The sequence below is a fragment of the Sus scrofa genome, chromosome 18 (genome assembly GCF_000003025.6).
Source record: "Sus scrofa isolate TJ Tabasco breed Duroc chromosome 18, Sscrofa11.1, whole genome shotgun sequence".
Classification (NCBI taxonomy): domain Eukaryota; kingdom Metazoa; phylum Chordata; class Mammalia; order Artiodactyla; family Suidae; genus Sus; species Sus scrofa.
Window position 1 is genome coordinate 27,962,194 of NC_010460.4, and position 72,089 is coordinate 28,034,282.

Consider the following 72,089-nt stretch of genomic DNA (forward strand, 5'->3'; position numbering starts at 1 on the left):
TAAATACAGGATAAGGAGAGATTTCATTCATTCGTTCTTCATTTATTCAATAATTTACTTATATCTGTATAGATCCATGGATATTCATTTTATACTTTGGGTTATAAATCCAATAATACATTATTTATTATTGCTCAATTTTTCTAGCTTTGGCATTGGGAGCTATTCAGTTAATTCTTGTGTCCCTTTGACATGCTCCCATTCTTTTGTTTTTTAAGCACTTCCTTACTTTCTGACCCAAGAAACTCCAGATTCAGATTGTTCCAGATTTGCCATTGAGACTCTTTCCATTGGTTCAAATGTCCCTTCGACACATCCCCATCACTGTGATTTTGTTTTGTTTGTGATACTTTCTGACACTGCAACATGTGCCAAACTTATCTTGTATATTACCTGCCTTCAACCTGAAAATCAGCCATTTTGCTAAGATGCCCTGATTCCTTTTATTAGAGCACGAGATCAGAGACTAAAGATCCGGGTGCTAGGTGTACTTGTTGCTATAGGGGTATCATTGCCTCTCGTCTCTCCCAACAGTTAGAGCTAGGACATATATAAGTGTATACTAACCAGTGTGTGTGTGTGTGTGTGTGTGTGTGTGTGTCCATCTACGTCTATATTAAGGTAAACATGACTTCACACTGTTTAAAACTCTCATTTTCATCCAGTGCCATGTGGCTTATTCTAGACTCTCCCTCACCTGTTGTTTATCTGTAACCCTCATTCCAGCAGTAAGAAACCTAGCTCTTACCCTCTGTCCTCCACTTATTTGTTTGTTCAATACCTGTATACATGTATGGTGGTTTCAGAATAGTTAATCCATACCCTCGTGGGAAACATGACAGAGCACACTGACAGTGATTATGCACATTTCCTAGACCTACAGTCCCCACTCCTTTCCAGAGGTACTTATATTGGCTTTCTTTTTTCATCAACTTTGATGAGGTTATGTCATGCATTGTAATATAGATTCTTTCCTCATAGTGTGCATTTCTCCTAGGATCCCTCAGTCTCTTAATTAATTTTTAAATTGTTTGCATGTAATTAAGGTTCACTCTCTGTGATCTAAGATTCTATGAGTTTTGGCAAATGTATAGTGCCATGTACCCAGTATCATAAAGAGTTGTTCCACCTAATAAATTCCCTAGGTTTTACTTTTCCCTCCTTCCCCCAAGACCCTATAACCACTGAGCTATTTGCTGTTTTTATAGTTTTACTTTCCCAGAGTGTTATATAAATAGAACTATAAAGCATACAGTTTTTCGTATTGATTTCTTTAACTTAGCAATATGCATTTTGGATTCATCCGTGTTTTTATTGACTTGATAGTTAATTAGATTTTATCTCTGAAGAGTATTCCATCCTATAGATATACTCCAGTATATCTATTCACCTAGTGAAGGACATCTTGATCCCATCTAGCTCCTGGCAATTGTGGATAAAGGCACACATGCAGGATTTTGTGTAAACCACAAACTTCTAACAAATTGAATAAAATCTAGAAGTGTCTTTGCTAGATAGGTAGTTTGACATGTTTACATTTTGCTTTGTAAGAAACTGCTAAGCTGTCTTCCAAAATGGGAGAATTCATTAAAAGTCAAAATAGAATTCACTAACTTCATTTGTAAAAAGCATTTCTGAATTAAAATTTGTATAAGAAGCAGCAAGAAATAGGAAGGGACTATTTGACTTTCTGAAACATTCAATATGCCTCTTATTTTTTGGCAGGCATGCACTATGATCTCTTAAAAGTTACAGTTTTTGAAAACACATGATCTTCAGCGTTCTGCCCCTTGTTATAGACTCCCTATACCACAACCTTGAATTGCTAAGTAGCACAGCAGATAACATTCCTGAACCAGTTGGTAATCATGAACAATGAAACTGATTTTAGAGGATGTGCTCACTGCCATCTACTGATCTTTTAGAAAGAGCCTGATGTCTATGTTTTATGAATGAACAACACTTACAACAGAATCTGCTTCCTCAATATCTGGACATGTAGTGATGCATTGTCACCAAATCAAGACTCTTATTAGATCTTTATAAACATCAGAATTGGCATATTCAAGAAATACTATGTGTGTGTGTGTGTGTGTGTGTGTGTATAGTAAAAACTCCCTAAAAAGAAATCCAGGAAACCACCATTTAAGAAATCAACAAGGAATTTCGGTCGAGGCACAGCGGAAACGAATCCAACTAGAAACCATGAGGCTGCGGGTTTGATCCCTGGCCTCGCTCAGTGGGTTAAGGATCCAGCGTTGCCCTGAGCTGTGGTGTAGGTCACAGGCATGGCTCAGATCTGGCGTTACTGTGGCTCTAGCATAGGCCGGCAGCAACAGCTCTGATTAGACCCCTAGCCTGGGAACCTCCATATGCCATGGTTTGTGGCCCTAAAATGGCAAAAGACAAAAAAGAAAAAAAAAAAAAAGAAATCAACAAAATTGCAGTGTTGAGTTAATGCTAGACTATAATTGAGCAATGATATGAAACTTAAAATTCTAAATAATGGCTGATCTTATAGTTTCACAAAGGCATCAAACATTTTTATCTAGATTGAAACAGTGAAAGATAGCTTTTTGGCATATCTCTTGTTTACAAACAGTAAGTAACCAAGCACACCACCAGGTAGGATTCCTTATGGTATTTGGCTTAAGATAAAATGAAAACTTCTGTGCCTGTTGACATGACTATAAATACCAGGAAACATAGGCACCGCCCATGAACTTTTCATTATATTCTTAAGTTTCTGGGTAGAAGTCATGTTTAGTTATTAATAAAGGATATTTTAAAGCAAATTTACAAATTATGGTAATATAACAAGATTCCCAAAGAAACAAAAGCAATAATATTCACCACATCAATAAGAAAAATAACACCTGTTAGAATGGCTATTATCAAAAAGAAAAGAGACGCGTTGGTAAGTGTAAGGAGAAGAGGGAACACTTTTCACCCTGTTAGTAGAAGTGAAATTGGTACAGACATTATGGAAAATCGTATGCAATTTCCTGAAAAAAATAAAGAAAAAACTTCTATACAACCCAGCAACCCCTCTTCTGGGTATATATTCAAATGAAATGAAAGCAATATTTGCACTCCCATGTTCATTGCAGGATTATTCACAATAGCCAAGACATAGAAACAATCTAAGTGTCCATCAGCAAATGAATGAATAAAGAAAATGGATGATCTGTATATCTGGATGGGTAGATAGGTATTGACATAGATATAGACAGTGATGTATATTTTTACATATATAAAATGAAATATTACTCAACAATAAAAAAGGGAGGAAATCCTCCTATTTATGAAAACAAGGTTAAAACTGGAGCACATTATGGTAAAGGAAAAAAACCAGACACAGAAAAACAAATACTGTATGATTTCACCTATATGTGGAATCTAACAAAAAAATCTAACTCATAGAATCAGCATATAGAATGTTAGTTGCCAGTGGCTGGAGCACTGCAGAAAGGGGAGATGTGTCAAAGGTACACATTTTCAGCTCTAAGATGAATAATTCTGAGGATGTAAAATACAGCATGGTGATTATAGTTAATAATATTCTATACTTGAAAATTGCTGAAAGTAGATATAAAGTCTTCTCACCATGAACAGGGGTTTGGGGAAATAACTATGTGAGGTGATGGATCTGTAAATTAGCTTGATTGTGGTAAACATGTCACAATGTATACATACATTAAATCATCATATTGGACACCTTTAAAATTACATTGTACAACTTTAAATAAGATTTATGATATTTTCTATGTATTTAATTTTGTAGGATTAGGTATAATAATCAACCAAAGTTATGAAAGAGGAAAAAAACCGGACAGCAACATTGATTATTTGATGTATTCCAAATGGAAAGCAAATTGTATAAAAGTACAGTTTGTAACCACATTGAAATTGTAAAAGCATATTGATAAGGATAATACAAAAGACAAAAGCAATTCATTTGGAGGTGTAGTGTGATTATAGGTGAATTTGTCTTTCTTTTTGTTTTTCATTAATATGAGTAATTTTCCAATGACAATAAACTTCCCAGGCAGATTTGTTTTGTGCTGTAACATGAACAGTGAATATTTCTTTAGTAGGTTTCAAGGTTTTCCATTGCTTTTGCCATAACCAGATTTTTTTCCCTGTATACTCCTAGCCACACAACCTGATTACTAGATAAATATACCTGTTGATATCAAGATGATAAAACTCCCAAACTTTCAATTCTTTCATTATCTACAAGCCTAGCCATTTTCAAGGCAGTTCAGAAATGCTTCCTATAGAAAACCTTCTCTGCTAACTCAGCTTAAACTTCCATTACATCCTACCAAACTATTTTTCACTCTGATGAAGAGAGGGTCGGTCTGCTGCCCAGGTCTCAGGTCAACTTTGCTCACTGAAGCCCTGCCAAAAAAATTCACAAGGACTTTTTATTTGATAAGAAAAGAAATTAAAATTAGAGATCCAGCTTTTCTTTTAAATCAATGTAACAGAACTCAGCTCTATTTTGTGTTAATTTTCTTTACATTTCCTAGCTTTTGTAACAATAAAATAGCACTGCCTCCATCATCGTCTTACATGAGCTGAATTTATTTATAGAAATGGTACTTTTTAAGCCTTAAGCAAAGGAAAGGCTTAAAGTTTCTTTATTTTCAGTGACAGTTGAGCTTTGGATCTTGTTCTGGCTCATATTGCACTTAGATTTGTTCTTGATGGACATAGAGAAAGAGAAGGAAGGGATGCTCTTTTCCTTGAGTTGTGCCTGTACTCTGTGAATATTAGTCATTTGTTATCTAAGAAATCTGTATCCTCTGCAGATAGTCTGTTTTTGCTATATGCTTTCATATGTGTATTTTTTATCCGTTTCTAAATGGGAGCTTGTTGAGTAATCAGGTTGCAAGAGCTATAAACAATATATGATCATTAAGTGTTCAGGCTAAATTTTTTTTTTAATACCAAGGGTTTTCATGAACTGGTCTCTAGGCCAGTTGCTGGGAATAAACAAACAAACAAACAAACAAACGAAATAACTCTATGAAGATCTTAAAACCTAGTAATGGGATGACAGACTAGGAAATAGACAATAATAATAAGCGAAATCTTGGCAGGGGCTTCATTTGCATGGTAAAGTTATAGTGAACAATTTTCAAATCTTTGGATTTTGATTTAGGATTTTTTGTGTGTGCCTGTTTGGAAATACAACATTCTCTTGCAAACATGAGCTATCATTAAATGAGAATAGTCTGTCATTGGCAGTCTACATTCAGAAACCAAGTGCAGGTATGTGTGACCTAGTACACATCCTGATAAATGATCGGGTTTAATCAGTAGTACCATTTGTAGAATATAGATACAGTTTTTTTAAAAATGTAATATAGTAAATATGTGCACTGGCCATAGCCACTCAGGTGTTAAGGATTGGTCAGCATTAAGTAGTAGCAGAATAATAATAGGAATGAAAACATGCCAAATGAAATTTCTTCTCTAAGTGCTTCAATTCACAGAGAAAACTTTACAAATTGCAAAATTTCTTATGGGAAAAGTTTTAATTACAAAAATATTTAAAATAAGAATTGTCTTTGAGGGGAGTTCCCGTCGTGGCGCAGTGGTTAACGAATCCGACTAAGAACCATGCGGTTGCGGGTTCGATCCCTGCCCTTGCTCAGTGGGTTAACGATCTGGCGTTGCCATGAGCTGTGGTGTAGGTTGCAGACGCGGCTGGGATCCTGCGTTGCTGTGGCTGTGACGTAGACCCGCAGCTACAGCTCTGATTAGACCCCTAGCCTGGGAACCTCCATATGCCATGGGAGCGGCCCTAGAAATGGCAAAAAAAAAAAAAAAAAAAAGAATTGTCTTTAAAAATAATGTAAGGCAGTAAAATCGAGCCTTCTGTCACTTCTCAACCTTTTGGCTAAGATCAAGTGTAAAATCAAAGCTTCTAATTTATCAATATTTAAAATACTGGACAATTGGTGTTCCCATCATGGCTCAGCAGAAATGAATCCAACCAGGAGCCATGAGGCTGTGGGTTTGATTCCTGGCCGTGCTCAGTGTGTTAAGGATTCAGCGTTGCTGTCTGCTGTGGTGTGGGTCACAGACATGGCTCGGATCCCGTGTTGCTATGGCTGTGGTGTAGGCCGGCAGCTACAGTTCTGATTAGACCCCTACCCTGGGAACCTCTATATGCCGCTGGTGTGGCCCTAAAAAGCAAAGAAATGAAAAAATAAAGTAAAAATAAATAAATAAATAAATAAATAAATAAATAAATAAATAAAATACTGGACAATCATATCCTATATCTATCATTAAAGGAGTGAAAATTGATTTATAGGAGGTCATTTATGACTCAGTGAGTGCCTGCAATTTCTTCCTTACTTTATTTTTAAAATTAATTTCTTCCTTCATTCTTCCTCTTTCCCTGTCTTCTTCCTTCCTTTCTTTCCTTCTTTCTCCCTCTCTCCTTCCCTCCTTCCCTCCCTCATCTCCTCCTGTTCTCTCTCTCTCTTTCATCTTTCTTTCTTTCTCAGGCTAACTACCTGGAACACAACTTCAAAAATTAAGTAGGAAAAACTTAAATTATGTGTTTGACAAGTGCTTGTAAAAAGATGCAGTAGATTAAAAACCTGAAAGGTATCTGAGGAGAGAAAAAGTGGAAAAATGATTAACTCATTCAGAACCCTGAAAGTGATGGCCATAGGGCTCCAGGCTCACCATGGGCAATGGGCATTCTTTTTTCACAGCTCCAGGAAGTAACATATGTTCTTAATGGAGGTACTAATTCAAAATATCATATGTATATGCTATGTTTAAGGGTACGGGTGGTATCTGCTTCACTTCAGGTAGATTTTCTGTTGTAATAGTAAAATGCCTATATTCAAAAAAATGTTTGGAATATAAAGGACAGTTATATGCATATGGAAAATCTACTTCAATGTATCAGCTAATTTTACAATATTATCAGAAACTTAATTTTTTAAATGTTATCTTCATTTTTAAGCCTTAGTAATTTGTATTTTAGCAAATTATCATATATGCTTGAGATGTTTAGAAATTCATTAATTTATTGTATTTAATTATAATGATCCTTTGAACTAAAAATTATTACCTTGTCAGATCTTTCTTGTATCCAGATGTAGATATATTAAGAATTTATAATTAAATATTTTAATTAGAGAGAAAAAAACAGTGACTGGCTCCACAAAACTTAACACTCAATGTAATATGCCCATAAGATGACTTTATTGGGCCAAGAATGCTATATATTTTCCATAAAACTTATTTTAGTATAATTCAACTAATAAACTGGTCATTGAATCAATTGTAATTTCTCTGCTTGTCAGGTGGGTATCTTTACCCCTCATTTCTTCTCATAATAAATGTCTATTTCAATATAAATTTTAACATTTATTTGTAGGAATAAAAATCAAAATAAAATATTTCATTTGTAAAACAATTCTATTTATTAAAGGGCAGAGACAAATAGACAAACTTCAAATAATAAAATTTAATACTGCCCTCCTTTCTTATATGCAAAATTGGCTTATTATTGATACCTCACTTTAATTTGACACTATATGCTCAGTGATTTTATTCAAAGAGCAATCCATGTGTGCCCTCACTTTAAATAAATCCCTTTGGCGGAGAGTATTCAGCAGTCAAGACTTTGCTATGTATCCTGTTCTCTGAAAACCATTGTTGTAGTTAAACTTACTCTAAATACAATGAAAACAACAATCATGTTCATGAGTAAAATTTATCTGACATAACAACTCAATAATAATGCTTATCAGAAGCTTCTTTCCTTTTTTACCATGTGCGAAGAATATACACATAACAGAAATCTGTCTCACAAATAGCCACTCCTATGTGGCTCAGCAGTCTAAGGCATATGTAACATTATTAAATGTACTATTTAATGATAAGGTATCTTAGTGACTGATATTTCAGATAAATTTAATTAAGTACTCACTTTTTCTTTAATTAGAGACCTCAAACTCTATTTATCATACCAGAATATCACTTTGTTGTGTATTTTAAAGGCCAAATGAGTAGAACAACCAAGATAGCAAAGATTTTTATATAGCTTGACTGTATTACTCCCAACCATTCATTTTTGAATATTTTCTGTTGAAGTATAGTTGGTTTACAATGTTGTGTTAGCTTCAGGTATACAGCAAAGTGACTCATATAGGTTGTTACAAGATATTTAATATAGTTCTCAGTGCTATACAGTAGGTCCTTATGTTTCTCTATTTTATATATAGAAGTATCTTTTAATCCCAAACTCCTAATTTATCCCTCAATAAGCCTTTCAATAAAATCTAGAAAGCTAAGATCTCCCTAATTGTCCCAGTGAGCAGGGTTTTAAGTTGATGCTTATTGAATGACTGACATGCTGACATCAGTATCTTACCATATGAGGAAAATATGGGATTAATGCAAATGACTTTTTTTTCTTGCAGCTTTACTGATATCACTGTCTCTAACGTTGTATAAGTTTAAGGTATACAACATAATGATTTGTATGAAATGTTGTGAAATGATCACCACAATAAGGTTAACACATCCATCATTCAGCAGTTACAATTTTTTTTTTGTTGGTTTGTTTTTTGTGATGAAAAGTGTTTTTAAAATATACTCTCTTAGCAGCTTTCAAATATACGATATAGTATTCCTAATGATAGAAACCATGCTGTGCATTACATCCTCAGAAATTCAACTCGAAATTGGAAAAGTAAACTAAGTTTTTACTCTTTGCTCACCTTCACCCATTTTCCCCATCCCCACCCTCTACCCTGATGACCATCAGTCTATTCTCTATTTCTGTAAGAGTATTTTAGATTTCACATATAAATGAGATCATATAATATTTGTCTTTTAACTTATTTCATACAGCATAATGCCCCAAGGGTCAGCCATATTGTCCCAAAGGGCAGTATTTCCTTCTTTTTGTGGCTGAATAATATTCCATTGTATATATACATCACATTTTCTTTATCCATTCATTCATTAATGGACGCTTGGGTTGTTTCCATGCCTTGGCTGTTGTAAATAATGCTGTAGTGAACAAAAGAGTGCATATATCTCTTCAAGATAGTGATTCCTCTTCCTTCAGATATATACCCAGGAATAGTGTTGCTGGATCATATGATAGTTCTATTATTAATTTTTTGAGGGCCCTCAATACTCTTTTCCATAATGGTTATAAATTTATATTCCCACTTACAGTGTACAAGGGTTCCCTTTCTCCATACCTTTGCCAACATTTGTTTTCTCTTGATCATAGCCATCCCAACAACATGAGATAATATCTCATTTAGTTTTGATTTGCAGTTCTCTGATGATTAGTGATGCTGAGCATCTGTCTTCTCACATACCTATCAATCATTTGAATTTCTTCTTTGGAAAGATACTGATTCATGTTCTTTGCCCATTTTTAAAATGGGACTACTTTTCTTTCTGATATTGAGTTATATGAGTGCTTATATATTTTAGATTTTAATTTCCTTATTAGACATATGCTTTGTGAATATTTTCTCCTATTACATACATGGCTTTTCACTTTATTTATAATTTCTTTTGCTGTGCAGAAGCATGTTGGATTAATATAGTGAGCCCTGCTGTTTTACTTTTGGTTTTGTTTCTTGTGCTTTGGCTATCATATCCATAAAATCATTCCCAAGAGTAGCAAAGTTAAGAAAGTTTTTCCCTTTGTTTTTTTCCTAGGAGTTTCATGGTTTAAGATCATTAAACATTAAATTTATTTTTAATTAAATAAAATAATTTAATAATTATAATTATTAAATAATTTATATTTAATTAAATTTAATAATTTAATAATTATAATTATTAAATTATTAAATTTAATAATAATTAAATATTAAATTTACATTTAATCTTTAATCCATCTTGAGTTACTTTTTGTAAGTGGTATTGAAAGGGTCCAGTTTCATTCTTTTGCATCTAAATATCCTATTTTCTCAACTCCATTTATTGAAGAGACTATCTTCTCTCCACAGAGTTTTCTTGACTCCCTTGTCAAATATTAAGTTGGCCATATAGGCATGGACTTACTTCTAGGCCAGACAAGGCCACCATCTGGGCTCTGGATGGGCAGAGCAACTGACTGGAATGTTGGCCCTAGAGGAATGCAGCCTGCAAAAATTTGAGCATAAGCCCCACTCAGACATCTCTTATTTCTAGCTACTGTCCCACTAGTCAAGCCTTGCAGATTTCCTCAGTGATACCTGAGAGATGAAATCTGATTGGGCCTCCTAGGAAGTATCTATCAATGGTGGGGGGAGCTGAGGTCTACCTTGGACAGTTTTTTCCCACTGGAGAAACCAAAGGTCCAGAGGTCCTTCTCCATAAACACTGTTCAGTCTTGGGGGCAGGATGCACTCAGAGCCACTCCTCTTACCCTTCTAATGTGGCCTCTTTTGGTGTCTGTGGTCCAGGGGTATGCTTCAGCCTCACACCATGTTCTGGGATTTTCACAGTTGGTGTCTTGTCTATGGATAGTCACAAGTTATTTTTCTTGTAAGAGAGGCTGGAGTTGAGAATGACCTATCTCACCATCTTGATGGTATCACTCCTGTGAAGATATTTTTGTTAACAATGCAGACATATTTGAACTATGATAACAAATTTTATGTTTGAATACTTATATTAACTAAGTTAGAAAAACTTGTTTAGTAGCACTGGAATTTATAATTACATTCTTATTTGTTAACTATCTTCAAAAGAAATTTAATATTTTCATTTCAGATACCTTCACACATATGTAAAACAAAAAGAATCAATTCTTAAAGCCAAAGAAAAATACATACCTGACAATAGGTTCATTTGTTTTTAAACCTTACATTCTATTTTAAAATATTGCTTTTCAGAAAGTCTTAGAAAATTGTGATAAAATTTATCTTAATCACTAAAACTTCCAAAGCCTTCCATATATGGAGTAAATATTTTGCCCCAGCTGCATATACCACTGTTTATCTACTTCTTGAATCAAATGTCCAATATCTTTATCAAGAGGGCAAAGAGGGGGAAATGCAGATAAACATTTAAAAAATAAAGATGATATTTCATAGTGTTATACTGACACACTTAGGATAATTTATAGCCTGCAAGGGATTTCCTTTTTATTTTTCATCTGTACTCTTGTGTCTCCTGATTCCCTATTTTCTTTTCTGTTTAACATCAGAATTCTTCCTCTTTCAGACTTTATTCAAAATAGAAAATGGATGGATCAATGGACCGATTGATAATTCAATGGAAGATAAATGGGTATGTGTAAGACATATGCATAAATATTTGTCACTCTATATTAAGTAAATATGATATTCACCTGCAAAGTGAATAAAATCATCCAAATTTGTTTTAATTTTTTAGTTAAATTCCTAAGCAGCTATAAAATAATTCATAAAATTCAGCTCTATAAATGAGATACAGAGAATTTTGGTTAGCAAACTTTCAAGAGGATTTAATGAATCCTAAAATGGCCAGGTTATTTCTTTCTGCTAATTAGGGGAGAATTCTCCATTATTGACTCTTGTGGACTGAGAGAGCTCTTTTCTCAGCAATCCAGAATGACAAGCAGTGCATATTTATGGGCAAGCCTGCAGAGAATGTCTTAAAAGTGAAAAAATGAAATTTCCTCCCACATTCTTGAAACCAAAAATATATGTGCCACTAGGTTGTTTGTTTTATAATCACAAATGTAAATCTATGTTTAGTGCTAACCACTGAAATGTGCATATTCTCATCTTAATTACCTAAATATTTTCAAATAGATTACATTTTAATAGGATTCCATCTCAGTTGGTTATTAAATACAGTTAATTATGAGATTTATTCATCTAGAAAAAATTTTAATATAAAGAGTTCTCCTTAGGAAGAAAACACTACAACTAGAGGATTTATTTTGAAAGAAAGTAAAATGAATCCATATGATTAAAATCTAATTGCAAAGATAATAAAAGTGCCATTAATACTAGTCATTCATTTTTAGCACAAATTTAAAAGAAAAAACTATATATATTTTAACTCTTTTAACACACAAATATCACTTAATTAAAGCAAAAACAAATCCTGATTAAAAAAATAGAAAGTTGGAGTTCCTGTCCTGGCTCAGCAGAAATAAATCTGACAGGCATCCAGGAGGACACAGGTCCAATCCCTGGCCTTGCTTAGTGGGTTAAGGATCCAGCATTGTCTTGAGCTGTGGTGTAGGTCAGAGATGCGACTTGGATACTGCGTTGCTGTGGTTGTGGCATAGGCCAGTGGCTACAGCTCCGATTTGTCCCCTAGCCTGGGAACCTCCATGTGCCACAGGTGTGGTCCTGATAAGACAAAAAAAGAAGAAGAAAAAAGAAAGTACTTTAAAATATCCCAAGAGGGAGTTCCTGTTGTGGCACAGTGGTTAACGAATCCGACTAGGAACCATGAGGTTGAGGGTTCGGTCCTTGCCCTTGCTCAGTGGGTCAACGATCTAGCGTTGCCGTGAGCTGTGGTGTAGGTTGCAGACGTGGCTCAGATCCTGCGTTGCTGTGGCTGTGGCTCTGGCGTAGGCCAGTGGCTACAGCTCCGATTCAACCCCTAGCCTGGGAACCTCCATATGCCGCAGGAGCAGCCCAAAGAAATAGCAAAAAGACAAAAATAAATAAATAAATAAATAAATAAATAAATAAAATAAAATATCCCAAGAGGATCTAATGTTTTAAAATTTTTTAATTAATTTTATTCTTGTAGAATACTGTCAAACATTATAAATAAGAACAAAGCAACTACATTATTTACAACCAAATCATTAGCTATATTCCAGTCAACCAAACTCTATAATGTTATTTGCATGAAGCTATTCTAAATTTCTTACTTTCTCTGAAATATTTATTCATAGGCTAGAAACTCTTGATATAGAGAAATTGTTTAAAATTTGTTTTAAATATCCATGATAATTTAATTGAACAACTTATGGCTAATGTTTATACTAGACATTTTGAAATTTATTAAAATTGTCCCTGTGTACATTCATAAACAAAAAATTTACTTAAGACTTTAAAGTTTACTGAATGAATATGATATTAACCAAAAATTCAAGTGTGGAATATTTGGTGAATTAAATATACTCAATAATTACCAAAAAAAAGCTCATTGAATCTTAGCCAGTAATCAAGGTAGAATCTTTCTGAAATGTAAATATTTGCAATAAGTCAAGAAAACAAAATTAATGAATTAGCTAACTGTTCTCTCTGCTTTGCATATAAGCTGTGATTTATATATGCATATTGCAAGGGAACAAAAAAAAAATTTTAAGTAACTTTTTTTATGTTGCTACCATTCCAACTACCTTTAGGGGAAAGGCTTAAACACTAGGATAGGCTAAACTTCCTTTTAGTGTTGTCAAACTCAGGAAAAAGAAGTTCCCATTAACTTAAAATTAAAAAAGAATCATGCAACTGAAGAGAATAGATATATATCCTATGTATATACTTAAGCAATTTACATAAGCAGCAGAAAGAGATTTAAATCAAAATGTGAAAGATTATCCCCATATGGCTTTAGTAGCTAGGAAAATTGCAATGTTAGTATTGGGAATTGATCATAAACATAGTTTTCAGAGGGTGCTTCTCAAGAATGGTGACTTTGAGGCTAGTGTTTAGGGATGCCCATCACTCTGCTGTAAATAAAAGTATCACGTCACTGTTACCCTTATCCCTTGCCAAGCAATGATCTCTTTTCTGTCCCCATAACATTTTCTTTATAAGAATTTTATAAAAATACATTCATACAGTATGGAGCCTTTTATGGCTGTATTTTTTCATTTCTCTTAAGGCTTTGAGATGTATGTGAACTGATGTTTGGCACTTGCCATCAGCCTCTACCAGGGAGTAAAACATGAGCCATGTCAGCTGTTGACCCATAGCATCCCCTGAGCTCAGGGTGGAGACCAGGAGTGAGGCACTCTGTGCTCTGGGAAAACTGGAAAAACAGGTCTTCAGATAGTTAGATATTTTTAGGAGAAAATATTATGAGCCCATTGCTTGCATCTCCTCATACCTAGAAAAACGCTAAAATCCTTCAATGATGACTGATGTCTGTGACTAGTAGTAACCTTCATGAGACCAGCAGCGAATTTTTGTAAAATGTGTGCATGGCTGCATGTACCTCATCCTTTCCCCCCCTTCACCTTTACGACTTATATCTTGATATTCCTCCTTTCCTCTTTGGGGCAGTATTTCAGATAGCACTATTTCAGGTAATTACCTGGGTGGTAGTTAGTGGACAAAACAAAAGATGTCAAGGTCTTCTGTAAGAACAGCTACGCTGAAGGGCAGGCCAGTGAGCCCTTAGGGAACTCAGGAAAGAAACAAAGAAGACTGGCCCACAGCTGAGGTGCATCTCAAAGGAGTGATTCCAGTAAGCCCAGACCTTCACATCTTCCCAGAGAACCTGGTTTTCTGTAAATCTGCTTCTTTGTGAATCCTTTTTTCCTGCTACCTTCCCTTATGTTGTTCCCACATATCCTGGCATCTCCCCTTGCCTCCTTGGAGTCATTTCTCAGGGCTACCTGAGATGCTATCTCTCGGGCTTAAGTCCTAATTTCACCCTAAATAAAACTTAACTCTCAGCTTTTAGGTTGTGCATTTTTTAAGTTGACACTTATACTGTTGAATATATGGGGAGTGTGTTCCTTTATATTGCTTAGTAGTATTTCATTTTAATGAATTTATGTTGTTTGTCTGTTTACCAAGTTGATGGGTATTTAGGTTGTTTCCAGTTTCTGGCTATTTTGATTAAAGGCAGTATGAACATTTGGATGTAGATACTGTCTGGACATGTGTTTTCATTGCCCTTATTTTTTTCAATGCTGCATAGCAGATTACCACAAATTCAGAGGCTTAACAAAACACAAATTTATTTTTGCAGTGTTTCTGCAGGTCAGCTGTCAGGCATAATAGGATTTTCTGTTCAGAATTTCACCAGGCCTGCAGGGGCTGTGCCCTCATCTGAGTTCAGGCATTCTCTTCCAAGCTCATTGGTTGGTGGCAGAATCCAGTTCCTTGAGTTTGTAGGACTGAGGACTCTGCTTACTTGCTGGCTGTCAGACAGGGATCTAGCTTTGCTCCTAGAGGTCACCCATTCTTGCCATGCAACCCCTTCCACAACATGGCTATTTGTGTTTTCAAGGCAGCTAAAATGTATTTCTGTTGTGTAAAATTTCTGTCCTCAAGTCTTCAGTAACATTCATGGGTGACTATCCTATCACCTTTGCTATATGATGTAACCTAATCAAATGAGTGACTATTGCCTTATATTCAAAGGTCCTATCCACAGTCAGGAAGTAGCATTTTAAATAAAACAAAACTCACACTAATTTTTCTCCAAAAGCAACAAATATCCACTGGCTATACAGCTTCACAGTAAAAAGGACCAAAGACTGAATAGGTTGTTGACTAAAAAAAATGCAACCTGAAAGTTGAGAGTTGAGTTTTATTTGGGGTGAAATTAGGACTTAAGCCCGAGAGACAACATCTCGGGTAGCCCTGAGAAACCACTCCGAGGAGGCAATGGGGAAAGCTAGGATATATGAGTTTTTGCAACAAAGGGAAGGTAGTAGGAAAAAAAGATTTACAGAAGATTTACAGAAAACCAGTTTCTCTGGGAAGATGTGAAGGTCTAGGCTTACTGGAATCACTCCTTTAATATGCTTTCCTGAGTTCTCTCAGGGCTCATTGGCCCACCCTTGGGAGTAGCTGTTCTCACAGATGACCATGACATCTTTTGTCCACTAACTACCACCCAGGAGGCAGTATTTCAGAACTATCTGAAATACTGCCCCAAAGAGGAAAGGGAGAATATCAAGATATAAGTCATAAAGGCGAAGGATGAGGTACATGCAGCCATGCACACATTTTACAAAAATTTGCTGCTGGTCTCATGAAGGTTACTACTAGTCACAGACATCAGCCATCATTGAAGGATTTTAGTGTTTTTCTAGGTATGAGGAGATGCAAGCAATGGGCTCATAATATTTTCTCCTAAAAATATCTAACTATCTGAAGACCTGTTTTTCCAGTTTTCCCAGAGCACAGAGTGCCTCACTTCTGGTCTCCAACCAGTGCTTCACTCAGGGTGTTAATGGAAGGATGTTACCAGAATCTGGGTTCTTGTTCACAGAGTCGAAGAACGAACTTTGCAAACACATGGGCAGCAAGCAAGCAAAAGTCTTTATTTCAGGAAAGCAAATAGATCTCAGCACAGATACTGGGAGGGGGAGAAAGAGTGCCTCTCTCTTGTTCTATAGGGGTTTTATCTCTTAAAGATGGGAATACCAGCGTGGGGTCCAGATATCAATTCTTTTTTCCATTGGCCTTGCCCAGTTCACCTATATTAGTCCTTGTCTAAATAGGGGTCTTAGAAGTGGATATATCCCTTAAGTATTGTGGTTCCTTTGTTCTTCTTTTCCCTAGACTAGGAGTCGCCATTCTTCCCATTCCTTTTCTATCAGGTGAACAGTAGGTTAGAGATTAATATCCACCTGGACATAAAACAGATATATTTTCTATAGTAACTAATGCCTGTGGGGATGTTACCCCCTGGAACCCTTACGTCACAGAAGTTAGTCAATGACCATATCAAAGAATATATCAAAGCCCATGTTCCTACACTAACTACCTGAACTATTATTCTGCCTCAGGGGGGTGCTGCAGGTCAGTAAAGGCTGATGACAAGTTCACAGGGTCATCCTTCCCAGATTCTCCCATACCGGTATTTACATGTATATTTAGAAAATAAAACAATTTTTGAATATATAATGCAAATTATAGGAAGTAAAGCTCAAAGACATTTTATTATGTGGTAAAAGATATCAAAGGTAGACTACTTTTTACTTTTAAGAGAGTCTTGGGGTGGGAGAATATTAGGGATATCATCAAGGGAAATATATTCAAAATTGGGCTTAGAGGAAAATGAGATTTGCATGTTCATCCAAAAAAGACATAATTTAAAAATAAACAGTTGAAAGTCTGTGAGTCAGACTTTGAAAAACTTATGGTTTCCAAATGAGACAGGTTGTGGGGTGAGGGATAGGCTGGGGGTTTGGAATGAAAATGCCATAAAATCGGGTTGTGATGATCATTGTACAGTTATAACTGTAATAAAATTCATGATTAATTAAAAAACTAAAAAATAAAAGTGCAGGCAGATGTACATCCAAATAATAAAGAAAGAAAATAAACAACATAAAACTCAAAAAAATGAAATAAACTAAACAGTTGATTATCACTGACCTTGTATCAACAAGTAAGCATTGTGATGCTCTAAGTAGGCCTCATATACTACAGAGCAAGGTGTTTGCTCTTCATATAAAAATAGAGCAAGATAAGCTTTAAGATAACACTTATTAGAATGATTACCAGTCTTTTGAGAGAGCAAACATATCATAGTCTACCAGACATTAAATTCCATGTAATTTTTTTTCAGTTTCCAAGTATTCAAGAGTTTCCCTGGATTTAAAAACCAACCAACCAACAAAAAAACTAAAATGAGATGTTATTTTTTGTAAATTGGCATTAATTTTTAAGTGATGTATTTATAGTTCATATAAATTTCAGAAAACTTTAATTATTTTCATTCATCTAAAAACACAAATCAGGATTTATTCCCTGTAGAAGTGGCACTTGGGTAGGTTATTTCGATATTGTTAACCTGTGATCTAAGTGAATCAAAAAAACATTGAAAAGAAGTGGATATATTTTAAAAGGAAAATGCATAATTTTAGAACTGTGGGAGTGAAGAAATTTGAGGAAAAAAATGGGGTGCATCTTATGGGGCATTTTTTTTAACATCTCAGTAGCAGATCCAAACTCCTATTTTTTTTGACCACTACCTTCAGAAGATTTTCTCTAATCCTGAAAGCTGTAGGACTTCCCTAATTCCTGAGGGTATGTCACATAATTATTTGCTTTACCTTGAGTTTATGTCAAGCAATAATGCATGATGTAGTATTTCATACATGCCTCTAAAAGCCAGATGCCCATTGAGGCTTTGCTACCATTTGGACTGTATCTTTATTACCTGATTGAATCTAGTGATCTCCCCACAAATCTCTAAACTTAATTCTAGGTTGTATCTCTTTTGCTCTTGGGTCTAAAGTGAGATTTTGGTTCAGCTCCTAGCAAGCCCAATAGATATTAGCCTGTTTGCTGGTTTCCATAAAAGAGCTAGTCATAATAATCCATTTGGTAATTTTGCTGAAGATTGGAGGAGTGTCATAAAGAAATTAGGTCACACACTATAAAGCCCTCTACCACCTCATTGTTTTTCAATCCCATGTTGCTGCTATCCAAAGAACTTGTATTTTCCTATGATGCACACATTCTCCTGGGAAATGTAGCCCCTCCTCTCCCCTCCCCTTTTCTCCCTCCCGTTCCAGAACACACACACAAATACACACAAACAGGTGCTTATGCTCCTCTGCCTTCCTTCCCCATGCATTTCTCACCTTTTTAGTGATTCTGCCATGGGAGATAAATACCCATCTGCAAAAGTCAGACCTATTTTCACAAAGGAACATCTACTCTGTTTTTTAAAGAGCTCTGTGGGGGGAAAAAAAGTTTTAAATATCCAACTTTACACTTTAAATTGTTTTCATTATCAACTTTCCTCTTCTTAATAAGTTACAGTAATTCTTTTAATTCTGATTTGTGACAGATGGCTCATCTCTAAGAACCACAGCGGTGTTTTCAGTGTTTTTGAAAATATGCAAAAGTGGGTACCACAAAAAATTCATCCAGACCTATATTCTGCAAAGCTTTTTCCAAAATTATTGTATAAATGTTTACTCATATTTGAATGAAGCAAAAATAACTTTGATCTTATAAATAAGACTCACTACAGGCTTCTCCAACAGAGAATATGTCTCTCTCTGCATGCAATTGGAATTGCTGAATCTAATTCAGGACCTGTTTGCGATATTTTATTAGGTAGCTAGACATGTTGTACCTGCTAAAATCAGCACATTCCTTTCAGATTACTCTTTAAATTGTTGTTAATGAAAAGGATAATATTCAAGGTGTTAATTTAATTAATCATTTTTCAAAAGAAGAACTAATGTTTTCTACAATATGAATGAATATTGCTGGTTATCTCTGATTACTATTGTAGTTCGCCAACACCTCATTTGGTTGTCATCAGCTCCAGCTCTATATGGTTCATATGGGGAAATACTGAATAAAGACGCAGTACTTTACAGTAAATAGCTAGAGATGGAAACTGGTTCTGTTCATTCAACCTTCTTCTCATTAGAAGAACATTAGGAATATAGGATGAAAGAGAAGGTAAAGAATTGGTCAAGGAAGTGCAAAAACAAATTTGTTAACCCTAAACCATATGTTCTCAACCTGAAGTTAACCTTACATTGCATAAACTGTGGATTGATTGTGTTTTGTGTGGGATTTAATGTGTTTATTTTCTCTAAGCAGTGTCACCTTAGATCTCTCAGCACTTCTTTGGCACACTGTGTAATCCAATTCCAGCTTCTGAGCTAGCTCACTGTTAGAGGGAAGAAGATCAGTGTCCTCAGCATGAAAATCAGGAGGAAAGTGAGTTAGGAGTCTAACTATGTCATCATCTTTTACATGTGCTCTGCTCTTAGAATAAAGATAAAGGAACTAGGAAGCTGGTATTTAAAATTTTTCACTTAGTTTTATTAAAGTTTCTTCTGCTCAACAAATATAGATCTGGAATGTAGTATGACAAAGACAGCTCACCAATTATTTGTACCCTCTTATACTTCCTAGTTCTTTTAGGTGGAGCCCTGTGACTAGTTCTGGCCAGTGGAACTATACAGGTCTTTTCAAGAGCAAAACACTTAATTACCAGTGAAAGGCCCTCTAAAACTTGCTTTGACTATTGCATGGATTCAGATATGAGATAGTGAGACTACCAATGAAAAATAATGAAAGAAATGAAAGAACTTCAAGAAAAAATGAAACAATAGGGATTAATTGGTTTCCCTACCTTCCCTTCCTCAATGGAAACAACTTAGAAAGAATAGCCAATCTATATCATTATGTTTTCATAACATATGATCACACTGTTGGTGATGAAGTTCAAAAATATCACCTATTAAATACATTTAAATATGTATACACTTTCACACCTACACATATAAACATATATTTAAACATACCCTAAGTATTTTATATTCTGTGAAATATAAGAGATCGCAGTTGAAAATCAATATATAAAACATTTTCAAGCCTCTTTTTTCTGAATGAATTAAGTTCTTAGTCAATAAAGCCAGACTGTCCTTGAGGAGATCATCTTTAGGTGTCTATCTTCAACATCACTCAACAAATGTGATTAATTAAGAAATGTCTAGAACAGTTATTAAACTCAGAATACACAGGTGAACATTCAGAGAAGACTTTCCAGATGGTCTTTGGGGAGTGTAACATAAACTCCTCATGAAAAAAATTTGTTCTACCATCAATCATCCTATTCCTGACTATAACAAGTGCATCCCTCCCCTTGTCTCAATTGTTCTATTAATAATTTGCTGCCATGTCTTTAAATTCTCTTGGTGGATGTTATTTTTCAATGTTGACATGATTTATGATTGGAAAAGGCAGTTTATAATATTCTGTAACCAGTGGATTAAAACACCTGTTACATTTGGGGAATGCAAAGCTCCTAATTCATTTATCAGAAGAATAAATGGATTACTATGAGAACATATAAATAATATATCTCAAAATAATGGCGCTCTAAAACCAAAATTCTTGCCAGTGTATGGTGTAAATTATAGAATACCACAATTGGCTGGTGTAAAAGATATCATCTGATATGATCTGAGTCAAGAAGAATCATTTTCCCCAGGATTTAGAGGTTTGGGACCTAGAAAGTTTAGTCATTCCTTCCAGGTAGCTGTTGGAAGTCAAATTTTCTACCATGTAGAGAAAGAAAGTCTTCAGTAAGATGAATAAAAACAAATGCACCAGGTGTAAATTTTTAGTCATGCAAGATAAGTACATTCTAGAGATCTGACATGTAATGCTATACCTGTTGGATATTGAAAACTTGCTTTCCTACAGAGAACAGATGTAGTGTTCATCTGTGAAAATAGTTCTGACTTCTGCAAATAAGTTAACAATCTGTCTTGTACATTTAAAGTCTTTTAAGAGGGTAGATCTCATGTTAGGTGCTCTTATCAATAAAAATTTTAAAAAGCTAGTACACCCAAAGAAACTGAAATGAGTCATTGAGAAAACTTTGAGTTCTGTTTCCGTTATTATTGGGGCTCTATTCTTGGATTCTAATATCCCTATGCAACTCATATTTTAAACAGGTCATCTGTCCCTTAAGACTTAGCTAATAGACTTGAACCCTCTTTCCACTATTTGTGAATAAGCAACTCAAGCCCTGCATTGCTGTGGTTGTGACATAGGCTGACAGCTGCAGATCCGATTTGACCCCCTAGACCCGGGAACTTCCATATGCTGCAGGTGCATCCCCAAAAAAGATGAAAAAGAAAGAGGAGTTCCTGTCGTGGCACAGTGGAAATGAATCCAACTAGGAACAATGAGGTTGTGGGTTTGATTCCTGGCCTCGCTCAGTGGGTTAAGGATCTGGCATTGCTGTGAGCTGTGGTGTAGGTGAAGATGCGGCTCAGATTCCGAGTTGCTGTGGCTGTGGTGTAGGCTGGCAGCTACAGCTCCAGTTAGACCCCTAGCCTGGAAACCTCCATGTGCCGTGGGTGCAGCCCTAAAAAGATTTAAAAAAAGAAAGAAAGAAAATGAAAGAAGGAAGTAAAAACACTCTTCTTCTAAAACATAGCATTTGTGTGCATGACAGATTCTACTGAAGATTTGAAGAAACCAGAATAGGATCTATAGTTTAAAAATGGAAACGAATTTTAGCATTAAACTTCTGATCACCTCATTCCAGGATTTTTTCCCACTGGCCCTGTTATCCCACTTAGAATTCCTAGTTCTCCCTATCACACTGAATCCTTTCTTCCTCTATCCTTTCTCCCTCTTCTCAACTTCTCCTTTCCAGGAGAGCTCAAATTAATATCAGAACACTACTTTGAAATTCAACACAAAGCCCAGATTTACATGTTCAAATCTATTTAAGGACTCAATAGAAAATAAAAATTTACAGTGTCCACCTTCCTTAGGCAGCAGTTGTAGACAGCAATTTTCCCCATCACTCCTATAATAAATTAGCCTTTCTGTTTGTGCTAGATCAAACTTGAGAGTCCCAAATGCATAACATAGTGGTAAAGTCCAATACAGATTAGTAAAATACCTTATTTATGCAACATTTAAGTGACACTTTTTACTTTCAAGTACATTTTGTTCCCCTGAGAGGGAAGACCAATCTGTATTAGTAAAATGATTGTTTTATATAATATTTTTACCTTCAAATATATAGGGCACTTCCAGCAAGGTTAATATATGGCTGGCAACAAGATCTCTTTGGGGACATGCTTTAATTAACAATGGTCAAAATATTGAAGTAAATAAAAGTGGCATAATTAAATAGTGTACTTCTAGAAGGCTTTAAAAGAGGCTTTTTGCAAGATTATTCACCAACTACTCACTTAGTGGGAAAGCCTATTTTTCATAGAGAGTAAGAAAGTAAAACTTAGTCTTGAATTATCACATTACCTGAACTATAGTGATCTAGACAAGAAAACACATACACAAGGTGTCTAATAATTAGTGTTTCTCCATGTGGACTTCCTCAAACAAATAATATATTTCTAATTTGATTGTTTCCAAAATTTCTCTTGTAGTTTTTTAAAATGCTCAAATTGCTTAATTAATATATGCTATGTAAGATGTTTTAAGATTCAGTACTTTTCACTGAAATCTAGAATTAAATATACGAAAAGACAAAGAGCAGGTTAGAGCACATACTTGAAATTAATAAGATAATGTTTTAATCAGTACAAATGAGTGCATTTCCTCTTGAGGCCCTTTTTCCTCACATACATCACTACCAGGTACCTGCCAGGTGTGTCTACCTTTCCTTTGGAGAGGTGAAGAACATCTCTAGCAAGGGCAACTTTTGAAGCTTCCAATTCCTAGATTTATTGTTAAATCAGAAGCAGATTAAAAAATTAAAATGAAGCAAATCTCTTTATGAGTGCTCTGGCAGGCATGATGATGTGACCTGCAGATCCACCTTCAAGAGACTCACTGCTCAGCTGTGAGGATTGTGGTCAGCCATAACCTCCAGCTGTTAGCTCCTTCAAGGTCTGCCTTAGTTTTTACTCCAAGGTCAGCTTTTATGTTGGCTTGCATCCAAGGACTGATTAAAGCTAGGTAAAGGACTACACTCAATTAGCTTTCTTCTAGCATAAATCTTTGCTCCAGAGCTCCCTACCAGGCTGGCAGAGACATTATGAGTTTTGCACTGTAGACTGATTGCGTCTTTACTCTTTTTCACTCATAGGTATTACTCTACAGTAAAAATTTGGTTTTAGCATCTGATTTCTGGATAATTCAGTGGGCACTATTGGTACCAGGAGTGGTTTGAGAAGGCAGACAGTAAGGTGAGGTGTGGGGGCTGTCACTCATTCCTCTGCTGGCAGTGTAGATCCCACGTGAATGGCAAGCAGAGCACCAACAGCCTCTGGCACACAGGAGTATTCCAATCATTAAAACTTACACCTGTGACCACCTGGGTGCCTGTCTGCTAGAGGGCTATGCTGTGAAAAGTATGAGAATTCAGGCATTTGAACAGCACAAGAGGTTAATTAAATATAAAAATAATGGAATTGAATAATTTTTACTAAGTTCATTGCTGCCATAAAGGTGAATAATGAAAAGCTTAAAGAAATTCACAAATAATTGAAAGTTAAGTGTGAGAGCCAGAGAGCCTCTTAGGTAGCTAAGGAGCCTTCTTCTTGTGTAGCAGGCAAGCAGAAAAAGATGTCTGTCAAGACCAGTACTCAATAATCAGAGTTACTAAGTTTCAAAGATAGCTAAATGTTCAATTGAGACACAGTTCTTATGCTGAAGTCAGAGTCCCAGACAGTGTAATATTTGGATACTGCCCCATGGTAAAGGAACATCTAGGTGGGTACCCCTGAAGATCTTTGACTTCCCATCATTTTCTGAATGTAGAGAATAGTCCCCCTCCTCCCCCTTAAGAGCTATCACTCTTCCACGTAGAGAGATAATCTAGAGGTTTCTCCCACACTAAGCAATAGATGCCTTTTCAGGAGTTTCCCTGACAATAAGTGTTAAAACTTAACAGTGTAGCAGGGGAGGTGTTGGCCCTAATGATGGAGGAACTAGACTATACTAAAGGAGCTAGAATAGTTAGGAAGCAAGGGCCAGAGGAGAACTCATAGAACTGGATACTTCAGGGACTCAGTTAAAGGGGCTGGACCATAAGACTGGGTAAGGGAGAGTTTGTTGACCTGGAGATAGGATTTAACATTCTTTCAAAAAGCTAGGAGTTGGGGCAAGTTTGCTGCTAGGATTTCTAACAGAAGTCAGGAGAAAGTTGCCCAGAGAGTGAAATTGAAATACCTGAACTGCTGTGGAAGATGGTAGAGGAAGGGAATAAGAGGCTCAGGGATTTGGATCTGCTGGGACAGTTATGTTATGTGAGGCCACGAGACCCATAAGAGGACTGTGTTCCTTGAGAAGGCCGAGAGAACAAACTATTTACTAAGACCATAAGAAATTTGCTGGTGTGAGCATCATTATCATCATAAAATGTTCAATGATAGCTCTTCTCCATAGGCCAGGGCTGATGGTAGAGGCTATCGTGGAAACCAGCTTACTGATAGCAGAGGGGATGGTAGGCCCTGATGCAATAAGAAAGCCAGGCAGTGTAACTTAACTGCCAGAAGCCAGGGAATTATAAATATTTTAATGAGCAACAAAATCAGAATGCTGACCAGTATAGAATTATGGAGATGGTTAATAAAACATGGCATCCCAAGGGACAAAACAGGCTGGCAGTCATCAGGGTGCTGCTTCTTAATATATATAATCAAAAAAAGAGGAAGAGACAGAACAAAGTATAGTGGTTACTAGAAGCCAGGGAGCAGGGGAGAGAAATTGGCAATTCTTATTTAATGGGTACAGAATTTCAGTCTGGGATGATGAAAAAGTTCTGGAAATGGGTATGGTATTGGGTGCACAGAAATGCAGTTGTACTTAATAACAATAAATTGTACAGTTAAAATGTTTAAACCAGTAAATTTTATGTTATGTATATTTTATCACAATAAAAAACGTGAGCAAGAAAAAGAAAAAAGGTAAACAAGAATGGCTAAGCAAAAGGCTGAGAGTAATGCCCTAAAAAAATGCCATGACCATTTGCCCAGTTTAGTTAGGTTTCAGACTAGAATCTGTGGATTGAAGAGGTGACCAGAATCTTCAAGGAACTGCATCATCCCTGCAATGTGATGACAAGCATACAGTCAAATGATCCTGTCTCTCCCCACAGAGACCTATGGCCATTTACTCAAACAACTATAAACCAGGGAAAGAGGGATACCCAGACGTTTGAGACACAGGATTCAAGATGTCATTGATGCCAGGAAACATGAGGTTATCGTCCTGATATCCATGTCAGAATGGGAGCAAATGAGAGCAAGGTGGTGAATGGTGAATGGAGTCCTGACCAAAGTCTGGCTTACAGTGTATTAACCAAAGCCACACACACACACCCAGTGTGTGTGATACTCTTAGTCCCCAAATGGACTAACATTTCTTGGCAGTTAAAAAAGGCAACAACCCAGCATCAGTTACTGGGTCTGTGGAGCAGAGGAGGTGGAGTTGCTCTTACAGTTGGGAGAAAATTTGGTCCTTTCAGATCTTTTAATATTTGTTAGCTAGGACCAAGCTGTGGTCAGTGTAGGCTAATTATTCCCATTCTGTGTCCTATCCCCAGTTCCCTGAGAATTGTAAGCTTTACTATTTGGACCAATGGAAATAGGTTCTATTTGCAAACCCATATGAGCACCAAGCAGTGTTACTCCTATTCTTAAAGGATAGCTTTTCCCTAGCCTTACCTAGCTCCTTCACCCACAATGTGCTGATTTGTACTCTGCTGAATATTGGTGGGGGCCTTCCGAAGACCTCTGGAATTCTCTGCTCAGCTTTCTCCTCTTTGGTACTATGTCCTACAAACGTTATCCAGATTGGCCTCTCCAGACTGTCTGCTCCATCTTCTCAACTGGAATCTGTTGGCTTTTGCCTGAGTTCTGTAGCTTGAAAACTTCCTCAAGGCATTTAGCTGGGGTAATGATAGGACTCGCTTTGTTTGTTGCTTGTTTTTCAAGGATCACTGTCCCTTTTTTTCAGTTATTGTATTGTGTGTGTGTGTGTGTGTGTGTGTGTGTGTGTGTGTGTGTGTGTGTGTGTATGTGTGTACACACACACATTTACGCCCATCAGCCCAATTTTATGTTTTGTTTGTTATTTCAGGCCATAGAGCAAACCCAGTCCCTGTTACTCCATTTTGATCGGGGGTAAATGTCTTCTCACACTTTAATACTTTGTAAGCACCAATTTCTAATTAAATAGTTATAGATTTTCTGTAATCTCTTTGTTCAAGTAACTCTCTAAAGATCACTTCCCATTAACTCTGTTTTACCTTTTTCTTTTAAGTGGGAAGTGAAAAAATTAAATCTCTCTAAGCATAAAGAGATATTTTCATTACTCATATTCATACTGTCCTCTTTAAATATTATCCATATTTTGGGGGTTTATTGCCTAAAGCACATGTTACCTTAGGATCGTTCACTTGTGGAATTATTTTCAGTGGATCTATTTTATTCAAAAGAGAGGAAATACATTTCCCCAAAGGTATGTTTATAAATATGTTCTCTAAGCCAGGGCACTAATAATTCCAAAGCTTCTGGCTCAATGTGTAAATCAAATACGAAAATCCCTGAGAACTTTTGAGACCTTTTGCTTTCGGCCTTAATTCAAGCTTTTCAATAAAGCTGGATTTGACCAACTACCACTTAGAGTTAATTCAATTAAACAAGCATATATCGAGGCTGCATTATGTGCAAAGTTGCACAGTGCCATGAGGAGGAGTGGGAAGAGCTGCCCTTAAAGTCCTGACATCAATACTGTAGGATAATTTAGAACAACTTCTATACAAATCAATATGGTAAATACCATAAATGCTATTTTCAGTACACTCTCGCTGAAGATCAAATTAACTTGCACGAAGAAATGTCAGATTTGAAATGTGCCCTGCAGAGTTCCAACTAGAAATAACAGGACATAGCTGTCAAGAAAGTGGGACCAAAATCAGCAAAAATACAAATGCGAAAATGTATTGAATAAATTCAGAGGAAAATGGATGAAGCTGATTCAAATTGGTTAGGGTGTAGCTAACATGCATGGAGTAAACTTGGAAAATAGGAGCTGGATTTGTACATAAAGAGCTTCTAAAATATTTTGAACTTGAGAATAACTGTCAGCAAAATAAATAATACATGATGGGGAGCATAAAATAATGAATTAGAAAAGTTGTTAAAAGACTATATGGGACATCAGAAAACAGAAAGTTAAAACAAAGAAGAAATGTTTATGGAATATTTTACATAACATGCTGCTTTTAAAAAGGTAAATAAAATTCTAAGGTAGAAGAAACAGCGTCAGCCCAGGAAGGAGATATGAAGGTGGAAGTAAAAGTGGAGTCTGGTCTCTAAAAATGCTCCTAGTTACAGAAAGTATCAAAGGAATTTTAGAAAACAAATTGTCTAACAAACTTGAAAAATGCTAAATTTTAGAAATAAATTTAGACCATAAATGCCATTTTTGCTTTTAAAATTATCAAATATTCATTGACTCTTGGCCAATAATAAGGCAGAATCTTTTGCTAAAATATAACTTTTGGGAGTTCCATTGTGGCTCAGCAGTAATGAACCCAACTAGTATCCATGAAGATGAAGGATCGATCCCTGGCATCGCTCAGTGGGTTAAGTATTTGGTGTTCCTGTGAGTGTAGGTCGCAGATGTGGCTCAGTTCCTGCATTGCTGTGACTGTGGTGTAGGCCAGAGGCTGCAGCTCAGATTTGACCACTAGCCTAGGAACTTCCATATGCCTCAGGTGTAGCCCTAAAAAGCAAAAAAATAAATAAATAAAAATAAAAATCAAACAAACCTAACGAAACAGAAATAGACTCACAGATACAGAGAACAAATTGTTAGTTGCCAGAAGGGAGAAGGGCAAATGGATAGGTGAAATAGGTGAAGAAGATTATAGGTACAAACTTCCAGTTATAAAATAAACAAATAGACATTATGTAAAATATAGCATGGTAAATTTAGTCAATAATATTATAGTAATTTTGTATAGTGATAGATAATAACTAGATTACCTCAGTGATCATTTTATTATGTATTAAAATATCAAATTATCATTGTATACCTGAAACTAAGATACTGTAAGTCAATCATACTTCAGTTTTTAAAAAAGGGGAAAAACCCTGCAACTTAAGATTTGCAAATGTGATTTAAGCATTTTTCTGCTCTAAGAAAGATGTGAGCGTACAAAATAAATTAAATATGATCTTTACCTTACACTATCTAGTGGAAGCACAAAAAGTATCTGAAAATATAGTTCATATTATATTTAATGTTAATATATATATATATAAACTATAGTAATATGTTAACATCTAGCAAGTTCCACTGAATGTCAACCTCATTGTACTCTACTCAGATGGCCTCTCATCTAAAAAAATAAATCAATGTTGTCAGCAATTTTAAATGGATAATTGCCATACTCTACAAAGAAAGCCAGAGTTTACAACTAAATTTACTATACAATTCAAATTTATAGCTGTATGTAGGAAAAAAAAACTTGTTTAGAAATTATTTTAAGTCTAGTCCTGAATATAAATTAGTAGAGAAAAAAGAATTTTTTTCTTATAGAATACTGTTTTTCTTTAGAATACAACTGATGCAATTTTGAATTGATTCAAGATTTGTTGTATTCTTTTGTAGGATCCCCATGAGCATATCTATAGTTAAAACTACAATCTCAGGAAATACGTTTTGGAAAAGATATTTTAATCCATATGGCAGGCTATTAATATTTTAACAAGGTAGGCAATTTAGTTTTTCCATGTCACAGACAGATTGTTTTAAAAAGCAGAATTTTCTATAGACTTATTGCTAAATTTTTAGTTTGTACCAAAACAAGGTCATGAAGTTAAATTACTTTTGCTGGAATAAAGGAGTGTTGAGATACTTACTATTTAGGACATCAGAAAATTAAAGTGTTATTAAAGTGTATTATAAAAGTTAAATACACTTTGTTGATAAAATGTGCCATAATGAGCCAACCAATTCTTGAATATCTCTTTGTGTTTCTGAACCCATATATTAAAATACTGTTATGTTTCTTAGGTTATTTAAGAAAAATATCAATTAATATTTACAGTCAAATTTACTATTAGAAGTAGCATTATGATTTATATTCAACACAATACTGTCATACTAGCAAAACCAAATAAACATAAAATTATATGTATAAGAATATGGGAACTTTAAACATTGCTCCTATTTATAAATCTAAAACTAAAGGGATTTTAAGGCAGTATTTTAGTTCAAAATCTGGTTTCAGGCCAGGAGCTATCAAGGGCTGTTTCAAAGCCACAAAGGCAGTATGTACAAGGAAGATTTGGGGTTATTTCTTTTATCCTAGTACATACTATTTCCCCACATTATTTTTATCTTCCAGAATTAAAAAGGAACATAATTTTATCCTCTTTCATTAAACCAGACATATTACATTTTGAGGGTAGAAGTTTTAAAAATTAGATCTATAAAGAAAGATAGTAATGTTAATACCTTATTACTATTTATTACTCTTAATTTATTGTCTTGCAAAACATGTATATGCTGTTAAAAGACAGATATCATGGTACATTACATATTTATATATATATTTAAGTAACACATGGAAACTTAGCAGAAACTTAAGTAAAATATTAAACATTGACTATGTTTAATAACAGTTAGTGTATGTAGGTTAACATTAATAAAGGTCAGAGGAGAGAGTCTTCAATACCAAATTATCTGTCATGCCAGCTAATGGTAATACTCATAGACACCAGAGGAGGCTGGGCTATATGCCTAAATGGCATGTTACAGATGCCATTTACCGATCATTTTTGGTTTTATTGGGAGATCTGTATAATTTTTAAATGATCATCGAGAAAACAGTGACAGAGATGGAAAAGGGCCTTTTTTTCCCATAAAGGTATTGTCCTATTTGATGTACAATGAATGAACCTCATTTCTGTACCTCTGATACATTTTCACTTATTGTCAAAAACAACCCTAGCATGGAGTTCTCTTGTGGCTCAGTGGGTTAAGGATCCAGCATTGTCACTGAAGTGAATAAACAAAAATAACAAAAAAAAAATGTAATTTTTGAATTTCCAGATTCTGTAACTTATTCATAAATTCAAAAAAGTCACTAATTTGGAAACATGTTTAATCCCATGGGTTTCGAATTATCTTAGATACTTGTTCTTCCTTGTTACCAAAGAGTCGTATGATCCAATGATGAGCAGTCCTCCCCTAGACCCTTATGGGGAGAAATGTTCTTTCACCCTTAATTAATAATTCTCAGAAATTGGTCACTCTAAGTAGTTCTTCCTATTATATAAATGTTTGACAGTAGGGATATTCCTCTTCTAATGCAGATATAAAAAGGTAAAAAGCACCATAGTCCTCCAGGGCAGCCCAAACTTTAGTGGATGCATGAATCACCTGGGAATCTTGTTAAAATGTAGATTCTGACTCAGTAGGTCTGGGGTGAGCCAGTGATTCTGTCTTTCTAATGAGCTCCCAGGTGGTTGTTGATGCTGCCATTCATAGGCCACAATCTGAAGAGCAAGCAGTAAACTGCTTTTCCCTCCCTCTTTCCATTAGCCCTTCCCCAACCCATGTGAGTTTCAAAAGCCCTAGAAATGTATTTCTGACATTAGTCAGAGGTCAGAATACATTGTGAAAATGAATGGTTGTCCTTCCTCCCAGTGTCATGATTTTACTTTAAATAGTATTGAAATAGTACCATTATATCATATTTTAGGTTATTATCAGTTAAATAGTCTCTTGTTGACTGCCTTGCAATTTAATCACCATTTATAGCCTGAATTCTTTGGGAATATAAATTCTAAAATCAAAACAACTGACTTAATAATGAACTTTTGGAAAAGTGCCCACTTCTAAATTTGGATTCTACCATATCTTATAAATTCAAATAATAAAAACTCAAATGTATCAAGAAAACATTATAATGGGCCCAGTGAAAATACTATGATATATAGTAAGTATTTAAAAATATAATCCATTGACTCTACTAAACATAGTTTATTTGTATAATAACAGAGTAATTGTGGAAAATAACAAAAAAGGAATTGAGTTATAAAGTGAAACACTGATACTGGAGTTTATAAAATAAAATTTATATAGCAACTGAATATATATCACATTTCTAGTACATATTCTTAAAATGTCTACCTTAGTCAAATATACTCCTTAACCAAATATTCATTGAATACCCCAACCTAAAAAAATAGGGATACAAAAAATAAATAAGGCATAGCCAGATTCTCTGGAATAAAGCAGTCCAATAAAAAGTTAAACACACAATATCAATGTAATGTGAGAAGTGTTGTTATATCAGTATGAATAATACAGGTGAGAGAAATTCTGCTTCCTAAAGTCAAGGAAGGCTTCATTGTGGAGATAGAAAATGAGCAGGATCTTGAAAGACAAGTGGCTTCCTTAATTGAAGATTCAAACCATCTTTGCAAGGGCACAGAGATTGGCAAAAACTTTTCATGTTTAGATGTTAGCAAATAGTTTGGTAAGATCCAGTTGCTGGGCCCCTGGGGGTAGGCCGTGCTGGAGAAGGAGGCTAGCGAGGTGGATTATGCCACAATTAGGAGGAATATATGCTAGGTTAAGAAATTTTAGGAAATTCCCTTGTGGTGCAGCAGCTTAAGAACCTGGTGTTGCAGTAGCTGTGGTGCAGATTGACACTGTGGTCAGGTTCCAGGTTCCATCCCTGCCTAAGAACTTCCACATGCCCTGGATGCAGCCAAAAAAAAAAAAGTTAGACTTGACCCTCTAGTCTGAACCACTGGTCTTTGCATGAGATGATGTATGCTCTGGAATACACAAAAACTTTCCAAGGGGACATGGCAAAATAACCAAAACTGTATATACTGCTTCCTAAAATTGATCTATTTGAGAAAGAGACTAAAGTCCATATTAATTTTTACTCTTTCCCCTCTTTTGAAAGAAAGGTGTCCACCTAGATCTTAATACAGTCATTGCCCAAGGAGTAACCTGAAACAAAGGTGAAGGTTGATATAATTATTTCATTATCGAAAATGTACCTCTAGTACTGTATAACAAAACTGCTAGCAAAGTATATGCTTTCCATTTATTTGCTTTCAATAATATTAAAAGAGGACCTGATTGAGTTGTCACATAGTAGATCATTTAAAAATATTTGATAGTAGATCACCATATGATTTTGGCACATAAAACAGGGATTCTACTCAGCCCAAAATTGAATGATATGCTAAGTAAAAGAAAACAAATATCTCTACCATTTCCATATACTTGTGTTTGAACAAATTTTCTCAGTATTCCTATGTACAAAAACAGAAAAGAAAACGACCTTGTCTTTTAGCAATGAGTAATATTTACCTGTAATTATATGAGATAATTGATTAGGGTCTTATAAATGTCTGTTAGAGATAGATTGCAATAATATTTAAGTAAATATTAGTGACATAAAGTTTGAAGACTTTTTTCCTGGTAATAAAGAGTACTGAATGTTATCAGATAAGAGTTTCAGAAATATAATTCTGGAGACAGTATTAATGATTAAATGGAGAAATTGGAATCAGACTAGTTAGACTATTTTTTCAATAACTCAGATCAATTTTACACAAATGTTTAAAAATATAATTAGATAATAGTTCAGTAAATTAAATAAATCCCAGGGCTATCTTATTTATCACAGTAATTTGACTGTTTTTTTTTTCCCCTGATATGGTCAATCTCGTGACAGAAGTAGATTGAGGACGATTTCACAGGTAGTTAGACAGAAGTATTAGTAGAAAAACTATGACTCAGTGAATGATTTTTAGGGGGAGTCATTAAAAGGGCCAAAATACTTTCTTTAATAGGATGAAAGTCCAATTGATTTAATTTTCTCTTTCCTCCTTTGACTTAGCTTGTCCTGGCAGCCTGATTGCATGATATTCAAATTTCTGAGGCAATGTACACACAGTTCTTTCTTGACCTTGCCTCAAAATGTTTTCATTTTTCCTTTAGGTTTCAGTGTGAAAAAAGATTTCATCAAGTTACTGTTATAGTAATTTGTCTCTGTAACATAATATATAACAATTTACATTTAAATTTCTAACAATTTATTTGCTTTATAATGTAGTATCCATAAAGCAGTAGTAAGTGGTAGTATAAAACTGATGGCAATGCAAAACTATAAGAGAATATATGAAGTATTACTAGTCTACAAAAGGTAATGAGTAGCTAGATTGATAAAAATTCTAGGCTTGCTAACATTTTGCATGTATGATTAATTTAGGAAATTTATGGTTGAAGCAATTGTCTATATTTCAGATATTCCTTTGGAAGTCAATGAAAAACTACTTATTAGGTTTCTTCCAAAATGCCTGCTGTTTTACACTATGGTTTGTGGAAAAAGTACTCTAAAAAAATTATTAGTCATGATATAAATTCAGCTTCATTTGAAAAGAGTTATCTTCAATTGATCATAAATATGGAGATACTAATTGAGCAAGTAAAAAAACTAAACTGCAGCCTAAATTTGTATGACTGAAAATCTTATCATGAGTTACATCAACTGACATGGTAGAACTGTTAGACATTATTTAGTTCATGTAAAAAGGGAAGGTAGATCCACTACTGAGTACATGTCACATATGAAATGATAATAACTATCTTTAGAATATGAACTCGGTATCTGTTTTATTCTAGATACTGTGTTTCTTAGGTCAGGTTACTCTCTTAGTAATCTCAGGTGCTCAATAAATACTGGTTAACTAGAATTTTCAGTCAAGTTACACACCAACTGCAGTTGTCTTAAGACAACCTGACTTTTGATTAATGCTACTGATGAAAATCAGGACCATGAATTTGACAAGTTGGGGTTTTTACAGTGTGAGTCCAAAGAAAACAGCACCCACTCTGTACTGAAATTAACTAGAAGGATGTCCAGTTTCACACTCGTGAACCCCAAGTCCTAACCAATAAACCAGATTAACCTTACTAAAGCATACAAATCAATTAAATTACAAACAAATGTGGTGTAATAAAATAATTACTTTAATTATTTAAGTAATACTCCCAACCCCAAATGCTTTCACATCTCTTCTTTCATATATTCATGATTTTAGAGCACAAAAAACAGTGTGGCCTAATCATCAACACATACCTTCCTCCACTCACCTTTCTCTCTCAAGTCAAAAATGAACAAAATCAGTTAATATCCAGTGAGGACCTACTCTGTGCCTGGCTCTGTGAGGAACTGGGAACTCAGTGGCAAGTCATGGTTTCTACCATCTTGGGAACACGTACAGCATAGCTCCCCAAACAGGCAATAATTAAATAATTAGTTATTTATATCACAATGGTTATTACTGCTTTAAAAGGCTGGTATTGCATGCATGGAGACTGGATAACAAGGGCACTTGATCTATTCAAGGAATCATGAAAAATGATTTTGGGGAAATTCTAGTAACTGATATTTAAGTTGATGTCTGTTGGATAAAGAGTTGGCAGGACAGAGGGTGGAGATGGAAGAGGGCTGTGGGGGGAACACTCCAAGTGGAGAATGAAGCAACTTCCTAGAGCTCCCAGGATGAAAGAGCATTTCAAAAACATATAAGAGAACATGTAAGTAAAACTAAATAATGCCCGAAGGAAGTGGAATAATAGTTAAAATTTTACTTTCATAATGAAACAATTGCTTGTCAAAAGTTCTTTCTCCTTGTCATTAATGCTTATACATTCATGAATACAAATCTGTCTTTGTAAATTACGTATAATTAAGTTTTGTGCTCTGACTGACAGCTGTTATTCACGTACAACTTGCACACATTCTGATGAAGTCCTTTTTTATAGTAATTTGTTATTGCTAATTTCTAATGAAAATAATGTATACAAAAGAATAAGGATAATCAGAAATCATTATTCTCATTTTTCAAAGTTTGAAAAGAAACCTTTTTTAATAGGTGTAATAATAACAGTTATTACAAATTGTGAAAATTTAATATCCTTTGAGGTCTATTTTACACCAGTGAAAAGAAGACCTTTAGGGAATTTCTGTAACATAGAATTATGAAAACTTTGAAATTAGAAACAGTTTTAAGTAAAAAAAGATTTTTAAAACAGGTAAATTATAAGGTTTAATAATTATTTTTATAGAATGTTCTGAATAACATTTGTATGATGTATAATTTTTATGAGAGCAGGATAAAACTAAATTGAACAAACAAAACTAAACTTTTTATAGTCAGTGGTCTCCAGATAACTATGAATCATAGAAGTGTGATTGAGAACATCACCTATTTCATGATACTCACCATATTTATTCTTCTTTCATATTCATCTATATGTACGCTATTACACTCATATATAAGACCACTTTAATTTTCTATACAATGTTAAACTAATTTTTTAAAAAATATAAAATTCATTAAACTAAATACTGTGTTTACATAGCTCAAAAAATCTGATTTGATATTTTTTAGTTTAAATATATCTTTAAGGGAGTTCCCATTGTGGCACAGCAGAAACGAATCTGACTAGGAACCATGAGGTTGTGGGTTCGATCCCTGCCCTTGCTTAGTGGGTTAAGGATCCGGCGTTGCCATGAGCTGTGGTGTGGTGTAGGTTGCAGACATGGCTCGGATCTGGCATTGTTGTGGTTCTGGCATAGGCTGGCAGCTGTAGCTCCGATTAGACCCTTAGCCTGGGAACCTCCATATGCCATGGGTGCGGCCCTAAAAGGACAAAAGACAAAATATATATATATATATCTTTAAGAGTTTCAGAAGTCCCACGACTTCAGTGATTAACATGGGATAAATAAAATCCCCTATATGTGTTCTTATGTATTATTTAGTGACTCTTGACAAACACATAGTGCTACGGTTGCAGGTGTCTGATAATCTTGCTCTCAAGATTGTTCTGTATAATCTAATATTGACACTAGTCTCAGAAGATACAAGATGCTTAGTATATGACGATCAGGCCTTCGCTCTCAAATTGCAAGTTCTTTCAACAGGTCTGTTTAAGTAGGTACACAGGAAATATTATATGTTAAAAGAAAGTTATAAATAAGATGAGTGTGTGAACTGGTTTGGTCAGTTTTCCCAGGCTATGTCAATAATCCCAAGAAAAGTATCCTGGTTTGGATGGTGACTCATATGATCACCCAAATTATGAGCTGGAACATAGGAAAAATAACATAAGTAGGTGACATGCCAACCACATCCAGCCTTAAAAAAAGTAGAAGGAAAAAAACCCAAAGATCTGTGCCCCCAGCATGGTATATACCTTAATGACACTGGCCGTATCTATAATCACATTAATTTTAAATGTTCTTAACTTCACCCATTGAAAAGGCACAGTCTATAATATTAGACAAAAAACAAGACCCAATATATGTTGCTTATAAGGAACTCGATTTAAATATAAAGATAATAGGGGCTAAAAGTAAAAGGGTGGAAAAATACATAGTAAACCAGCAATAGTTTTTAAAATCTGGAGTGGCTATGGTAATATTTGACAATATTGTTTTTATAACAAAAATATTAGGAAGCTCATTTCATAATGACAAGCAAGTTATTCAAATGATATAATCCCCCAAATTTATGCACCTGATGGCAGAGGTCAAAATACATGAAACAAAAATTGGCAGAACTATAAGGAGAAACAGACAAGTCCACTAATAAATCATGTACTTCAATCACCTACCTCAATAATTGATAGTACAATCCATAAGAATGTAGAAGACAAGAAATGCTAACAAATTCATCTAATTTATGTTTATAAAACACTTCACCCAATAGCAGCAGAATATACATTCGTTACAAGTGCACCCAGAAACATATTCCAGTCCATAAAACATCACAAAAGTTTAAAAGGATTCAAGTCATACAGTGTATATTATCTGAACACAATGGAAATTAGAAAACAATAATAGAAATATATTAGGAAAATCCCCAAACATTTGGAAATTAAATAACACCCTTCTGAATCACACATGGCCTAAAGAAGAAACATAATGAGAAATTAGAAAGTCTTTTGATTTCAATGAAAATGGAAACACAACACATGGATCTATGCAATCACAATGATCAATGCAATCATAATCAAAATAAAAAATCCCAGAAGTTTTGGGTTTTTTTGTTTACTATTGTTGTTTTTTTTCAGAAATTGAGAATCTGACTCTAAAATTGATTTAGAATTGTAAATGATTTAAAATACCCAAAATAACTTTGAAAAAGAAGAATAAAGTGGGAAGACTACTCTGTGATTTTAAGGCTTATTTGTAAAGCTGTAGTTATCAGCATAGCATGAGATTCATATAGAGATAGACAAATAGATCAACAGCATAGAATAAATTTCTGGAAAAGCCATACACATACATAGACGATTGATTTTCAACAAAGATGCAAAGGCAATTCAGAGAAAAAAGGACAGTCTTCCCAGCAAAAGGTGCAGGAACAACTGATTACCAATCGGAAAAAAATAATAAACCTCTTGTTGAGTATTTTCACTACAATAAAAACAAAAACAAAAAATACATGCAAGGAGGGAAAGAAAAGAAACTTTATAATTTAATTTTCTTCTTAATGAAAGAAAAGGAAATAAAGGTCTTCTTAAAAGTTGCTTTTATGAGCTGTGGAGAAAAAATTACTTAACGCCTTTTAAATTGAGAAATTTGTAGACTTGGGGCTAAGTTACTATGTTTTAGAGTTTGAAAGATAGAAATTTTTAATTAAAAGAAATTTATTGGTGTTCCCTAGTGGCTCAGAGGGTTAAGGATCTGCCATTGCCACTGCTGTGACACGAGTTCAATCTCTGGCCTGGGAACTTCTGCATGCTGTGGGTGTGGCCAAAACAAACACAAAAAACAACAAAGAGAAGAAATTTATTAAGGGAGGGGCTCCAAAACCCTCAATACCTCTTCAACCAGAAGAAAGACCTCCACTCTTTTTATATATTTTTCATGTTAGCCATCCATTTGAGATTTCTTAATGAAAAGTTTTTGCTACTAAAAAAATATTAAAAATCGTTTCTTGAAAAGAAAAAAAATCATTTCTTTATTCGATCATACCAGTGCAAAATATATTTTTTCATCAATAAGTTTGAAAAAAACATTCTATTTGTGGTCTAGATTTTGTGTGTGTGTGAGAGAAACAGAGAACAGAGAGTGTGTGCATACATAAGAAAGACTCATAAATGCCTCAGCAGATCCTTCTTGAGTTACATATATACTAGAAAACCACCTATTTGCAGATGGGCACATCTATCTGGAAACAATGACATGAAAACAATTACAGTTTCCTTTATTTTTCTTCACTTAAAATCATTGTGACTATTAAATACTTTTTAGTTTAATATATCTATATACAACAATAAGTGTACACTGTCATTTCTCAAGTTTGAATGCAAACAAATCTGACTCAAGAGCTCATACTGTTGGAGTTCCCCTCGTGGCTCAGTGGTTACTGAATCCGACTAGGAAACATGAGGTTGTGAGTTCGATCCCAGGCCTTGCTCAGTGGGTTAAGGATCTGGCGTTGCTGTGAGCTGTGGTGTAGGTCACAGACGTAGCTTGGATTGTTGCTGTGGCTCTGGCATAGGCCAGCAGCTACAGCTCCGATTAGACCCCTAGCCTGGGAACCTCCATATGCCGCTGGAGCAGCCCTAGAAAAGGCAAAAAAAAAAAAAAAAAAGACTTCATACTCTCCTCCAAGTTGTCACTTTAAGGGTATAAAAACCCATACAATTGCAAACTTTAATGCTTTACCCACAGCATATGAAAATTCCTGGGCCAGGGATAGAATCTGAGCTGCCGGCTGCATACTTGCTGCAGATCCTTTAAATCATTGTGCCATGCCTAGCCGGGGATTGAAACTGTGCCTCTATTTTGTTTGTTTGTTTTCTTTCTTGGCCTCCCCAGGGCACGTGGACATCCCCAGCCAGGGATGAGATCCAAGTCACATTTGCTACCTACACCACAGCTGCAGCAGCGCCCCATCCTTTAACCCACGGTGCCAGGCAGGTACCAACCGATCCTTTTGTGCCATAGTGGGAACTCCCCAAACTTACTTTTATGGACATAAATTCTGCTTATTATATGGACTACAATTTTGGGACTTTAACTTTCAAAACCATAGCTTGCAAGCTTCTTTCTCTCTTATTTTATTTTTGCTTTCTTGTTCTTTAAGTATTTATTTAATGGGTGTAGAATTTCTGAACATTATACAGTGTATTTTTTTCTAGAGTATAGCAAGAGACAACCATTTCAATGAGAATTGGACACAGCAATGTGATTTGATAAGCCTCTTGAAGTGACTTAAGAAGTTGTTCTTACCTGTATTATCAAGCTTCTTTCCAAAGTTCAAAATGGAACTTTTTCTATCACAGAACATTTTGGCTTCATCTTTTATTAAACAAGCAGTTTTCTCTAGCAAGTGTAGGTATCACATGAAGGAACAATATTAAAACATGAGTAAAAAGGAGACTTACAGTCACAAAACCAACACTACTCTTTTAGGAAGCATCAAAGATTCTGTAGGTATCTTCCAAATTCCTAAAAGAATCACAAACCATTTGTTAGTTCAACCTGGCAGTATTACAGTACCAAAAACATCAAAATAATTAAGGTGTAGTGATAACTGCATAATATAAGACTGTGAACTACTTGAGGACAAAGATATTAAACTTTTTCATTTTAATATCTCCAACAGTTGGCATTAATATTAGGCACAAAGAATATAAAACACTAATAGTTTTTTGGGTTATATTCATAAATAAGCATCCAATTTTTTGTTTCAATTTAGCAAGCAAATATCTATATGAATTTCCATAATATGCAAGAACAGAATTTTTAGAAACATTAGAATTAAAATAAAAATGTGTTAACTACTGAATTCTCAAATGAGATCATCTCATAACTTATTGGATGTGAAAAGTAAAAATCTCTTCATAAGAAAAAAAATGTGTCCACTAACACAAGATTTACAAATGATGGAGGAAATTATTCACAGCAGCTCTCATGTTATCACTGCCTAAATTATGTAATGTTTGAACTCCACTGGCATCTTTGCAGTTTATTATTTATAAACCCAACAACCTCTGAACTTTTAATACATAAATATTTTTCTTTTTCTTCTTTCAAGGCTAGACTATTTCTTTAAAAGAAACTACAAAATGAAGAAGGTCATTTAGTTAAAGCATATATTATATTCCTGAGGTAAAAACAAATTGGGCTTTTAATATAGACATGAAAAAATAACTAATAATCTTTATATGCAACAAAAATAATTGAAAGGTATGGAGTGGAATGAAACAAAATGTTTAATTCACACCAAATTGCATCACTGAGGTAACTTTGGCTTATAGATTTGTTTTCTAAACCTTGGAAGAAAGTGCATTAGTGCCATCTCCTGGCAAGTATAATGATCCTGAAGAGAAGGCTTAACTTCCAAGAAAGCCCCTTAGTAAGTGGTTCATATTTACTAAAATGACAGGTGGAGAAGAGAAGAAAAGCCCATAGATTTCTCCGTAAGTAGTAATAATTATTATTTCTTAAGTAGAGAAAACATGAGGATTACATTTTTCACCTGTATAAAGCTATCTTTAAACTTTTTAAAAAACTTTACTTCAACTTGCGTAATGAATCATTATAACTTTAATATTAATATACACTAAATTTATAGGGACATGTTTAAATGGTCTCCTGATATTAACTTCCTGACTAAAGTCAATAAAGAATCATGCCTTATTAAAGCCCTTCTTAAGTCATTTTGTACAAATATTTAAATAGGATTAGAGGGAAAGATATTAGTAGAATCTTATACTGAGGTCTGATATTCCTGTGTTAAGTTTCTGTACTCATTTTTAAAAATGTCCAATGAAAAACACTAACAATTTCTTCAGAGTTTTGTGTTTCTGGTCAGATTTCTATTAGAAAGGTCATTGTTATGAGTTCTGCAATCACTTGTGCTCACATTGAGCCCATTTTTAAGTGCTTTTTATCTTTTTCTCTATTTTAAGTTGTGGATGATTTGTATAGCTCTCCCAGGAAATTATTGATATTTTACAATGATTTTCAAGGAATTATTATTAATTATCAGTGTATATTTATTAATATTCTCAGGGGAAGAGTTAATTCAGCATAAGAATTAATTTATACAAAATAAAATTAATGTAAAAAATCTTCAGGTTTTATTTGAACCTATAGCTGCTTCTTGTGTCTCAATATTTTAAATGGAATGGGCAAACACACAAACTTACACATAATATATAAGCTACATTGATTTACATATAAACTCTTCATATAAGGTTCTGTGTTTAACCCTCTTCTTTTCTCTGCCTGCCCACTTCCTCTTAGCACTTTTATTTATCCTCAAGGTTTCAGTCAGCTTCTCAATGTGAATGACTCCAAAATCTCTTCCAGGAGCCATATCCTCTCTTCTATGCTCAAAAGTCAATCCGCATTTCAAACTTTCTGCTAAATATACCTGTATACATACCTGATATATCTGCTAAATGAACCTGTTCTGTAAACACTTCGATCTAATAGTATACAAATCTGAACTATCCCATATATATATGGACACACACACACATACATATTTCTTCTCTTATTCCATATTTCTGTTAATATCAGATCATCCTCCCAGTTAGTCAGACTTGACATTTGGTTAACCACATCATCATATATATGCACCCATGCTTGCATGCACACGAACACTCATACACACTCACACATCCCTTTCCACTTTCACTGTCATTTCCCCTCTGAAACTCTGATTAGGTCTCACCTAGCCACACTGAGGAGGAATTAGCTTTACAGTTAAGAAGCCTCTAGTCTCTCCTCAGTTAATACTTCCTAATTCTTACCATCATTTTAATCACCCAAGGGAACATTACCTCAGAGCATCTTAAGCAAAATGCTAGCTCGATGTATTAAGTAAATAAAAGTCTCTGGCCAAGTAAGTTTGGGGAAAACTAAATTTTTAAAAAAATTTAAGCAGTTTATTTAAACAAACAGACAAAATTTCTAGTCCACTCATTTCTCTCACCCCCACCCATACCTCTGGCAGCGCCTCATCTGTTCTCTTTATCTATGAGCTTTTTTTTTTTTTTTTAAAGATTCTACGCATAAGTGAGATCACGTGGTATTTGTCTTTCTCTGACTTATTTCACTTAGCATAATGCCCTTGAGGACCATCATGTTGTAGCAAATAGCAAGATTTCCTTCTTTTTATGAATCAATAATATTCTACTATAGATAGATAAATAGATAGACATACAAGATAGAGATAACATTTACTTTATCCATTTATCCACCAGTGGACATTTACATTGTCCCGAAGTCTTAGCTGTATAATGCTGCAGTGAACATGGAGTTCACTGGTATCTGAGTTAGTGATTTCATTTCCTTCAGATATGTACTCAGAAGTAGACTGCTGCATCATATGGTAGTTCTATTTTTAATTTTTTGAAGGAACCGCATCTTATATTCCAGAGCATCTGCACCAATTTATATTCCCATCAGCAGTGCACAGGAGCTCCCTATTCCCCACATCCTTGCCAATTCTTGTTCTTTGTTGTCTTTTTGATAATAGCCATTCTAAAGGGTGTGATGTAATATCTCATTGTGGTTTTGATTTGCATTTCTCTGTTGATTAGTGATGCTGAACATCTTTTCATGTACCTGTTGGCCCTCTGTGTCTTCTTTTGGAAAATGTCTATTCAGATCTTCTACCCATTTTAAAATTAGTTTGCTTTTTTATATTGAGTTGTTGTATGAGTTTTTAGTAGTTGTTTGACCCGGGACAAGTTTCTAAACTACTCAGAATCCCTCCATTCTCTCTTTACAGACTGAGGAAAATTATAGAATCAATTCAGAGTGTTATTAGAATTAAATGGGCTATTACATGGCAAGTGCTCAGAAAGGGAACTGGCATATAGTAATAATTCAGTCAATATTAAGTAATATTATTCATTAGCATTATTAAAATTGTTCTTGGGATTTCCCGTCGTGGTGCAGTGGTTAATGAATCCGACTAGGAACCATGAGTTTGCGGGTTCGATCCCTGGCCTTGCTCAGTGGGTTAAGGATCTGATGTTGTCATGAGCTTTGGTGGATCCCATGTTGCTGTGGCTCTTGTGTAGGCCAGCGGCTACAGCTCCGATTCGACCCCTAGCCTGGGAACCTCCATATGCCGCAGGGGGAACGGCTCAATAAAATGCAAAAAGACAAAAAAAAAAAAAAAAAAGAAATTGTTCTTCATCACCTACTGATCAAAAGCCATACTTTTTAATCTGCTATTCAAGCCCTTCTTGATCTGTCCCTACTTGCCTTTTAGCCTTTCTGCCAGCTATTTCCTTATACGCAGACTGGCTTCTAATCAGTGTCACAGGTCCCAATAAATAAACTCACATTTTGCAGTCTGTGCTTTGCTAAATTTCTCTCCTTTGCTGGAAGTGCCTTCTCCATCTCCTATCATCAGCACATCTAAATCCTATTCATTCTTTATTTTTTTATTGTTATTTCCCCAATACAATTTTTTTTTCTACTGTACAGCATGGTGACCCAGTTACACATACATTCTTTTTCTACCATTATAATGCTCCATCATAAGTGACTAGACATAGTTCTCGGTGCTACACAGCAGGATCTCATTGCTAATCCATTCCAAAAGCAATAGTTTGAATCTATTAACCCCAAGCTCCCAATCCATCCCACTCCCTCCCCTTCCCCCTTGGCAACCACAAGTCTATTCTCCAAGTCCATAATTTTCTTTTCTGTGGAAAGGTTCATTTGTGCCATATATTAGATTCCAGATATAAGTGATATCATATGGTATTTGTCTTTCTCTTTCCGACTTACTTCACTCAGTATGTGAGTCTCCATTTCCATCTATAATGGCATTATTTTATTCTTTTTAATGGCTGAGTAGTATTTCATTGTGTATGTATACCACATCTTCCTAATCCAATCATCTGCAGATGGACATTTAGGTTGTTTCCATGTCTTGGCTACTGTGAATAGTGCTGTAATGAACATTTATACAATTCAACAGCAAAAAAGACAACAACCCAATTGAAAAATGGGCAAAAGACCTCAATAGACATTTCTCCAAGGAAGATACACAGATGGCCAACAAGCCATGAAAAAATGCTCAACATCCCTGATTATTAGAGAAATGCAAGTCAAAACTACCATGAGATACCACCTCCCACCAGTCAGAATGGCCATCATTAATAAGTCCACAAATAACAAATGCTAGAGAGGGTGTGGAGAGAAGGGAACCCTCCTGCACTGTTGGTGGGAATGTAAGCTGGTACAACCACTATGGACAACAGTATGGAGGTACCTTAGAAAACTACACATAGAACTACCATATGACCTAGCAAGCCCACACTTGGGCATATATTCAGACAAAACGTTCCTTAAAAAAGACACATGCACCTATTCATTCTTTAAAGTTAAGATCAGGAGCTCCCATCATGGCGCAGCAGAAACGACTAGGGCTAGGAACCATGAGGTTGCGGGTTCAATCCCTGGCCTCACTCAGTGGGTTAAGGATCCGGCATTGCCATGAGCTATGGTTGTAGGTCGCAGACGCTGCTCCTATCTGGTGTAGGCTGGCTACAGCTCCGATTAGACCTCTAGCCTGAGAACCTCCATATTGCCACAGATGCAGCCCTAAAAAAACAAAAGACTAAATAAATAAATAAATAAATTTCAAATTCCACCTTCACAACAAAGCAAAAAGTAAACTCTCATGTCCTTGACTTTCATGGCTTGCTTTCTCACTCTGTGTTTGGAAAACCCAATCTTGTTTAATAATTATGTGTGTGGTATGCCTTATTTCTTCTACGTAGGTTTTTCTGTTGATCATGGTATATCTTAAACACTGTAAAGGTCATCAATAAACATGCCTTAAACGTGAGTAAATCATATTTCAATATAAAGCCTTTAAAATTTTTCACAGGTTAGCCCCCACTCTTACTAAAGTGACATACTATGCACCCTGTTAGTACTGTTTGCGTCTATACCTTCTATGATGGTCAGTATTTTTATATGGTCTACGGGTCACTGTTTCAGTAAATATGTGAATGCTAAAGAGAAAATTAGTTTTCCAAATGAGCTCATAATACATGATTAGACAAATGGAATATTAAAATCCAACAAACCACAGGCATTAATATAAATATTTTACTTGGAGGAATTATTTTAAACCCCTATTATCAAATGATTGTTTTCTAGCAAATTTTATCCTGAAAAATAAAAGAGATGTTCTTTTTGACATAAATTGTTACGAATTTTATCATTGGGCATCCTTTCTGCCTGCTTTGAATGCTGACTATCAAATAACAGAGGGAAAAGGACATGAATATACCCATCCTGAATGAGCAGGGAACATGATTTCATGAATGTAAAACACTTTCTAAAGTATGAATGCAGTAATTAAAAGTGCTTTGGGGCATGAATAACTTAGCAATATGTATAGGAACAATCTTTACATTGGACAATTCAGTGTACCAGCAACTTTTCTTCCATTGTTAGACACAAAGAAAGGGATTTTCAACCTCTTCTAGAATGCCTCCAACATTTGTTAATGGAAAGAAATTCTCAGTTTCCAAGATTCAAAGAATTCTCAAGGGCAAAGTCCCAAGTATAGCTTCACCATAACAGTGACACACAGTAGGAGCTCAGTCACTGATTACAAAAATGTTAATAATGGTAATGATTTCTAATGTGAATACATTTCCACTATTTACAGCAGCTTTATTTTAAATTTTTGTTACTGGAAAGCTGAACAGTTTAAAACCATTTAGAGTTTTCATCAACATGTGTATTAAATTCAGTAGGGAAATGAATAAGTAAAAGGTACCTTAAACATATTATTATTTTTTTAAAAAAAGGATAGAAGGAGGAGCATTTATTTGAGTTACTGAGGTAATTTGCAAAGCAAATTTATTTGACAGGACCTCATTTGAACTATTAATCATTTACTATTTAATGCCAAATTGTTTAATCAGAAAACACCCTTCATATTTTCTTTTGTTCTATCAAAGCTAGTTGTTGGAAATAAAGCAGCTGATATTTCCATGTGTTGGTTGAAATATGTACCAAGACTTTACCTAAATAAAATTGTATAGCTAAATTTTGGATATATTCCTACACTTGATAATTAGTGTTTATATTTTCGCCTCTTTTTTTTTTTTTTCTTGGTCCACACCTGTGGCACATGGAGGTTTCCATGTCTTGGCTATTGTGAATAGAGCAGCAATGAACATGCAGGTGCATGTGTCTTTTTCAAGGAAAGTTTTGTCCAGATAGATGCTCAAGAGTGGGATTGCTGGGTTATGTGGTAGTTCTATGTGTAGTTTTCTACGGTACCTCCATACTGTTGTGCATTGTGGTTGTACCAGCTTACATTCCCACCAACAGTGCAGGAGGGTTCCCTTTTCTCCACACCCTCTCTAGCATTTGTTATTTGTGGACTTATTAATGATGGCCATTCTGACTGGTGGGAGGTGGTATCTCATGGTAGTTTTGATTTGCATTTCTCTAATAATCAGCGATGTTGAGCATTTTTTCATGGCTTGTTGGCCATCTGTGTATCTTCCTTGGAGAAATATCTGTTGAGGTCTTTTGCCACTGGCCTCTGCCACAGCTACATCAATGCCAGATCCAAGCTGCGTCTTCAAACCACACCACAGTTTACAGCAATGCTGGATCCTTAACTCTCTTAGTGAGGCCAGGGATCAAACCTGTGACCTAATGGATAGTAGTCAAAATTCTTTATAAGGTTTCAATATATAAATTTTGAGAGAAGACAAACATCTGGTCCATGGCAGTATCTATCTCCCCATATCCTTTGAGTAATATTAGATCGGCTGCTTCTTAAGGTTCAAGGGGCATCAATGTTTAAACTTCAATCTGCCCCAACTTGAAAGCCTTCTGTAGCTTAGGCTACCAAGCTTACAAATAACAGAGAATAAGTAAGAGAAGCTCAAATGCCTAGGAAGTAATAAAAGTAAGGAATCAGGTTGGTTTAGTCCAGTAGGGATTTATGGGGACCTTAGCGAACTAAGGAGAATATTGCTGAGACTAAAGGCATTCAAAACAATTTTTTAAAGATCCAATCTAGATTTTAACTTCATACTTAAACTATAATGCAATATAGCTAATCATGGTAAAAGTAACCATTCACAATGGAAGGAAAAGGGAAGGAGACATGGTCTTACCTAGGCGCCTGGTCATGGCAGGGGAGTAAGGGGGGACGTCAATCAGAATGTCTGACCTAGCTTTTCATATTATACACACCCCCTTTTCCTCACCCCAATACCACTTCATAATCACTGATTCCCACGAGTAATGCTATGGACAGGAAAGTGTTCCACCTGCAAAGTATGGTATTGAAACAGAAAAAGCTAAAAATCAGTGCTTAAAGAGACAGTATGGTTTCCTGGACTGCAGCATTCCCTTGTAATTTGATTGAATATACTAAATACCAAGTGAAAGAATGTATCCATAATGACTAGATAAAGAATAGTAGAACACGGAAAGAAGAGATACTCAGAGGTAAATGTTCATCATGTCAACCCATAGAAAAGTGTGCCCTGCCATGCCATGCCATGCCAGTCTGTAGCTGTCAGAGATACCTTATTTTGACCATTAAACAATGCCATTAAGCACTTGAATCATAGATAACACCCTTATTCTAATTCCATTGATTCTAAGAGTATTAAATTCCATCCATGTAACATAAGCTTACTGGAAGTGAATGCACCAGTATGATTAATACAAATGTCGAATCAACTCCCATACTGTTATACTAGATAAGCTAAATTGAAATCTTGATTTTTGACATTATGATCTTCTGAGACTTAATAATACATCAGCTTCCTTAAACACAATTAGTTCTGAGAATACTTGTAAAAATGAGTTTTGACCCTCAGCACCTGAGAACTCGTATTCAGAGAGTGAAGTCTTCACAAGGTAAATGCGACTGTATGCACTGAGGTGATGGTGAGCCAGGCTTCTCCAGGCAACACATGCCTTGGCCTCATGACAGTTGCGGTTGTTCTTATGCTTGCATGGTCTTTTCAATCTAAAATGGCCTTCATTCAGCCAGCTGCACACCAGGAATGTCCTTCAAGATACAGTTCAAAGATAACTCTATTAAAAAGCACCCCTTATTGTCAAATTGAGAATTAATGTGACCCAGTATAGCCTTGACACTTTATGTACACATCATTCTATCCGTTTTACTTAAAATTTGCTTGAGTTAAGAACTATACCATATTCAGTGTCTTTGGTCCTACAGAAACTTGAAGCATGACTTATAGATAATAATTATTTCATAAATATATGTTGAATCAAATAGAAAAACTCAAGATCCTCTACTGGCCTTTGACTTTTACAGCATTTTAGAGTAATCTGATACCAAGTTTTTTCTTCAAAATATGGAGGTTTCTTATCAAAAAGAAAAAAAGAAACATACTATGCACAGATCATAAATAGGTAGTTCATACATACATAAAAGCAATAAAAAGTCCTATAGAATATGAACATGAATTAAATCAGATTAAATCAAATAAATGAAGTACATCTTTTTATCAACACATTGGCAGATTTTAAAGATACTTAGTGCCTTATATTTCAAAAAATGAAAGAAACAAATATCATATGAGATGATATTCATATATACTGCTGGAAAGAAATTAAACTGATGCGGTCTTTCTGAAAGGAAATTTGGGAATATGTAGGAAAAACTTTAAAATATATACACCTAATAATTCTACTTCTTGGAATTTATGTAATAATGAGATGCATTAAAAAGTATATGTTCATGGATATTTAGTAGAGCAATCTGTATATATTCCTGTCTTTCTCTTAACATTCTAGCATAAACATTTTGTATTCCTATAAAAATCCCTCAAATATATTTTAATGGGAGTACCCACTGTGACTCAGGGGTAATGAATCCTACTAGTATCCATGAGGATGTGGGTTCAATCCCTGGCCTTGCTCAGGTCAAGGATCTGTGTTACCATGAGCTGTGGTGTAGGTTGCAGATGTGGTTCGGATCCAGTGTTGCTGTGCCTGTGGCTGTGGTGTAGGCCAGCAGCTGCAGCTCCAATTCACCTCCTAGCTTGGGAGTTTCCATATGCCATGAGTGAGACCTTAGAAAGACCAAATGCCCCAATTTATATGTGCATATATAGCTGTATGATAAAATAGCCCATTATATTGCTGTACTGTGATTTATTTATCATCTTTTTAAAATTAAACATTTACATATTTTACACATTTCATTATTATAAATAATGCTGCAAAAAATATCTTTCTCTACATATTACCTTACCATAAGGTCTTTTTGAATAAAGGGGTAAGAATATTTAAGTAATTGGTAAACATTGACAAATTGCTTTCTAATTACCTTTGACTGCTCCAGTTTGAACTGCTACCGACAGCGCATACCAATCCATCTTTCAATTACCTCCTCAGTACTGAGTATTAAAGTTTTAAATCACTTTTTGATTTATAGATAAAAAATGGTTCACTATTACTGCCGTGTTTTTTCTTATTTTATTGCATTTAAGATTAAATTTTTTATACATTTATTTCAAATTTTATAATTTGTCTTTTTTAAATTTTTACTGATCCTTGAGGTCCTTAGAGGTTTCCTTCATTGATTTTATGAACTTTATACATCAAGAATATTACCTTTTTGGTGCACTTGGGTTTTATAATTTTATGTATTCAGATATATACTTAACTCTTTGAGATACGTATTATTATATGTTTAGAAAACATGTTTCTAGAGACTGAACAAATATTCATCTACATAGATTTGTTAAATTGTTTACATTTATGCTTTAGTTCACCTGAAATTTCCTTGGAGTATACTCTCATGTGGCAGTAGGGTTCCAAATAATTTGCTAGTTTTTCCAATGTCACTTGGCTGACGACAATAACAGAAAGCCCTTTCCACTCGTATTTAACATATCAGTCTTCCTGCATTAGTATTAATTTATTTTTTAAATTTTATAATTTTATTATACATATTTTATAAACAAATATATATGTTTGTTTATTTTGTTTTGCTTTTTAGGGCTGTGCCTGTGGCATATGGAAGTTCCTAGGGGTTGAATCAGAGCTGCAGCTGCCAGCCTATGCCACAGCCACAGAAACATGGGAACCAAGCCACATCTGCAACCTACACCACAGCTCATGGCAATGCCAGATCCTTAACCCACTAAGTGAGGCCAGGGATCGAACCCACATCCTCATGGATATTAGTCAGGGTCTTAACCCACTGAGCCGCAACAGGAACTCCCCAGTATTAATTTCATATGCAAATTCAGGACACTTTCCAGGTTATCTGTTTCATCCTGTTATTTTGACTATCCTTACACCATTTCCACACTGCTTTCATAATTTTGTCTTTGTTTTCTATTTTGTAATATCATTAAAGCAAATTCTGTGTCACTACACTTTGAAGATTGACTATACAAGTGGAGGTTGGCCATATAGGACAAGAAAATTTTAATTGACAGCCTCCGCAACAACCAGCCTGGAGAGGGAACTCACAACAGAGAAAGTCAAAGAAACCAATAAACCAGTCACATAATATGGCCCTCTTCTAGTCTGCCCACCTCCCATTTCCCCCTGCCAACAACCTCTACTCAGAGTATGCCTGAAACCTTCCCTTTCTTTCTGAAGTTTTCCCACTCTCCTGCTTGCCTCTGGGTCTCTGCCAGACACATGTGATTGTGGCTGAATCACTTTCTGTAGCAAGTGCTGAATAAATAGTCTTTGTTATCATTTGGGTTTTCTTCATTTATTTCCACACATCTCTTTTTCAAAATTTCCATAGAATTATTATCTCTATAATTCATCAGAGAATTACTTTTGAGCCTGCTCTTATTTTCCTTTTAGGGATGAATAACCTTAATACCAAAGAATTCCCAGGTGCTGTTTCTAGGTATGAAACTATTTCTCCCCAAGGATCAATCTTTAAGTCAAGAAGCCACTTGGGCCTGAGAGTCCTGTTTAGAGAGATTATAATGAATGATGTTGGAAGCTCTACCAGAGGCTTGTTGCTCTCATATTGAGTATAAGTTATTGGACACAGAAGAAGCCTTTATTTTAATAATGCTATATTTTCCATTAAAATATATAAAATTATAAGATTAAAGAGAAATATTCTAGTACAGCAAAATGCTGAGGGCCAAGAAAGGCTCAATGTGTACAGTAAATTATATTACTAATTACAAACTTTAGTAGTCTTCAGTGAAACCCTTAAAGAGTTGATCTTGCGGAGGTCTGGGAAGCTGTAGAATCTTCACAAACGGAGCTGTGTTAAGGGCTTAGCCTAAGACTAGATTGTGCTTCCTGGAATAGAGATGACCTGCCTTGGGAGCAGGGATGGATTAGGGAAAGATGTATGGGGGTGCAAGATGGGGGTAATGAACTCTCAGTCCTCACATAACCACAAAGAGGAAAAAGGACTCAGGTACCAAGGGTAAAGGCATTCTAATCTAATGCTCAGAAGATGAAGAACTAAGTTGGATATTAATCATGTTTTGTGCTGTGTTTTTTAAAAATTCAGCTGAACTTAACTATAAAAATAAACCCAAATGATCTATATGATAGTTTTTAGAAGGTGCCTTGAGCTAACTTCCAGAATCCATTTTTTTTCTCACTTTAATGCTTAGAATGAGTCATACATAACTTCAAGTAGAAGGTGTGTGTAATATGGTTCTGTTGGAGCATATAATAAGTCAATTCTTTTTTATTATTATCAAAACAATTATTAGATCAAATAAAAGTTAGTGATTTCTTCTTCGATAAAGTTGCTTTAAATCCTGAGATTATACAAAATTGTATAGGTTACAAAGTACTTCTTTGAGGAAAATAATTGCATATTTGTTTCCCTTGCAGAATCTAATTTTTAGAAAGTCACCTAGGCAGCAGAAACCAATGCTAGAGACTACGCAAGCCAGCAAGATGATAGTAAATGTCAGATCCCACGGGTTTGGGGAAGCAGATGTGGCTGGAAGACAAGGGCAGAGTTACACAGAGAGGTGAGTTGTGCAGAAGACTATCCCTCAGTATCTACACAGGGATCCTTCTGAGTGTTAGCTGAACCAACAGGGCATGAATAGAATGAAACTCCCAGAGCCAGGCAAAAAATCAGAAGAGTTGCAAACTGAAAAATTCTGACATTCTACCTCTGACCACTCACAATGGAGAGTCTTCTTTTATTTTCCAGGACATTCAAACATTCACCAGAATTCCCAGAAGGACCAGGAACAGATTTATTGTATGTATATATTTACATGTGTGACAAAAGACACACCACACACACACACACATATACATACACAGAACAGTGAGACAGAAAGCAATTAACTTGATAATCTAAATTCCAAAAAGAAAAAAGAAAAAAAATCTTCTCTAGATTGCTGAAATTCTTCCTGAGTTGCTATTCATACCACTGTTGTGTTTATAGATTTTTTTCTTTCAAACAGAAACACTTGTGGAACATATTATTAAACCATTAACACCTTGGCTTGGGATGAGCTTCTGAGATCACGGAAGAAGGATCCTCTTGAGAGGCTTGCTAGAGCTAGGTATTTAACCCTGACAGTCAGGGAAGACCAGTTCTCCTGGCTCCAGACCATCCCTCCATCCAAAGGCATAGTTTCAGCTCTGCAAGTGTAGTTAGATTACACTCAGTAGTAATGAAGAGACTAAGAATTGCAAAGAGGCACATAACCAATTTCTAGTTTCTAAAAGGAGCTTAAACAGCATGTGGTCATTAAGATTTTATAATTCTTAATTAGTTAAAAAGTGAACACCCCGGATTGTGACCCTTTTTTATGCCTTCATGTCAATCCAAACTGATAGATTCTGAGACAGAACTAAACATTTTCTTGATTTCCACCTTATCAAGATAGTTACTTTCTCATTGCATCTTTTCCCATCTAGTCTAATCAACCTGCTTTGCCTGTGTGTCTCAGACTTATCATTTTCTGTGAATCAGCAAATATGTATATATAAGTACCCTCTCCAATACACCTCTGTAATTTTAAAGGCCATCATGCAAAGCAGCATTTGTTCTGTGTTGCTTCAGAGTACAGAATTAAGAGTTCCTGCTCTGCTGCAATGGGTTATGAAATCTGACTGCAGTGGCTCATGTCTCTGTGGTATGGGTGGTACAGGTTTGTTCCCCAGCCTGGGAACTTACATGTGATGTGGGTGTAGCCATGGAAAGAAAGAAAGAAAAAAAAAAAAAACAGAATTATTTAAGTTAAATAATTTATTAATAGCAATGTTATTTATTGAGTATGTACTAGATGCCTAGCATAATCTATGCTTGTTTGACTCTTAAGCCAAGCCTAAAAAGAAGGTATTATTATTATAATACAGACTACAAATGAGAAAAGTGAGAGGAGGAATTTTTTTTTTTAATTTACAGAGTGTTTTTATTGTTATGATAATACAAAAATTATTCACTGCTCAACAAAGTGGTCTGTTATTACATTTCTTTTCTTATACAAATTCTTAAGTTTTACTGAAGTAAAAATTTGCCTCTTTTTTTCACTTGCAGGAAATTTTATTTTATTTTATTTATTTATTTATTTATTTTTGGGGGGGGTCTTTTTGTCTTTGTTGTTGTTGCTGTTGTTGCTATTTCTTGGGCCGCTCCCGCAGCATATGGAGGTTCCCAGGCTAGGGGTCCAATCGGAGCTGTAGCCACCGGCCTACACCAGAGCCACAGCAACGCGGGATCCGAGCCGCGTCTGCAACCTACACCACAGCTCACGGCAACGCCGGATCGTTAACCCACTGAGCAAGGGCAGGGACCAAACCCGCAACCTCATGGTTCCTAGTCGGATTCGTTAACCACTGCGCCACAACAGGAACTCCAACTTGCAGGAAATTTTAAATAATGGTGACTAAGATCATTTTAAAAGCCAACTAGATACATTCATTGCATTTTTATTTCTAAGTATTTGAAATATTCATTCTGACAGAAAAATTCTGTCAGACGAGAAATTGATAACAGTTAATTCTATAAGAAGATAAGATAGTAGTCACCCTGCTTTCTTTTTTTTTAATCTGCTTTCTAAAAATTAACCCAAGGCCGCTTTTATCCTTAGGAACCCTGCAATACACGACCACGGTATCACTCTCCCAGGAACTTTTCCAGCAGAATAAAACATCTGTGATTCTAACAGGTCTCACAACCTCAGAAAGGACTGTTTTTCACAGGTTAGTCTGACTTCTGCTCCAACAGAAGGAAAATGAAACTAAATTTGTCCCAAAATTTTTAAAATAACTTTAATGATAAACATTTCCACCAATAGCAGTGTGGTTATTAACCTTTGGCCAATTTCCTCATAGATAAATATCACACTATTAAGAAAATTAAATTTGCAAACAATTTAGTAATTTTTGCCCGTTGAAAATTCTAATCTATTTGGAAAATTATCCCTAGATTATAATTTTAAAAGCGCTAAGGATGCTAATAGATATTTACTTGTTTTGTTTTGTTTTTATGTTCCTTAAGCTATAGCATCATCTGTTTGCCTCAACATTATGGAACAATGATTCAGTGTAGGCCCAAATTAAAAGCATTACTATACAAAAATTGTTGTTTCAGATTTGGACTAATTTAAAAGATACTGAGCAATATCTATGTGGCAAGCTTAATTCTAGCTGCTTTTTCATATTTTAAGTTTCATTTTTGTTTTCAAACTATTTACAGCTTCAGATGGCAGGCTGTTTCTTTTAAGCTACACTCAAGACAATCTAAAATACAGTAAAACTTACATATAAACAAAGTTTCTAGATATTGCCATGGAATGTTTTGTAGTGGAATTTTAGCTGCAATTTAAATATCTGGCAGAGTTCCTGATGTGGCTCAGTGGGTTAAGAACCCAACGTAGTGTCCACGAGGATGCAGGTTCATCAAAGCACTTTGTTGAGCCATGCACCCCCTGGCCTCACTCAGTGGGTTAAGGATCCAGTGTTGCTGCAAGCTGCAGTGTAGGTCATGGATGCAGCTCAAGTCCCACGTGGCTATAGCGTAGGCCAGAACTGTGGCTCCAATTAGACCCCAGCCCCTGGAGTTTACATATGCCACAGGTGTGGCCCTAAAAAGAAGAGAAAAAAAGTATTTAGCATAAACTACTCATTTATACTAGAAAGTATTTAGCATAAACTGTTCATTTATACTAGAATGAACATTGGATAATGATTGTGTAGAATTCTCAGTCACTCAGGCTCTAGAATTCATGTTGGTTTAGAGGAACAAGAATTCTCTTCTCATGGCAAACACTGTCCAAATCCCAAGAAAATTCTCCTCCATTTCACTTGATTTGTGTATTCAAAATAAAGACAACTGAGTCCAAATACCATAAAAGTTTACTATTGTAATACGCAATTATCAGAAACTAACTTGAATACTAGGAAAGATTTGAGTGGTAGAACATTTAGGAAAGGGGAAAGACAAATTAACTTGTAAATCCTTCCTCACAGAAATCATGAATGAAATGGATTCTTGCCACATTAGTAGTTGATTTCCAATTAATGCCAAGTGCTCATTTTCTTGCTTCTGCCAGAGTGAAGGAAGTTTTCCTTTATCCTTCTAAGTTCATTGGCTGGTCTAAGAATTAAATTGACATGAAGCAGATTAACAGAATCAAAACAAAATTTAAGAACAAATAGACATAGAAGAGACCCAGGAAAACGAACTCACCAGCCCTCACCTTGAATACTATCTTCAACTACATATAAAACAGTACATTAGGGTTCTAAAGAGTGGCTTGGGACTTCAAAGGAGATGATGGCAATTTACTTGATGGAAAAGAAAATGTTTAATGGGCCCCTCGGAGACAGTGGGACACAGTGGCCTTGCTGAGTTTTCCCCACCACAATATGGGCACAGAATAGCCCATATTCTTGGCAGGTATCCCTGATGATAGTTCTATTCTGGGAATAGGCCCTCTATTTAAATTTAGGCAATTAGGGGAAAGTTCAAAGTTCTTCCTGAATTTATTGGGCCTCAGTTGTTACTAGCTTGAAATAATACATATGCCAAAAAGACACATTTTGGGATGGCAAATTTGATATCCTTAAAGTTTTCATTTGTTTTAAATTGAATTTCCAGTGATATTCATGGATTAGGGCAACATATGCAACACTTTCTCATGGCAGCTGGAGAATATTTGAGAAATTAAACAATTAATATTACTATGCTAAGTTGTATAAATTTAAGTCTAGAGGAACATGCATGAAGGTAATACTGATCATTTTTCAGACTAGATGGATACTGAATACAGATGAGCCTTCCAATTATTCCATATCCTTGTCATCAGTTAGTATTGTGAGCCTTTTTACTTTTAGCCATCTGGGTAATGGCTTAGTTTTATTGGTAAAGGGAAAGGTCTAAAAGCAAGAATTTTCCCTTAAATCCAGAGGCATTCTCTGTGTATATATGGCAGTTTATAGTTTGAATTTTTACTAGGTAAAATCATCTTGATGGTACCTATAGCTCTGATTCGAACCCTAGCTTGGGAACTTCCATATGCCACAGATGCAGCCCTAAAAAAGAAAAAAAAATTTTTTTTAATTAAAAAAAAAAAAGAAAATGCGGGCAAGTTCCCTGATGTGTTACTCTTCTAATAGCGATACCATTTTAAAACTGTAATAGAAGAAATCCAGGACTCAGGTAAGTGTGTACAGATGCCACACTTCTCCACCTAGGGAAGCCCTCAGTAGTTTTAATATCTCAATTCCATTCTTGCAACACTAAGACAAGAAAGTAAACTGCAAGGAAGAAATTCATCACAGGAGTAGGACCCTGGAATTAGAGTATGTTAACTACCTTCTTCATGAAATTAGAAGTTCCTGAAAATTACCAGCAAATCGTAGTGGAAGAACTTGTGAATTACTTCCTACCACAATCCTAAATCCAAGGACATGAGGCATTGTCAATGAGGTAGGGAAATCTCTTGGGGTTGTCACAGGAAATGTGATAGCACCATATAACTTCAAGGTAACTTGACTGCCATCACTTGAAATTCCCTTTATTCAGTAGAATTTACATAATCTTTAACCAAGTTTTCTGACTTGATTTCTTTTTTCTCAGTAATACAACATTTGCATGACTCAATTTTGACATCTTAAGAAGGTCTGCATAAATATGCATTTTCCATTGAATTTATGATCTAGCCATGCAGAGCATATCCTTGACATCATTCACCTTCTTGGTTATACATTGACATTATAATGTTGTTTACTATAAAACTGCATTGGCAGCATCCTAGGAGCCCTGCGACAGCATTTTAGCTGACATCAGGGTGAATACTGAAAGTACATTTTGACAAAAATCACTTGGAGGAAAAAAAAAACCTACCAAATTGGGCTTTACCATAATCATTATGGCTTTTAGGAAACAATTTAACTATTGAATGTTAGCAGTTTATTCTAAATCAATGGCAGATAAGGGACTGAACTTTACTGAGAAGGACTTCCTCGAAAATACACAAGAAAATTGTCTGTCTCGGGTAGCAAAATAGAATCCAGAACCTCCTGCTTTTATCTTCAAGTATAAGGTGATATTACTACCTCCTTCCTCCCAGGTTTGCCAAATGATTGCATCAAAAGTGATAAGCCATATCAGGTATTTTACAAGTTGCATTTTAATATATGCATTTTCATATAGATTTAAGCAGCATCAAATACCTCAATAGTCAAGTCCTTTTGTTTTCTTAATTTTAGAGTAGGCCAGCAACCTTGTCAATTCTAGTTATTTATTTTGAACACAATTTTCAGGCTTAGAGTGTCAGTATTCCCTCTTGACCTATTTTTCATTTGCCATCACATCACATGCTACAAGTATTTTTGTCAGCAGAGAGGAAAAAGTAAAATAATAACTAACATTTACAGAGTGCCAGCTATGTATCAAGCATATTACGCATAGAAAGAATCTTATGGAGAAAGGCAATTAACCACACACCATAGATGAGGACACTGAGACGTGGAAAGGAGAAACTTCTAAAGGCATATGTGCATTTAAAAGCTCATGGCTGGAGTTCCCGTCGTGGCACAGTGGTTAACGAATCTGACTAAGAACCATGAGGTTGCAGGTTCGATCCCTGCCCTTGCTCAGTGGGTTAACGATCCGGCGTTGCCGTGAGCTGTGGTGTAGGTTGCAGACGCGGCTCGGATCCCGCGTTGCTATGGCACTGGCGTAGGCTGGTAGCTACAGCTCCGATTCGACCCCTAGCCTGGGAACCTCTATATGCCGCGGGAGTGGCCCAAGAAATGGCAAAAAGACAAATAAAATAAAATAAAAAAATAAATAAAAGCTCATGGCTATTTTTTTTTTTTTTTTGTCTTTTTTCTTTTTAGGGCCACACCTGTGTCATATGGAAGTTCCCAGGCTAGGGGTCTAATGGGAGCTGTTGCTGCCGGCCTACACCAGAGCCACAGCAACACCAGATCTGAGCCGTGTCTGCAACGTACACCACAGCTCAGGGCAAGCAAAGCCAGATCCTTAACCCACTGAGCGAGACCAGAGATTGAACCCTCAACCTCATGGTTCCTTGTCAGATTCATTTCTACTGCGCCACGATGGGAACTCAATCATGGACTTGCAGAATAGACTTGTGGTTGCCAAGGGGGAGGAGAAGGGAGTGGGGTGGATTGGGAGCTTGGGGTTAATACAAACTATTGCCTTTGGAATGGATTAGCAATGAGATCCTGCTGTGTAGCCCTGGGAACTATGTCTAGTCACTTATGATGGAGCATGATAATGTGCGAAAATAGAATGTGTACATGTATGTGTAACTGGGTCACCATGCTGTACAGTAGAAAAAAAAATTGTATTGGGGAACTAACTATTAAAAAATAATTTAAGGAAAGGAAAAAAATGAAAGCTCATGGCTAATAAATGGTGGATTTGGGATTTGGAAAAAACCTAGCTCCAATGCTCATGCTATCATTTCTCTTAAAAAAAAAGAGAGAGAAAGGGAAAAAGTGGGGTAACATGCATGTGTGTAGTTCAGAGTGGTCGGCTACAGCGACAAATGCTTCCAGCCCATGCACAACGTTGCCACTTTCCTTCTCATTTTGGAGGCTGGTAAAAGGGAAAGGTCTCTGGCCCGCAACAATACTGGGCAAAGCCAGAATGAGATTTACCAGTTTCTGAAAAGGATTACTGAGGTGTATATCCAGAACAGATCATCAGAGTAAAGTAATACAGGGTTCCTACCTGAAACTCAATAAGTGGTCTGAGAGTCAGGAAAATGTGGACAGCTGGGCGGCAGTCCCTCTGAATAAATATCAGTGACAGCAGCAGCTGGGCCCCACAGGTCGGATCAGAGTCGGTAAAATTACACTGATCCTTTTCACGCACAAATATGAGCAGCCATATTACCCTAAGGAGTTAGATGAGATGTGGTTTTAGTATCAGTCTCTTCCTTTTTTACTGTTAGCTGAAATATTTGTTGAGATCTTCTGCCCACAGTGAAATCCTGTCAAGTAGCACCCAGGTTAAGTCAATGAACTTCTTTCCAAAAACATCATTGGCTGAGCTACCAAGGGATGTGTGAAAAAGCATTTGACCTCAACCTACTTAGAACAACAATTATGTAAAGTTTTTTCTTCAATTATCAAATACTGGGATGTAAATTAACTTCTTCAAAACATTCCATCCACTCAGTATTGTCTTAAGATAGTTGATATGCATTTACTGTATACCTAGAGAATCATACTATCATCCTCTTTCAGGTCAGATTACCCCAAACGTTTACTCACTAGTATCTACTCCTAAAAGAATCACTCATTTGGATTATTTTTCAATTACAAACTTACAGGTTTTCAATAAAACAGGTGATTTTCAAGGGACTTTTTAAAAGAAATGAACTCGTTACTTGTGTTCAAATAAGCTCTAGACATGGAAGCTGGGAGATTTTCAATTTAAGAAAAAGTGCTACCAATTTGTTTCCTAGACAGTTTAGAAAAAATGGCATTGCTTTAAACAGTTTAGAGAAAATGTCATTGCTTAAATAATTAACTTGAAGGTAGCTACCACTTGAATTTCTGAATATATTGCTAAAAATCATTCTTGGTGATTTAGATTTACATTTGGTCCTTTATAATACGGACTCTGTAAGATTCTCTTTAATATATGTATGTATGTGTATATATATATATATATATATATATATATATACACATCAACATATAAAAGAAAGAAAAAACTTACACACACATATTTATCTTGGTTATAGTTTTATGGCTGTACCAGATTATCAGCTATATTGACAGTTCGGTCCAAAGAAAAGTTATGTATACAAATATATAGTTAAAGAGCATAGAAAGGTTTACAATGAACATCTATAATTCCCTGACTTAAAACTTTCCCTTTCCTTGATAATCAACCCATTTCTCTATCAAGTTTTTCATACTTTGTTTTAGTTCTTTGAATGACTAAATTCTCTTCTCCAAATAATGTTGCTGTATCTAAATTTTATTGTGCAATTGACTTCACGTATTAGCTACTTACGTCCTAGTATGATAGATAAGGATAAGCTCCCTTATACCTCATCTACTCCTTCTGTTAATATAGTTTAATGACTGCTCTAATTGGTCAACTATGCAAATGCAAACAATATATTTAAATGTACATTTTTTTTTTAAGTTCCGTACCTGTGACATATGGAGGTTCCCAGGGTAGGGGTCAAATCTGAGCTGCAGCTGTCAGCCTACACCACAGCCACAGCAACATGGGATCTGAGCTGCATCTGCAACCTACACCACAACTTGTGGCAACGAGGGATCCTTAACCTCTAACCCCTGAGCGAGGCCAGGGATTGAACCTGGCCTCATGGATACTAGTTGGGTTTTTAACCTGCTGAGCCACAACAAGAACTCCTAAACATACATTTCTCATCTCACAAACTATAGCCAATATTTCTTGAGTTCGTTATGTAAGCTGAGGACATCTGTAAGAGTCAGGAGAGATTGATAATTGATAAGGACCTAAGTTCTCTTGCTATCCAGGAAGAACGCTAAAATGACATTTCCTACTCTCTATGTTCAATCCTATGACTTCTTTGTCTTTTATCAAGACATTTAAATGGATTATCCAATTCTTATGGCTTTACTTTATTTGGAATATTTTTCTAAGCTCTCAATCATTATATATTCTGTTGAATCTCTTTTTATCTCTGTACCACTCTCTCAAAAAATCTTCTGATATTCCACTACTTTTCTTGGTACTTAGATTAACTCATCTCATTATTTCAACAATCACTATTAAGAAATTAACATCAGTACAATATGTTTACCAAACTGGAGACTTCATTTGAGTTTCATCAGTTTTTCCAAAAGTGTCCTTTGTCTGTTCCAGAATCCAATCTTGTTTCCTGCATAGTCTTTAATTGTCATAATTTTTCTCTAAACTGTAGTTGTTTGTGAGATTTTGAAAGACATGTTGGCTTTCATGTTTTTACACTAAGACTAATTGTCAGATATTTTGTAGAAAGTTCCTCAATTTTAAGTTCGTCTGTTACATTTTTCTAATTATAAAAATGTTACGGATTTTTGAGGTGAATATAATAGAGGTGATACTCACTTCTCATTGCACAATTTCAGGGAGCACATCATGTAGATATTTATTATTACTAATGATAAACTTTGTCATTTTGTTTAGGTGATGCCTTCCATGTTCTTTCATTATAAGGTTACTTTTTCCCATTGACAAATAATATTTAGTGGAGATACTTTGATATTATGCAAATATCCTGTTACTCCTTAAATTTTTGCCCAACTGATTTTTTTAAAATATTTGTCTGTATCCAAATACTATAACCTTCAACTCATATGTTGGCCTTCTTGGTAATTCAAGTATTTCCCTACCCCTCAACGAGGGATAGATTTTTCTGGTTCTCTTCTATAGCTGTGATAGTTTTCAAAAGTTTTCAGTTCAATCTGTTTTCAGATTAAGGCTCCTGTTATAAAGAGAAGCTAGAGGAAAAGTGTCCTGATGGAGTTTGATGTCAGCAGCACTCTTCCCTATCCAGTTTTGCCCCTACAGAGACTTTTCAGGATTCTCCAAATCTTTGCTGTGAGTGCTTTGCATGATTCATGAAGGAGGAACATGCAATAGAATGTAGATTTCATTTCTCCTGTGATTTGTTTTCTAGTTCTAACATTTCTTCTCATTATTTCAGGCTCATTCATATTCATATTATATTTCATTTTGTATACATTTAAGAATGAAGAAATGGAAATGTTTATTGCAGACTCTATTTGTAGAAAAGGGGCTTATAGATGTTAGTTTCCACTTTACCATGAGCACGAGGGGCACCAGACCATGCCTTACGATGATAGAATCCTACATAGACAAAATGAAAATGGTCTGTCCCTCATTTACTAGAAAGAGAGTTGGGATGATGACTGTTCTTCATGCGCACTTTAATCTCTCTGTCTTATGCCTCCACAGTATCTCCTTTTCAGAATTCAGAGCTTCTTTGAGTTTCTACTATAACGATCAGCTCCTCTTAAATCAACATACACCTGAACACATTCTAAGGTGTGGCTGTCTCAGTACTTTTTCATCTGTCAGCTCCCCATGTATATTTTTGTAGGTTTGAGTGTCCTCTAAAATATTTTTTATCGGTATTATGATTTCTTAGGAAAGAAAAGTATTCAATACAATCAGTCAATCAGTCATCTTGAAACTACGCTGTTGGCGGGAATGAATTTACCAATTTAGGTAGAGCCATTATGGAAGACAGTACGGAGGTTACTTCAAAACTGAATATAGTGCTACCATGTGGTCCTGCAATCCCACTCCTGGACATATATCTAGATAAACTACAATTCAAAAAGATACATGCATCGCAGGGTTTTTTTTTAATTTATTTCTTTTTCCACTGTACAGCATGGGGACCAACTTCAAGCAATTCATTTTTTTTTTTTTAGCATTTGTAATGATTTTTATTTTAATTTTAATTATCCCTGGTTTACAGTGTTCTGTCAAATTTCTGTTGCATGGCGAGGTGACCCAGTCACACGTACATGAATACATTCTTTTTTCTCACATTATCATGCTCCATCATGAGTGACTAGACATAGTACCCAGTGCTATACAGCAGGTTCTCCTTGCTTATCCATTCCAAAGGCAATAGTTTGCATCTATTAACCCCAAATTCCCAGTCCCTCCCATTTCCTTCCTCTCCCCCTGGGCAACCACAAGTCTGTTCTCCAGGTCCTCAATTTTCATTTCTGTGGAAAGGTTCATTTGTGCCATATATTAGATTCCAGATATGTGCTATCATATGGTATTTGTCTTTCTCTTTCTGACTCACTTCACTCAGGATGAGAGTCTCTAGTTCCATCCACATTGCTGCAAATGGCATTATATTTTGTTCTTTTTTATGGCTGAGTAGTATTCCATTGTGTATATATACCACATCTTCTTTTTTTTTTTTTTTTTCTTTTTGTCTTTTTTATTTGTTGTTGTTGTTGTTGTTGCTATTTCTTGGGCCGCTCCCGCGGCATATGGAGGTTCCCAGGCTAGGGGTCCAATCGGAGCTGTAGCCACCAGCCTACGCCAGAGCCACAGCAACGCGGGATCCGAGCCGCGTCTGCAACCTACACCACAGCTCACAGCAACGCCAGATCGTTAACCCACTGAGCAAGGGCAGGGACCGAACCCGCAACCTCATGGTTCCTAGTCGGATTCGTTAACCACTGCGCCACGACGGGAACTCCCTATATACCATATCTTCTTAATCCAATTGTCCGTTGATGGACATTTAGGTTGTTTCCATGTCTTGGCTATTGTGAATAGAGCTGCAGTGAACATGCAGGTGCATGTGTCTTTTTCAAGGAAAGTTTGTCTGGATATATGCCCAAGAGTGGGATTGCTGGGCCATGTGGTAGTTCTATGTATAGATTTCTAAGGTGCCTCCATACTGTTGTCCATAGTGGTTGTACCAACTTACCTTTCTACCAACAGTGCAGGAGGGTTGCCTTTTCTCCACACCCTTTCCAGCATTTTGTTATTTGTGGACTTACTAATGATGGCCATTCTGACTGGTGGGAGTTGCTACCTCATGGTGGTTTTGATTTCTCTAATAATCAGCGATGTTGAGCATTTTTTCATGGGCTTGTTGGCCATCTGTATATCTTCTTTGGAGAAATGTCTGTTCAGGTCCTTTGCCCATTTTTCAATTGGGTTGTTGGCTTTTTTGCTGTTGAGTTGTGTAAGTTGTTTGTACATTTAAGAGATTAAGTCCTTGTCAGTTGCATCATTTGAAACTATTTTCTCCCATTCTGAAAGTTGTCTTTTTGGTTTCCTTTTGGTTTCCTTTGCTGTGCAAAAGCTTTTCAGTCTGATGAGGTCCCATGGGTTTATTTTTGTTTTCATTTCTGTTGCTTTGGGAGACTGACCTGAGAAAACATTCATAATGTTGATGTCTGAGAATGTTTTGCCTATCTTCTCTTCCAGGAGTTTGATGGTGTCTTGTCTTATATTTAAGTCTTTAAGCCATTTTAAGTTTATTTTTGTGTACGGTGTGAAGGTGTGTTCTGGTTTCATTGATTTGCATGCTGCTGTCCTGGTTTCTCTGCAATACTTGCTGAAAAGACTGTCTTTTTCCCATTTTATGTTTCTGCCTCCTTTGTCAAAGATTAATTGAACATAGGTGTCTGGGTTTATTTCTGGGTTTTCCATTTTGTTTCATTGTTCTGTATGTCTGTTTTTCAAGCAATTCATTACCTCTAGGAGGCCACATTCTGTACTGCAGGATCCTACCACTCAGGAAATGGATCAGGGAATAATAGCTGACCAAAGAAAAGCAAATCTTTAGTTTGGCCATCACTAAAGTGCTAACCAAACATGCATAACAGTATTAGAAAATTCCTCTTTTAGGAATCTAAATATGAGCCATTGGAGATGAAGAGTTGGTAGCAGGAGCCAGAGCTGAAAATATGCACAATCAGGGAGGTCATGAAGCTTTAGGCATAGAATGGACTACAAGTAAAAATATGATTAAGTTTCTGTAAAAGTAACTTGAAACTGATACAGATTAAAGGTGTTCATAATAGAAAGTGAAGCAAAAGATTACATTAGAAACAGAAACGAGGAAGAGTGTATATATATTTCAGTGGCCAGGTGGAGGATTTCCTAAGCATGAGGCCTGAAGATTAACTGACTTTCCTGGACCCTACTGCTTTCTAGTCTCTAGGATCTCTAGCCTCGTTCTGGATTCCTTTTACATTACTCTTGTCCTCATTCTCATGTACAATAACCACAATCTTACTATGTGAGGTAGCCTTAATAAATCTCTATTACTAGCCACCAGAATAACCCAGCACATTCCTCCAAGTCGACCATAAGCCCTCAGGTGTCCAACAAAATCTTCTTGCTCCCACCACAACCATGGGGTGTAAACACCAGGGCTTCCTGACATGTTCTTTTCAAGGGTCCCAGAAACTGGAAAGAAAAAAAAAAACCTGATGCTGCCATCTAGAGAGTGGAGAAGGAGTGCACATTCCCACACTCTCATACTGCTATCAACTATCAAAACATTTGCTCTTGCTATACACACTACAAGAGTAATTGGAATTTAAAGTACAAACTGTGACAAGCCGTAACTTCTTCTACTGGTTATCACCAAACCACTGTGCTCTGAGACATTCTAAAACATCCCTGCAGTGAATCAACAGAAATCTGTAAATCTGATTAAGAAGCTTGGATTTGTCCTCTGTCAGAGACAGTAATGCAAGACAGGCTTCAGCTTGAGGTCATCATGCATTTGATTCATGACATTTTTCTTATTAAGTAGTATATGCTAAGAGTGAATATTCTGAAAATTTCTTACATGGAAGTAATGAAAAACAGGAAAGGAAATATTCCAACTAAGAAAGGAAGGGAGGTGAGAAATAGAAAAAGAATTTCTAATATAATTGTGTGATGTCAAAATGTTTGTAATAAAAAATAACCTGTGACATTTTATGATGTTTGGCTTAAACGTTTTCTTTAATATTACTTCAAAACATATTACTAATGCCAGTGAAATTAAATTATCTTCATATCTAAGTCTATTTTATTTTAATACATGAATGCTTTACATTTAAAAACTGTTTTATCATTAATCACAAGTGGAAGCTCATGAATATAGTCATGTTTTGCTTGTTTACTCAGTATTCCATATGTGTAGCAAGAAAGTTAAATAGACTCTACATAGTTTCAAAGTAAAAAAAAAATCCTAATAAATGTCATATTTAATTAATATTTCATTTAAAATTCAAGACTGATTTTTTTTCTTTGCTTTTTAGGGCCTCACCTGTGGCATATGGAGGTTCACAGGCTAGGGGGTTGAATCAGAGCTGTAGCCTCCGGCCACAGCCACAGCAACATGAGATCCAAGCCATATCTGCAACCTACACCACAGGTCCTTAAACCACTGAGTGAGGACAGGGATTGAAACTGCAACCTTCTGGCTCCTAGTTGGATTCATTTCTGTTGTGCCATGATGGGAACTCCAAGACTGATTTCTAGTCTCCAAAGAGATAAGCGAGGATATTTATTTTTATAATCCAGTAATAAATAAATCCCACCTGTTTCTTAAAAAGATCATGTAGTATACAAACTGTCTATACTGCCACTATTAAGATAAAAATATAGTGCTTTAACATATATTCATAAATTAATATAAATTTTCAGATGTTCCAAAAAATTGTTTTGATAGTTATAACTTGACCATAACATGATTTACTCTCTAAGAAAATTGCCTTTTCCTTAGACCTTGCAATTGAGAGCAATTCACTATGAATAAGGAACATGCCCCAAGGGGGAAGTGAGAATGACATTGAATTGTTACATAGCAAACATTTGGTAGGTTTTTTCACAATCTGCATGGGGAATTTCAGAATTAGTATTGTGACATCTTTACTTGGAAAAAATAAATTGAATCATATTTACAATATTTAAGTTTAGATGCTATGCTTTGGTACTACTTCAGGTGAGTAAATTAGAAATAAGTCTATCCACAAGACCAAAAAAAAAGTGTCAATTAGGAATATTACTAAGTTTAGCCACAAAAAAGTGTCAATTAAGAGTATTAGTAAGGTTAGTCCACATAAATGAGGTTTAAAAGCTGAGCCAATAATAGATTCTTTCTTCTTTAATGAAAAAAAAATGTTTAAGGTTCTGTTTCTAACATAATTTTGAGGGAGATGCATCCTCTTTCAGATAAATAAGACCCAAAGAGTAAGGAATAATGTAGGAACCTGGTCAGAAATTGAGGCTACAGATGTTGGCACAACCTTCCTGTTTAAGTGAAATCCTGAGACCATAGAAGCCAAGCCATTCATATTCTAGCATTTAACTCTAGAGAAATAGCAAACCCAGTAAAGTAATGATCCCAAGAAGGGTCAGTAAAACACCAGCCACTTCTCTATTAAGAACAGCAGACCATGAGACTATCCTGATTTTAATTAAGGATGAAATACTGCTGGAACAAAGGATTACTGCGAGCTCTTCTCTCTCCATAGCATCCAATAAATCCCACTCTCACCTTTTAAGATCAATCATGTCAATGGGATGAATAGGGTTGGTTAAAATAAAATCTTCCCTGGAACTCTTAAACCTTGAACCAAATATCCGGGACCACTAGAGCAACAACTTCTGAAACATTACAAGCATCCTATGTGGTAGGTACACTGATGAAAATACTGAAATAACTTGTCTAGGATGACACTCTCAGTAAATGGCAAGAAAGAGGGTATGGAACCCTCAGCAACCTAACTCCAAAGTTCCTGCTCTAATCCTCTACTAAGCTTCAGTGCCACAGAGTGAGCCGTAAATATGGTGAGACTGCAGAGAGGAAACAAATTTATACCTTTGTAATTCCACTGAGTTCTTTGTGAGATGCTTCTCTTGACTTTAAAATATTGAGCTTAATCTGGATGCCCCACGATGTTTTACATACACACACACATGCACACGTATATGGATTATTTTGGGGTTCAAGGTGAGTCACCTCAAAATATGCCAAGATGGCATATTAATTATTTTTAGTCAAAGTTATTTAAGAAATGGCCTATGCAAGAGGAACCCTTCCCTTTGACTCCCTGAAAGTGGGAAATCTTTCATGTGAAAGATACACACCCTGCATCTGGAGGTAGAAGGATACCCTTATCACCAGACGCAGGGAATTTGGGGCCCGGAAGTCTCTGTAACCAAACCTTGTCACTTTTTTAATGTACTTCTCCAAGGCCAAACTCCATTTAGATTCTTCACTAATTGAGCACCAAAACCTGAATTTCTTTGTCCTGTCAATTCCTCACAAATTTATTGTTTCTTTATCTAAAAAGTAAAAATCTGCCTGTTTTAACTACTTCTTAGGTCCCTTTTCTGTGATACCTCCAGGCACATGAATTAAAAATTATTTATTTTTCTCCTTTTAATCAATCTTATATCAATGTTATTATTAGTCCAGCCACAAGAACTCAGGAAGGGTAGAGACAGAAACTTCCCCTCCCTGACAGTCCCCAAATATGTGTTATTTACTGAGACTACTAGTATGGATAAAGTCTCCAAGGCAGCAAGTTCCCATATGTCCCTGCGAATCTGAAAGAGGAAAGAAAAATTGTATGCATGAACTGAGATAGAGAAAAAGCTGAAATAGGAATGAAAAGATAATAAAAAGTTGCATTTTCAAATGAACACCCCCCTCTAACTTCAAAAAAAATATATATATATAAATACATAAACATTAGATACTGAATAAAACAAAAAGGGGAACCCTTTATAATCAATCACTCCTGTGAAAAATGAGACATAAATATGCAGCATAGGGTTTTACATTCCAAAATTATACACTGAATGTTCTTCCAGAGAAAAGTAAGAAAAATGAAGCATTAAGAAATGAAAAAAAGAAAATTACAAGAGGAGACGGGGAGTATTAATAATAAAAATATATCCATCTCCTAGAAGTCTTGAATAATAGAATTTTATAGCCAGTCTCCATCCATATCTAGTAAACAATCTTTGTTTTAAATTTGAAACCTTGTGTTTATGCCAACGGAACTAACAAGTCCTAACAAGATTCAAAAAAGAAATTATTTGCCACTCAATACCACTTTTAACTTGGCTACAGAACATGGTACTTATTAAAGACAAGCTACTGAAAGTTATATGTGAGTAAAACTATTTATTTAGAATAAACTTAAAAAATTTCCTTTTGATAAGTGAAAAATGCACAAATTTTGAACTTCTTAAAAATGAAAATTCCAGAAAAAAATCACTTCTATTAACATTTGAAATTAAGTAATCATAGAAGAGTTGGCTGGTTAAAATTAACATGTGCCAGTCTACTTTCAGAGTTTAAACAAAGACAAAAACACAACAGTATCAACTCTGCACACAACAGAATAGTCATATTATTTAATTCTAAACTTAGAAAACAGCAGTTAAATGTAAAAGTACCTTCTAAATGCTCAAGGAATTCCCTTTTTGGCTCAGCAGGTTAAGAATTTGACTAGTATCCATGAGGAGGTAACTGGCCTTGCTCAGTAGGTTAAAGGATCTGGTGTTGCCACAAGCTGCAGTGTAGGTCACAGATGGAACTCAATCTAGCTTTGCTGTAGCTGTGGCATAAGCTGGTGGCCTGGGAACCCCTAGCCTGGGAACCTCCATATGCCACAGGTTGGGCCCTAAAAAGACACACACACACAAAAATGCTCGAGAGTATTAAGAACCCAAGAGTCTGGCTCTTTTCCTGCAGAAAGAAAAGAGAATGGCTCTCAGAAACCCCAGGAATATTCATGGAGACTACACTGAAAGAACTGGAAAGATGCATGAACATATCCTCTTGCTCTCCAGCCTGTGAAGAAACGCTTTCTTTAGCCATTCTACCAAGTACAGATTGTGTCACTTTCATATTAATTTAGATTTTAAACTGGGAATCTGGTAAATATCTAGCATTTAGTGACTTCCTATTATGAACCAGGTCCAGTGCACAGCCCTGAGGAATCACAGATGATTACAGGATGACGGCTAATAGGAGTAGGTAATCTGGTAGAGAAACAGACACTTGGGAGAAATAATGTCAAAGCAATGCAGAAGATGCTATAGCAATGGTAATTACTAATAATGGTAAATTGTATAAAACATCATTATAATTTTAACATATTTTACAGACTTAGTAGGTGCAAGGCCCTATGCTAAAGTGATTTGTAGTATCACATCACTGAATCCCCTGTAAGTAAAGAATATCCCATTTTGCTGATGAAGAAAGGGAGATCTGGGGAGGTTCAGGTTACCCAGATAGTAAAGGGCAGACTGCAAGATCAAACCCAGTCTATGTCCTACCAACCAGAGACACTCAGAGTCCTAGGGAAGCCTAGAGCAGGGGCACTTAACCTCACAGAGATTTAGGAAAGGTTTTTCTGGCAAGAAGATGCTCCAAAAAGTAGGAAAAGAGATCAAGAATGTGGAGGGATGACATCGTCTCAGAGGTGTCTCACTCATTACTCAATACATGAAGTGGCTGGTGAGCTGGAGGCTCTGGTAGGTTAGTTGTTTGGATTCTTGACCTCCTTATTGTGGACTATCAAGGGCCTTTAAAAGATTTTCAACAGGGAAGTAAACAACAGATTTGCATTCAGAGAAATCTGCTTAACGGCTGTGTGTTAGACCATGGGGAAGGATTCGAGTGGGTAAGATGGGTAAATGAGAATGGAATTGAGCTAGCAGTAGAAGACAGTGCTATTAGCTTTCATGTTGGTAGCCAAACACACAGTAAGTGCTAATGATATGTTGAAGTGCCATACTTTTCCCCAAATAACTCAGCCTTTAATAAATAACCCCATTAATCTAGATATCATGTTATTTCCCCAGACAATTTATCCTAAATCAAGCATAGGGATTAGGTGATTCTTTCAAATAAACAAAGTATATTAGTTGTCTTTTATCACATTTCAAGATCAAGGAGAAAAGAAGAAAATCCATATGCCAAATACCCTACTTTGTTATCTCAGTACTAGTTCCTGCCTCCTGTTTAAGAAACAGAGTTCGTAAGCTTATATGCACAGGGATGCTGGATAAATGACTAACATGAAAGTGAGTTGGAAACAAAGTGCTGGATAAATACAAATGATTATATAAAATTCTGCATATCAAATATTTGTATTTACCATCTCCATTTGATCATTCAAATTGTGGCTTAAAAGATTAGCAGAAAAATAAAAAAACTAATGTCTTTAATCAGTATGTGAATACAATAACAGAGCCCTTGAAATTAAAATCACAAAAACGCTGCAACAAGAGAGGATTTCTTTATTATTTAAATTCTAAACCTGCTTAGACTTTAATAGCATCTCAAGACTCTATTATAAAATAAAACTTGTGAAGCAAAGCTATCTTTTGTACATATATTTGTTTCCTTTCATTTATGACAACTAGGTCTCCATTAGGAAAGTAAGAATACACGCTCAAGAGTGAATTCTTCCCAAATATTTTTTTGAAATATTTGCTTTACCTAGAGTAACTAAGTATATTTTTTACTTCTATTTATGACAGAATAAAAATTATTTGAAGTTATTAATTTATACATATAATTATTCCTAAGTATAGATGGGTTTTTCATGACTAAAAAATATTTTTGATAGAAAAAGGTAACTACCACCATTATTTCACTGTAGATAAA